This window comes from Malania oleifera, chromosome 1, assembly GCF_029873635.1.
Source record: "Malania oleifera isolate guangnan ecotype guangnan chromosome 1, ASM2987363v1, whole genome shotgun sequence".
Lineage (NCBI taxonomy): Eukaryota > Viridiplantae > Streptophyta > Magnoliopsida > Santalales > Ximeniaceae > Malania > Malania oleifera.
The window spans coordinates 24234009-24306097 of NC_080417.1; positions in this window are offsets into that span (position 1 = coordinate 24234009).

Genomic DNA, 72089 nt, shown 5'->3' on the forward strand with positions numbered 1-72089 from the left:
GTTAAATTTAATCACATTTTCAACACTCTTGTATATTATATGATATGTATGTGAGTGCTGGGACCTAAAGTCAAAATACGGTCTTGTTGAGCTTACAATTACCTACATGCATGACATGCAGAGATTATTACAGATCGATATAACTTGTTACAGAGCCAAATAATATAAATTATAACAATAAATAATCTTCAGGGTCTTCTGGCTTTACTTCGTGTGCCATCAATTGATTTGCTAATATGAACCTGCACACAAACTTAGAAAACATTAAATACCAAGAGTATTTGTCATTATCAAAACTGAGAATGACCCATAAGGTCAACATTCTCCCCTTTTCTAATGATGACAAATATACTATGCAAAAAGTGGGTATAGCCTTGAAAGGCTCCCCTAGCAGTATGCATAATGTTAAAGATTTGTTAATGCAAACAATTTTCAATTTTCAAGTGCCCAATTTTTGTCTCTTCTCCCCTTTTTGGCAACTACAAAAAGGGCTATAAAGATAAAGCATGTAAGCAAGGCATTTGAGTATGAATCATTTAAATACACAATAAGATTGGGAAAATTTTTAGAATTTTCGGCAGCATGCCGTTTGAAAATAGAGCATTTTCCCAAAAATACCTGTATAGAAATGACCTGATTGAGTTTTAAAGTTACAATATATCCACAACAATCAACTCAAGCAGTTTAGTATTCTCAAAACATAAATATAACTATCAACATACAAGAGATATGATAGTTATGCAATTCATATCACAAACAAATTCATAGAATATAAAGCAATGACATGTTTAACAATTAAGCACACAAACTCTATAACTGATCATTTAAAGATTTAAATGACATGAAAACAGAATTAGACCAGAATTATCCATAAACCATAGCAATTTAAATTATATCATAAGACTCATGGAAGATATGAGTTTAAAACACACAACATATGATAATAGATAGAAGGTTTGAGCATAAAACAACCTAACTAGTTTGCATGCATTTCATATGAAGTTACCGAACCAGTTATGCAATTTTAAAAACATATATGTATGTAATAATAATGAGGCAAGAGAAAAATTTTTAGTTTTGAAATTAGTTCTTGCCATGAAGTATTAAAATAAATACATATGTATGTAAATATAAATATATATCCCCTTTTGATGTTTGTAAAAAGTACTAGGGGTGGGCTTGCTAAAAAATAAGATTTTAATTTAAAGCAAGCAAGTACAAATTTTCTGGTTTTTCAATTAAGCACATACTAAAATATAACCAAAAAACCACAACCATAATGATCCTAAAAATTCAAGAATTACATGCAAGATCATATGACAATCCCAAAGAACATGTGGCTAAGTATTATATTTTTCAATTAAGAAATTCAATAAGGTCATCACAATTGAACACATGCCATAGTGAATAACAAATTGATCTAAGCCAAAAATACTAGGGAGCATAATAAGATAGGATTTTAATTTAAGATGTTCCTTGTAACGACCTGCTAAAATTCTATATATTTATATATTAAGTTAAACTGCACTAATAACCCATGATGGAATAAAACATCAACCTAAGCAGCGAGAAGCTGAAGTCAAGTATCCACAACCATATACATATACAATGCAATACAATACGAGAGTGCTAAATACTCCCAAAATATAAATAAATAACTAAACTAGGGCTACAAAAAAATACACTCTTTTCCAAAAACGCTCACCCTCTTGGCAGGGTAGCACTATAGCCCCTCTACCTGCGAGCTTAATCTGCTCGCCTAGTTGGATCACCTGAAAAATATCAATTAAATGGGATGAGGCGCGCTCAGTAAGAACAAACATGCTATTACTAGGGTGTAGCAAGTGAGTTATATACTTGGAAAAATTTGATCTAAAACAAGATACTATATATAACAAAACTGAGAAAAGCTTGAATACCTGTTATCATATAAAACATGCTTATGTAGCTTAACATAAACTGATTATTCATAATGTTCTATTCATAATATTGATAATACTTATAAGTATAACTGTCATCTATAAATATGATCATAATATATATAAATAATAATTGTGAAAATTCCCTAGATGGATAACTGAAGTCATGAATTAACCCCTCATGACAGCATTGTGCGGCCCAAAGGCAGGACCTAACCTGGCTGGCCGACCAGGGTAAGTCAATCGAAATGCAACAGTCAGATCAGCCCCCTCAACCTATATCTGGTGGGGAGCCTGTCCACAACATAGGCACGATCGACTTCTGAATACCACATATTATCTAAATAGGGGTTGCACTCTGAACTGAATATAACTACGGTACCGTATTCTGCTGCTAAATAAAGTCCGTCAAGGTCTGATACTATATACGTAACTGATATTTCTAAAATTATGTTTTTATCATGATTCTGTAACATCTGAAATAACCATAACAACATATAAATTGCTGAGTAAACTGTAATAACTGAGTTTCTGAGATGTTTGCTTAACTAAATAACTGAAATATTTGATTTACTGTATGAACTGAATGTTATGATTTTGAAATAGGTATATCATGATATTCTAAAAATACTGCAAAATACAAGTTTCTGTGCATATGTTGAAAAGCATGGTATTCTAAAAATTATGGAAACCTTGTACTACTAATACTAACTCATGCCACACAATTAAATATCAGCATTATTAGGTTCTAAAACTATATAAATAATCTAAATAATAATTTACTGAAAACATACAATTTATATTGAATCATAATAGATTTGCCTAGCGTAACATATTTCCCTTACTTGATTGCTGCTAAAATCCCCTACTGTGACGAGTCCTACACCCCCAGGGCTCCCCACTCAACACCCTGAAAATCATATATCATAGAACAAAATATCATTATTTCCTTGCATACTACATTTCCTATAATTGCTGGAAAGCCAAACTTTGACAAAAAGACCTTACCCTGAATCTGGGATGAAATCCAACTTCGTCCCACCAACGACCCGCTCTGGCAGACTTAAGGAGAACTTCTCCGAGAGCGTCGTGGTGGCCTCAGATCGTCGATCTGGTGAATGATCAGGCTGAAATCAAAGAAAAAGGAAAGAAGAACCGTAGGGGAGAGGAGAGAGAGGATTTCGGTAAATTTTCTACATAAAAACTGAGTTTCACACTATTTATACTATGGCCTTTGTCGACGAGCCACGTCACCTCGTTGACGAGGTGAAGAAGGCAACTCATAGATGAACTTTCCCCATCGTCGACGAAATTTAGAGTCGCCCAAACATACTCTTGGTATCTACTCGTCGACGAAGGACACCCTTGTCAACGAGTCGTTTGTCGACGAAGTCTACTACCTCATTCTGTTTCTGTTTCCATTTCCTTCCCTCTTTATTATTTAAATACCATTATTCTTCGGGTTATTACATTCTCCCCTCCTTATAAAATTTTGTCCTCCAAATTTACTATTCATATAAATCATCATCCCTTAAAGGCAAAATGGTCTACTTATTTTATTACCTACCCTCACTTATGATGGAGGAGTACCGTGGTTACATGGGTAGTTTTGGGAGATTACAACTATAAAAGGAAATTCCTCCAAAATCAAAATACAACCTATCCTATACTCTACACTACAATTACATTGTACAAAACAAAATTACCACTACTTTAATTTACAAATCACTGCTATAACCCCCTAAACAGGTGGGGGTATTTTTGTCTAATCTCATCTTCAAGCAAAAAGCTTCTTCTATCATGTGGTTCCTCCACAGAACTTTTACTATCTAGTGGCATGTTTTTGATGCGCAATTCCTGTTCCTTCCTATCTAGGATCCGTACTGGAGCTTCCTCATAGGCTAAAGCATCACTGAGTTCCAATTCTGCATAGCTGATAATATGGGAAGGATCTGGGATGTATTTCCTTAACATAGAAACGTGAAATACGTCATGAATCCTGTATAAAGATGGTGGTAATGCTAGCCGATAGGCAACTGACCCAATCTTTTCAAGTACCTCAAAAGGGCTAGTAGACCTAGGGCTCAACTTACCTTTCTTCCTAAACCTCATGATTCCTTTCAGTGGTGCTATTTTCAGAAATACATAATCACCCACTTCAAATACCAATTCTCGGCGGCGAGTATTTGCGTAGCTTTTATGCCGACTCTGTGCTATACTGATTCTATCTCGAATGAGTCGAACTTTATCGTACGCCTGTTGTACTATTTCTGGCCCCAAAACTTGCCTCTCACCCAGCTCACTCTAGTGTAAAGGGGAATGACACATCCTACCATAGAGTGTTTCATAAGGAGCCATGTCAATGCTAGCCTAGTAGCAACATATCCTCAAGTACCTAAATCGTTCTCTTTGTCTGACCGTCTAACTGAGGATGGAAAGTGGTGTTGAATGCTAGCTGAGTCCCCAATGCCTCCTGCAAGCTCCTCCAAAACCGTGATGTAAAACATGGATCACGGTCCGAGACTATGGATACTAGCACTCCATGGGGTCGAACAATTTCCTATATGTAAATCTCTCCTAACCTATTCATAGGGTAGCTAACTTTAATGGGCAGAAAATGGGCCGTCTTTGTCAATCTGTCAACAATCACCCAAATGACATTCTGACCATGTGATGCCGGTGGTAACCCAGTAACAAAATCCATGGATACGAGGTCCGACTTCCACTCAGGAATGAAAAGTGGTTGCAACTGGCCAGCCGGCCACTAGTGCTCAGCCCTAACTTGCTGGCATGTCAAGCACTGCTGCACAAATTCTGCTATTTCCTTCTTCATGCCACTAAACCAGAAATACTCCCATAGATCCCTATACATTTTCGTACTGCCAGAATGAACAGTGTACAAGGATTTGTGTGCTTCTTCTAGAATCGTCCTCCTGATGCTGTCATCCGTAGGAACACAAAATCTGGTACGAAATCTCAAAGCCCCATCGTCAAAAATGCTGAATTCCTCTCCCTGACCATCTTGTATTCTGGCTATTACTTCTGCTAATTCTGGATCATCCCCCTGAGCAACTTTAATTCTTTCATATATTGTAGTCTGTACAACCAGACTGGCAATAACCACTTGAGGATCATCCTCCACTAGTTCCACACCGAGCCTTTCCAAGTCCATCTGAATTGGGTGCTGAACTACTGCTGCTAGCTGTGTTGCATTTTTTGATTTATGGCTCAAAGCATCAGCCACCACATTTTCTTTACCTGGTTGGTAACTAATGGTACAGTTATAATCCTTGATGAGTTCTAACCACCTCCTTTGCCACATATTCAATTCTTTCTGTGTAAAGAAATACTTTAGGCTCTTATGATCGGAAAATATTTCACATTTCTCACCATATAAGTAATGTCTCAAGATCTTTAGTGCGTGTACAACCATAGCCAATTCCAGATCGTGAGTAAGATAGTTCTTTTCATATTCTTTCAACTGCCTAGAAGCATATGCTACTACCCTACCATGCTACATCAGTACACAACCGAGCCCTCTTAAAGACGCGTCACTGTAAATAACATACCCATCACCTCTTGATGTAATCGTTAGTACTAGTGCAGTGACAAGCCGCTGCTTTAATTTCTGAAAACTCTGCTCATATTCTTTTTCTCACACAAACCTGGCATTTTTTCTGGTCAAACGTGTGAGAGGCCCTGACAAAGCTGAAAACCCCTCAACAAATCAACGGTAATAACCTACCAGTCCCAAGAAACTTCTGACTTCTTGCACATTTTTCAGCCTAGCCCAATTCACCACTGTATCAATCTTGCTGGGATCCACTGAAATACCATCTCCTAAAATCACATGACCCAAAAACGTAACTTGCTCGAGCCAAAACTCACTTGTGAAATTTGGCGTAAAGCTTTTCCTCCCTGAGTGTCTGCAGTACTAGCCCCAAATGCACCACATGATCCTCAAAATTCTTCGAGTACACCATTATATCATCAATAAAAACCACTACAAATTAATCTAAATACTGATGAAAAACTCTATTCATCAAGTCCATGAACACAGTTGGGGCATTCATCAGACCGAAAGGCATAACGAGAAATTCATAGTGTTCGTACCTAGTTCTGAAAGTTGTATTCACGACGTCCTCTGCTTTTACTCTCACTTGATGATACCCAGATCTGAGGTCGATCTTGGAATACACCCATGTACCCTAGAGTTGATCAAATAAATCGTCTATACGGGGTGGAGGATATTTATTCTTAATAGTAACCTTGTTGATTTCTCTGTAATCAATACACATCCTCAAAGAATCATCTTTCTTCTTTACAAACAACACTGGAGCTCCCCATGGCGATACACTGGGTCGTATAAATCCCCTATTTAGCTAGTCTTGCAACTGATTCTTCAATCCTCTTAATTCATCTAGAGCCGTACGATAAGGAACCTTAGAGATCGGTGCCATCCCTAGAGGTAAATCTATCGAAAAATTCACCTCGCGTTCGGGAGGCAACCCTGGTAGCTCCTCTGGAAAAACATTTGGAAATTCTCGTACGACTGGGGTACTATCAAGCTTCAATTCATTCTCTGACACTTCCTTACAAAAGCCACAAACCTCTGACTTTAGTCCCAGAGTAGTTTGTCTGCCTGTATAGCTGATACTATCTGCAAAGAAGTATGTGCGCATGAACCAACAAACCTAAATTCTTGCTCACCAGGGGGTCTAAAAATTACTTCCTTCTAATGGCAATCAATACTAGCGTGATTAATTTCCAACCAATCCATTCTCAATATTACATCAAACCCACACATATCAAACACAATCAGATCTTCTGGTAGCACTCTCCCCTAAATTTCTATTGGATAATCCTTGAGTACCTTTTGACATCACAACACTGACCCTGATGGTGTAGCTATCGACAACTCTATATCTAATGACCGGATCTCACTTCCAGATAGTTTACATAGGATGCAAAGACAAATGAATGTGTAGCACCTAAATCAAATAAGATAATAACTCGATATGATAACACAATGAAAGTACCTATCACCACATCAGTGGTAGCCTCAGCATCACCCGGAATCAAAGCGTAAACCCTCGCCAGGGCTACATTCCTCTACTGGCCTCCACAAGGCACCTGATATCCTCCTTGACAAGGCTTGGGAGCTGAAACATGATCAGGCAGTCCTGGGCATGCACGTGCCATGTGGCCGAGTCTCCTACAGTGATAACACACATATCTCCCTGCTTGGCACTCCCTCAAATGACGTCTCCCGCACGTCTGACATATCGGGAAAGTCGGTGTACCCTGATTCTTGCGAGGTACTATCGTGTGCTGCTAATCTCCCTTATCACAACCTCATCTCCATGAACCCCTACTGGAGCCAGCCTAAAAACCTTAAGGCGAAGGCCTCTTCTTCTGAATCTAAGCCACTATATCCCTTTGTATACCACTTTTAATGATCGCAGCTCTGTCTACAACCTATGTAAATGTCTGAGCCCTGAAACCAATCACCTACTTAAAAATTTTTTGCCTTAGTTCCTTTTCAAACTTCCTTGCCTTTTTCTTTTCATCAGCTGCTAGATGTGGAGCAAAACGTGACAACTCGATAAACCAAGTCGCATATTGAGATACAATCATCTGCCCTTGTACTAGGTGCATAAACTCTACTACCTTTGTGCTCCGAACTACCGAGGGAAAATATCACTCGAAGAACAGCTCCTTGAATCGGTTACAAGTCACTGGCACCAGAACCGGCCTCTGCTCCTTTATCAATTGCGCTGATCTCCACCAGCGCTTTGCCTCTCATGTCAGTTTAAATGCTGCAAATACCACCTTATGCTCATCTGTACAAGGAAGAACAGCCAACGTATCTTTGATGTCTTGGACCCAATTCTCAGCTACAACAGGGTTTTCTCCTCCAGCAAAGGATAGGGGCTTCATCCATGTAAACTGCCCAATCATGTAGCTATGCTCCCTAAGCTCCTGGCCATTTCAGCCATCATCTGCTGGGTGATGCTATGTAGTATTGCATCTGTATCACCACCACCCATGCTAGAAGATCCTGGTCTGTCTCCCCCAGCATTCATGCCACTGCTTCTTGGGTTCATCATGAAAATAAAGAATACACTTTAATAATCTTATCTCCTGCACAGACCTAATCTATTTTATTCCACTTAAACTCCATATTCATAACTAACTACCTTCCCTGATCTTAATTCAGAATCTAGTTCTGCAACCTAGACACACGACCCGATGACAGTTTACTATGGTTTTCTTAAAATCGTCACCCCAAGAAAAAACACTAAAACCACCACGAAAAATCCTGTACCCAGACTACAGAACACACCTCAAATTATTTCCTATACTTTGTTATTGCTTCTACTGTACTCTAAAGTCTACAAAACCTAGCAGCCTAGGCTCTGATACCAAATTGTAACGACCTTCTAAAATTCTATATATTTACATATTAAGTTAAACTGTGCTGATAACCCCTGATGGAATAAAACATCAACCTAAGTAGCGAGAAGCTGAAGTCAAGTATCCATAACCATATACATATACAATACAATACAATACGAGAGTGCTAAATACTCCCAAAATATAAATAAATAACTGAACTAGGGCTACACAAAAATACCTTTTTTCCCAAAAACGCTCACCCTCGTGGCAGGGTAACACTGTAGCCCCTTTACCTGCGAGCTTGTTCTGCTCGCCTAACTAGATCACCTAAAAAATATTAATTAAATGGGATGAGGCGACGCTCAGTAAGAACAAACATGCTATTACTAGGGTGTAGCAAGTGAGTCATATACTTGGAAAAATTTAATCTAAAATAAGATACTATATATAACAAAACTGAGAAAAGCCTGAGTACTTGTTATCATATAAAACATGCTTATGTAGCTTAACATAAACTGATTATTCAGAATGTTCTATTCATCATATTGATAATACTTATAAGTATAAATGTCGTCTGTAAATATGATCATAATTGTCGCGACGTCCCGGGAGCGCATGTGCCTCGGGCGGCGAAATTACAATCATTTTAATATTTTCATGGAAGAACATGGATATCGGAGTCACACTAACCTTTAGTGCGGTTAGAACACATGATTACTACCCCGTTAGGGGTAGAATCGGTCTACATTACCAGAGTTGGGGCCGGGAGTTCGGTTACGCGAGGGGAAGGTACGAGCACCCCCTACGCCCCCGTTCTTACGAACGGTACCTAATTAATTTGAAATTATCCCTAAGTTAATCTAATAATTCTTTAAATTATTCCTTTTTATGAATTTATAAATACATGTAAAAAAAAATAAATAAATAAATATATACATATATATATATATATATATTCCCTCAGAACTTAGGGTACGTGAAGCCCAAAGGCTAATACCCCCCACAATTAAAATCATAGGGATTAAAAATCAAAAATACTTTGTAAAATACGCTCCCAAATTTTAGAAATTTTATGGGTTTTCCTAAGTATGAAAATACTAGTTTGGGAGGTTTTGGATAATAGATATAATAATTTAAACGTAATAAATAAATAAGTAAATGAATAAAATAATAATAAACTAGAGTATTAAGATACCACAATACGTACTAATCAACATATATAATAGAAGCTAAAATATCTAACATACCAATAATCGTAAAATATAAACATATAATATAGACTAAGATAATGAGCATATCATAATATTAAAATATTACATGTACGTTATAAACAAAAATACTTAAACATACCATAATACACAAAATCACGATAATAATAATAATAATAAATATCCACAAATAATATAATACGTAATAAATTACTATAATACTATATATACTAAACATACCATATAATAGCATGATACCAAAACACCAAATATATTATATTACTTAAAGTATTAAATTTACCATAATAAATAATACCTTATATATTAACATACTTAAAGTATCATAATAATAGTAAATATACAGTATTACTCAATATGCTATATTAAAAGTTACCTAAAAAACTAAATTATATGCACAATGTTACTTATAAATCCTAAGTTATTAGATACCTGATATGACTAACATTCTAGAATGCACATACAACTATAATTTTAAAATACCACTACAACTAATCTACTAAAACTCCTAACATGATATATAACACGACCAAAATTCTAAAATACTAATAATATACTATAAAGTTAACCTACAATATATGCATGAATAAAATAATATATATAAAAAAAAAAAAAAATCTTACACATAAGAACCACAACAAGATAAAAAACCTGAAACCTAAGAATACATATTACACATACAACTTAAATATTACGCACTAAAAAAAAATGACAACATAAATTATAACATTTAAATATTACAATTGAAGTCTTACCTCGACAATAAAAAGAAAAATCCTACAATAATGAAGATAAACAAATTAGTATTTATAAATATGGACATCCTGAATAAATATACAAATAAAAATATATATATATATATATATATATATATATATATGATGATGAAATATACCATAATATTAAAAATGCCCTATAAAATAACAAGGAATATTTAATAATGGTAAAAAAAAAATAAATAATAATAATAATAATAATACAACAAAATTAACTGTCCTAAATTAATATATAAACAACATATATAAAAAAAAAATGAAAGAATAACAACAATATTAAAGCATCTTAAATAAACATACAAATAAAAATATTTAGCAACCTTAAACCACCCTAACCAATATACAGACAAATAAATAACCATAATAAAATACTAAATCACCCTAAACAATATACAAACAATATTAATAAAAACAAAACAAAAGCAAACCCCAAACATTAAATAAAACAATAATAACACAATATATGTATAGAATAAAGATAAGAGAAAAAAATAAATAGATAAATAAACAAATTACCTAAACATCACACGTGCGTGTGCGTGTGCGTGTGCACACTGGGGCTGGCAGTGGGTACTTACAGAGGGGGGGTACTTGCCGGTGTTTGTGGGTGTGTGTGTGTAGGCCGTGGAGTGGTATTGCATGTGTAGTGCAGGCTGTGAGGTGAGTGTTGTGTGTGCATGAGAGTGTATTGAGTGTGTGTGTGAGTAGTGCATGTAAGAGACAGGAGGCAGGGGGAGATTCACCGGGGGACTTACCACGGGGGTACCACCGGGAGACGCCGACGGCAACGGGGGCGAGCGATGGCGACGGTTGTGGGAGTGAGTGGGCTGCTGGGTGGTTGCTCCTGCAGGGACGGCCAGAGGAAACAGTGGCCGTGAGCGGTGTCGCTGGATGTTGCAGGGAATGCCGATGGTGGGAGTTTTCGTCGCCGGAACTTGCCGCTAGAGTCGCTGCTGCTGGGGGTCTTGCCGGAGGGACCAGTAGCCGGAGCTGGGCTGTGATAGTGTTCGGGGTTGTAGAGTAAGGAGCGGCGGCGGCAACTGCTACTGGTTATGGGCTCTAGTGACTGCAGGGGTAGCCGGAGTTCAGTTGGGGAGAGGATAGAAGATGGGAGAGAATGGATGGTGGCTGGAGCGTGGACTGGAGCTGCTGGTACTGGCTCGCCGGCAAGGGAGTCCGCAGGTGGAAGGAGAAGAAGACGAAGTTGTGGCGACTGTGTGCGTGTGTCGGCAAAGTTGGGTGTCGGCCGGGGGCTGGGTGTGCAAGAGAGAGTGATGGGAGATCTAGGAGATGGAGAGAATTGGGAGAGTTTTTTTTTTTATTTGTCTCTCCGGCCTCCCCTTGTGTGAACCCTTATTGCCATTATATAAAAAAAAAATTCCAAAACCCTAAAACAACTTTCCTTTTTTATTTTTCTTATTTTATGGTATTTTTTCTTTTGGAAATAATATTATGAGTATAACTACTATTATGGTAATAAGGAAATAATAATAATAATAATAATAATAATAATAATAATAAGGTAATAGAAATAAATAAAATAATAACAAAAATAAATAATAACAATAATAATAATAGTAATAGAATAATAATAATAGTAATAATAATATAAGATACTAAAAATAATAATGATAGCAAAATAATAATAATAATAATAATAATAATAATAATAATAATAATAGTAATAATAATAAGACTAATGAAAGTTAATAATAATAATAGTAAGAATAAATAAACTAATAAAAATACTAATAATAATAATAATAATAATAATAAAAAGGGAACCCCTGGTTCTATTTGGTTAGGGCAAAAATAGGGTGTCTACAATAATATATATAAATAATAATTGTGAAAATTCCATGGATGGATAATTGAAGTCATGAATTAACCCCTCATGATAGGGTTGTGCGGCCCAAAGGTAGGACTTAACCTGGCTGGCCGACCAAGGTATGTCAACTGAAATGCGATAGTCAGATCGGCCCCCTCAACCCATATCCAGTGGGGAGCCTGTCCACAGCATAGGCACAATCGACCTCTGAATACCACATATTATCTAAATAGGGGTTGCCCTCTAAACTGAATATAGCTACGGTACCATACTCTGCTACTGAATATAGTCTGTCAAGGTCTGATACTATATACGTAACTGATATTTCTAAAATTATGTTTTTATCATGATTCTGTAACATCTGAAATAACCATAACAACCTATAAATTGCTGAGTAAACTGTAATAACTGAGTTTTTGAGATATCTGCTTAACTGAATAACTGAAATATTCGATTAACTGTATGAACTGAATGTTATAGTTTTGAAATAGGTATATCATGATATTCTGAAAATACTGTGAAATACAAATTTTTGCGCATATGTTGAAAATCATAGCATTCTGAAAATTATGGAAACCTTGTACTGCTAATACTAACTCATGCCACACAATTAAATATCAACATTATCAGGCTCTGAAACTGCATAAATAATCTGAATTATAATTTACTGAAAACATATAATTTATACTGAATCATAATAGGTTTGCCTAGCATAACATATTTCTCTTACCTGATTCTTGCTAAAATCCTATATTTTGATAGGTCCTACACTCATAGGGCTCCCTACTCAACACCCTGAAAATCATATATCATAGAACAAAATATCATTATTTCCTCGCGTACTACATTTTATACAACTGCTGGAAAGCCAAACTTTGACAAAAAGACCTTACCCTAAATTTGGGATGAAATCCAACTTCGTCCCATCGACGATCCGCTCTGGCAGACTTAGGGAGAACTTCCCTAGGAGTGTCGTGGTGGCCTCAGATCATCGATCTGGTGAACTACGGGGCCGAAATCGAAAAAAAAAAGTGAAAGAAGGACCATAGGGGAGAGGAGAGAGAGGATTCCGATAAATTTTCTATGTAAAAATTGAGTTTCACACTATTTATACTGTGACCTTAATCGATGAGCCACGTCACCTTGTCGACGAGGTTAAGAAGGAAAAATGTAGATGAACTTCCCCCCTTGTTGATGAAATTCAGAGTCGCCCAAATATAATCTCGGTATCTACTCGTCGACAAAGGACACCCTCGTTGACGAGCCGTCCGTCGACGAAGTCTACTGCCACCTTCTGTTTCTATTTCTATTTCCCTCTCTCTTTATTATTTAAATACCATTATTCTTCTAGTCATTACACTCCCCCTATCAATTTGAATTCTAGCTTAGATGTAATAAGTTTCTTATACCCATTAAAGACCATTTTCAATATGCTTAGTAGTATAAGCCATCATTTTAAATCTCTTAAAATAAATATACTGGTAAAGATTAATTTACTCTTCTATGCAACCAGTATAGCTATCTCTATGTATTACACATGCATCAAAAAATATATACTAAGGCATGAAATGATACTTATAACCTCTACCAATCCATATATATTCATAGACCATTAAGCACATGATATGATGTTCAGGGTTTTCTAAAGAGCCTTGATATTCAAAAGGTGAATTGATGCATATGAGATCATTTCTCTAGGGATGGAGCTGAGCTCCTCTAAATATGTGATGATTATGCAAGGATGAAAGTTTTATATTTCTATTTAAGTTTTCACTTATCCTTTCGAAAAGATTTTAACGTTTATTTTATCATAATCATTTTTGTACAAGGTTTTACTTTTGGGAAAAATCCACTGAAATTTCGACAGCATGCCATCTATAAATTGGGTATTTTCCCATAAAACCCGTACCTGATAGGTTCAAATAAGTAATTTATAATTCATTTTAAGGCACATGAGAACCTATATCCACTACCAGTATGCAATTCTCATCAACTGCATCCGTCATGCAGGAGGCATTCTAAACTAAGCATGCAACTAGGTAGTATAATCAACAAATGATATAGAAGATAAACTATCCCTTATAAGACATACTCATTTAACACATAATGAATAGTAGGAATTAAGTGCTTTTCATATGAAGGCATAGGGGCATAAAAGATAAAAATCATGAGAGCATTTAATGTATGTATATATATTCATGAAGAGCAATGCTCCCCCTGATTTATGCACTTATTCAATTTATGCCTTTTCTTAATTATCTACTTTCTTTAGCAAAGGTTATTAAAATTTTCAATGAATTTAGACTTGGCATGAATGCTTTAGGTTTAGAGGACCAAAAGTCACAATAGATATTTCTTTAAGTGAGCTAAGCCAATATTGCCTCTATTGACATGAATTTCAATACGTGTCAGAGGCACAAGTTAGAATGGCTTTCAATTTAAAAATGCACATGCATAGGTCTACTTGAATTTTATGCATTTATCTAGATTTAGACCTAGTGCAACCAACTTAGTCATTCGACTCATCTCAAAGTACATGAAGCTCTAATGGGTTTGACTTAGAGTTTATGGAGCTAAAATAAGTAAATTCTCTTAACAATTAAATCATCATTTAGTTCAGAAGAGTTTTTAGGAGAGGTTGGACATAATTAAAATAGTTTTATGATAGTGAATATGTCCAAACCATTTAAACAAAGAGCAATTAGGAGTATATGAAATTTTGAACACTGCTCTTTGGTGATTGGAAAGTATCCTTAAGATATGATCACATATTTAGAGCAAGGATACGAACCAATGAGATGATGGATCTTTACCAGATGTGATCGTGATAAGGTAAAGATTTCCTATGGAAGAAGTGAACCAAGATTAAAGGATTTACAATCTAAACTTAAAAAGGAAGACTTCCCTAGTGGATGCCTCTAATTTCGATTACAAGGAAGATGGCTTTTTATTAGCACTTTGATAGATATGAAATTTATTATCACTGGTGCTTATACCTAGAGTGATGACTTAATTTTGATTGATATGTTTAGGGAAAAATGATATAAGGCAAGACGAATTCCCTAAAGCTCAATTATGTGCAATGCACAAAGTATGCTTAACTTAAGATGTTTGTATTTAAGTGTGGGTTAAGCATTTTGAATTAAATACCAAGCATAGATGCCATGTCCATTTGGAAGTGGATAAAGGTTTTTAGTATAACAAGATGTTTAGTGAGTGCGTATACTAAGATTTTTATTTTAAGCAACAACCACTTCCCAAACCTATAGTCATCACATCCCCCTAAACTTAGGAACTAAGGAAGATTAAAAATATTTATGTAATGTTAATCTAGGTCCATTTCAATTTAGGTCCTAGGGGGTTTACTTTCATGATAAGCCACATCATTTTCTTATCCAAGCCACGGGCATCTCCAGATGAACAATTATGTTTAGTGTACCCCTTTCTTATGCAATGTAAGCAAGTTATGTATGTGCGTGATAGAGTATGCTTTTTAATTTTATGTTTGCATGAAGAAGCATGATTGTGGGATTTATAATATGAACCTTTTTTGAAAAATTTATTTCTTTTGAATCTTAAGGGTTTAGTATGATTATTCTTTCCATATTTTACTTTGGGTGAGGCTCCAAAATAATCACTTGCTTCTTTCCTTAAGCAGATAATTTTCAATATCTTTTTAATTTTTCTCTTATTAAGAATAGCATGATAATCTTTTAATTCTCTCAATTGTATAGCTATCCTTTTGTTTTGAATTTTTCAAAAAAGTTTTATGATATGACATTCTAATTAAAGACTTATGAATTTTAAATGAATCATTTTCTAGTTGTCTATTCAATGATATGCTTTTATCATAAAACTCACTGCATGATTCAATACAAGATTTATCTCTATAATTGTCATATGAGTCCATGCATACAGTATCATTATCAGAAACAATTGATGATTCATCATAAGATATATCACAATTATTACATGAACCATTACATGCTATGTCAATAGCAATACCACAACATTCAACAAATGATTCATCAAGTAATGTGTTGTAGGAATCAACAGATGAATCATCACATGCCATATTAATTAAACCAAAAGGAGAAACATATATCTCCTTGTTGGTTATTGCAGTATGCTCATGATCTGCCACTACCTGGTTAATAAGACTTGGAGCATTTGGAGTGACAATCTCCTTTTGCAAGTTGGATTTGATTCATTTGAACTTGTGTAAATTTAGTAGAAACTCAATATAATTTTTATATCATATTTTGTTTAAATACACATAAACCCAAGATTTAAATTACACGCTCCCAAACATAAGGGAAGAGTCATAAATTTATAAATAATAAAATTTAAAAACCTAAAAAGATAAAATTGTAGAATAATTCATAAACATTGCACAAAAAAAAAAAAAGGAAAAATTTACAACTCGTCATTCCACTGGCCTTGAGCCTCTCACATACTTTGCTCATGAAAAATCGAAATCAAAACCAGGTCTCTATGTTTTAATAATATATATTTTTTTAATTTTAAATGAAATTTGAACTTCCACGGTGATTCATAGCAGTCCGAAATGATTAACAGGTGTTTGATGATATCACAAATTTTGTACACAAATTTATTGTTTTTGAAAATTAAAAATAAAAATAAAAGCTTTTATTTTTGCACAATTGATGAAAATAATATATGCTAGACTTGCTCATCAATAATTTCACACACATCAATGGATGATGGGAAAGAGGAAAAAACTAAGATTCCAATAAATTCATTCTGCAACCTTTCATTGTGTCCGTATATATGCGAATATGATATATACCTACTGTTCTTTCAGTTCAAATTGTTTGAACACAATTAACCCAAATTAACCCGTATTTACCACAGTTAAATAATTTTTAACCTGCCGAGGTTCAGGAGGTTGAATCGTGGTTTAGTTGCCCAAATAGACACAACAATAAAAGCCTTTAAAATCAGTTTGGCAGCTCGAGTTTTAGTTTGGTGGCCCGAAACAAAGTCAGAAACATTTTTTCGTAAGGTCGAGTGCCCGGTCATAGGTTCGGTGGCCCGAACTCATGTGTTCGGTCGCTCGGGGCTCAATTTGAACTAAACAGTTCGGTAGCCCGAGTTGGTGGAATGTCCTTTTCAGGTGGTTTGGACGCCCGTGGAAGGTGTGCACAATTTTTTTTGGTCGCCCGAGAGCTTAGGTCAATTGTTGACTTCTCAATAATTTGGGCGCCCGAGGAGTTTTGAACTCTTGAGGTTTGGTCATTGGAGCTCTCTTAATTTACCTAATAATGTTTAGTTTAAGCACATTTTCAACACTCTTATATATTATATGATATGTATGTGGGTGCTGGGACCTAAAGTCAAACTACAGTCTTGTTGAGCTTACTACCTACATGCATGACATGCAGAAATTATTACATACCGATATAACTTATTACAAACCCAAATAATATATATTACAATAATAAATAATCTTCAGGGTCTTCAGGCTTTACTTCATGTGCCATCAATTGATTTGCTAATATGAACCTACACACCAACTTGGAAAACATTAAATACTAAGAATATTTGTCATTATCAAAACTGAGAATGACCCATAAGGTCAACACATGTGTTGCTACACCTCAACAAAATGTTGTAGTTGAGTGGAAGCATCAACATCTATTAAATGTAACTAGATCTCTTACATTTCATGCAAATTTACCCTTTGTTTTTTGGAGTGAACGTGTTCTCACAGCAGCTTATCTAATAAATAAAACACCTTCTCCTCTTCTATCCAATAAAACACCATACGAAGTATTATTTTCAAAACCAGCAATTTATACTCATCTTAGAGTATTTGGCTGTCTTTGTTTTGCATATACTCTATCTCATAATCGTTCTAAATTTGCACCTAGAGCTCGTCCTTATGTCTTTCTTGGATATCTATATAGCACCAAGGGATATAAACTCTATGATTTAGAAACCAATGCCATTTTCTTGTCTAGAGATGTAATTTTTCGAGAATCTATATTTCCATTCAAAACTGGTTATGATATTTCTACTCCATCAATAGTCATACCAGTTCCTCAAACAGATGAACCCTTTCCTATTGATATACAAGCTGCTTAAAACATTTCTTCAGATTCTGTTTCCAATCCCATTGATGATTCAGCAAATACTTCAACTTCTTCCCAGCACAATCTTGATTCTAATACGTTGTAGAACTAGATTAGAAAATCCACTAGAATACATAAAGCTCCGTCATATCTTGCAGATTATCATTGCAACTTAGCTAATATTGCAGATGCCCCTTCACCATCAGATTTCATGAGTAATGGTCTTCTCTTAGGTGCAAAATATCCAATTTCAAATTTTTTTTCATATTCTATTATTTCTTGTTCTCATAAAACATTCACACTTTCTATTTCTTTGCAAAAAGAACCTACATCTTTTCGACATGCCATTTAACACACTCATTGGTGTAATACCATGGCTGATGAAATTCAAGCTTTGGAAGATAAAACTTAATCTATAACTCATTTACCTCCTGACAAACAAGCTATTGGATGTAAATGGGTTTACAAGATTAAATATAATTCTGATGGTTCTATGGAAAGATACAAGGCACGATTAGTTGCTAAGGGATATACACAACAAGAAGGACTATATTATTTGGAAACTTTTTCACCAGTTGCCAAGTTAGTCACAGTACGAGTTTTGCTAGCCATTGCTGCTTCCAAGAATTGGTCTTTGCATCAGCTAGATGTAAATAATGCATTTTTATATGGAGAATTGGAAGAGGAGGTATACATGTCTTTACCTCCTAGTTTGCATTACAATTTGAAGGGTTCATCTATTCAGGGGGAGTTTCTACTGTTTTCTTAAACTGAATCTATTAACACTCAGCTTGTGTGTAGATTGCATAAATCTTTGTATGATCTTAAGCAGGCATCAAGACAATGGTTCTCTAAATTTTCATTTTCTTTGTTAGCTCATGGTTTTGTTCTATCTTTAGCTAATCACACATTGTTCACTCGATAGAAAAATAATTCATTCATTGCATCGTTAGTATATGTAGATGATATCATCATCACTAGTAATGACAATGATTTTGTCACTGATTTAAAGAAGTACCTTCATTCTTTGTTCTAGCTCAAAGATCTCGGACATTTGAAATATTTTCTTGGTCTTGAGATTGCTCGTTCCACAAAAGGCATTGCAATTTCACAAAGGAAGTATGCCCTTGAGATATTGTTTGATTTGGGGTATTTGATATGTAAACTAGCTTCATTTCTTATGGACTAGAACTTAAGATTAACTAAAACAAAAGGAAAGCCTTTCTCAGATCCGTTTTTTTATAGAAGATTGGTAGCTACACTTCTCTACTAGAACATTACAAGGTTTGACTTGTCATTTTCTGTTCAAATATTAAGTCAGTATGTTGCGAATCCCACTTAAGCTCATTTGGCTACTGCTCATCGTGTTTTGAGATACATTAAAAGCAATCTTGGTCAAGGGTTGTTCTTTCCATAAGATAATGATTTACAGTTGAAAGCATTTTGTGATGCAGATCGGGCTGCATGCCGAGATACTAGAAAATCTACTACTAGTTTTTGTGTGTTTCTTGGAGAATCCCTCATTTCGTAGAAATCCAAGAAGCAAAATATAGTGTCTAGATCTACTGTAGAGGCGCAATATCGTGCCATGGCATTGATTACTTGTGAAGTTACTTGGTTGCAACATTTGTTGAATGATTTACTTGTCATTCTTTCTAAATCAGTTGTGCTTTTTTGTCACAAAGAGGCTACCTTGCATATAGCCGCTAACCCAGTATTTCATGAACGTACAAAACATATTAACATTGATTGTCATATTGTTCGAGAAAAATTGTTGACTGGCACTATGAAAACACTACATGTTTCTTTCGCTCGTCAATTAGCTGATATTTTGACGAAGCTTCTTGGTTCCAATCTTTTCTCTATTATTCTTTTCAAGATGGGTGTTATAAATCTTTACACTCCATCTTGAAGGGGAGTTTTAAAATTACACTGGTTTCAAGACATTTTGCTCTCTGCCTACTAACTGTCGATGGTTTGCCCTGTAACCGTCGACGATTTCCTTCTATGGCTTATGGGTTTGCTCTCTGCCTACAAACAGTCGATGGTTTGTTCTGTAACCGTCAACGATTTCCTTTTGTTAAGTTAGTTTTTTCTGTTTTTCAGGGTTTGTTTCTTGTTAATTTAGCAGTTAATTGTTTGGTTAGTTAAATCTCTGCATGTATATATATGAGGTTTATGTTGTGCATGATAATAAATAAAATACAAATTGGAGATTTGAGTATTCAGTTTTATTTCCTTGTTCTTCTTGTTTTCAATTTTATCAGCTCTATCCAACAATGGAGGTGTGAGATCCATCCAACAATGGAGTAGAGCTACATTAATATTTTCTGGAATAGCCATTTTTATTTCTTATTCGTATTAATTTTGTGCACAATTTTCACAGATTAAAAATTTTAAAGAAATTATTTTGTCAAAGAAACAGGTGTTCTAGTTTCTGACAAAGTGCTTCTGTATTGTTGCAAAGATTATTTTGGGTCTTTATAATACTTGTTGCTTCCTGGGGCTCATCGAAGCCACCAAACAAATCTTTAAGTTGTATTCACGTACCTCTGTCCAAGTGCATTCGAATTCTGAGAAGTGTCTTGATTAGCACCATTGAACCAATCCACCTCCATAGTTTTTGAGTTACATAACTGAAACATTTAGGGGACATTGTCTTTGCTGCACTGGTTGGTCTGCTTTGAGGAAAAGCAATGAAGAGAAAAAATTCCGATTAATTGAAGATTATGCTGCATATTAAATAATTTAATTAATGAGAATTTTTCTTTTCTTTTTTTTCACAAGGAATTGGAAGATATTTCTTCCCATGGATATGCTACCCCATAATACTCAAATGACAGTCTGTGCTGGAGATTGTTCAGCCATGGGTGGTTCATTGTGTCCAATCATTTCCTGTTGAATCAATATCATTAGAAAGTAAGAAATTTAAGATGAAGCAAGTTATTTAAGTTTATCTGCACTGACAAATTGTAAGTGCTACTAAATACAAAGGATGTGCTGTATGACACTCCCAATGGTTGATTCAGGACGATGGGCAAAGTTTGACTAGTCCCCATGATTTGCTGCCATGATTTTTTTAAAGATGTTGATGAGTCAGAAGTAAACAATAATAGACCCATGAAATTTAGAAAGTTCATCCTCAGAATTTTGGCACCTGCATTGGGGTGTAACTTGGGAATTTGGATTCCATGGTGGAGTTTGAAGGAAAATCTGAGACTGGGAATTTGTATGGGCAGTCACAGTACTTTATTAACTGGCAGTGCTTCTTAAGAGGCTGATAATAAGTTCTAATTTTATTGCCTCAATCTGATTCTTATGAGGCTAAATCATTTACAAATTTGTAACAGTGTCTCCAATTGTCACACGAGAAAAATATTCTTGCTTCTCGCACAATTTGAATATTCATTGACAATATTTTATTCAAAAAGAAACGAAAAGTCTTGGTAAAGCGGCCCAGAACTTCTATACTTTGACCAAATGGATGATTTACTGGCTTCCACCATACATTCACTTCTCAACAAAAACTGGGATAAAATGATGAACTCAATCAAGAAACTTACTACATTACATTCCACGTCGAAAACATAGTTCTATTAATAGACTATGTATGCTACATTGCTACGATAAATACAATTTCGATTCACTGTATATGGAATATATAGGTGTGGAGAAAAGAATATGAGTATCCATCTTGACTTAGCTGACATGCATTTACAGCTGACATCTACCCTGCTGTGGCCTCTGCTGAAGTCTACTAATATATTTGCTTGTTGCTACCTTGGTCAAGGTGTTGCAGTAATTAGCCTATGCGCCGCTGGCCCAGAGTGAGGATCAAGTTACAGTCAAAACGTGATACTTGGGCTGCCGTAGGTAAAAGGATTAAGTAGAACTCTCACATACACTTGTTCGTTTTTTAAAAGCATTATTTGAAGAGTGATCTAGTGCTTTCTCAATCCCAAAAGCTGATCACCGTTGAATTGTAAAGTCATTTCTAACATTCAAAGTCCAACATAGGGGCTGTACTATTGATATGGTGGCTGCACTATTCATTTGGTGGTTGCACAAGTCTATAAAGGTGGATGCACTATTCATTTGGTGCTTGCACAAGTCTACAAAGGTGGTTGCACTATTCATTTGACGGTTTTGAAAATGAGGCTTACAAAACCCCTATAAATAGGGAAGTGGTGGTGAAGGAAGATATCATCCCAAGCATCTCCAACTCCACCTTTAGAGAGTGAAATCAAGTACTCTCATGTAAAGTGTCCCTATTGTAGTCTGTATTTCTAGTTTCACCTAATTTTAAAGAGATTTGTATACTCCTAATTCAAGAGAGAGGTATCATTGTTCTCTTCTTGTAATTAGAGTGAAGTTTTATCATTATTTTCCATAGTGGATTCCTTTTACTCTTACCCGTGGTTTTTCCCTCGATTTGTTTGGGGGTTTTCCACGTAAATCTTGGTGTCAATTTCTATTTTCTCATTTCTTATTTTAGTTGTGTGATACTGTTCCTACCCATTCAATTTCCTAACAGTGGTATCAGAGCCTTGGGTTACAGCCTTTGGGTTGGGGTTACTATTCACGGTTACTATTCACACGGGTCACCGGATACTTTTACAGTATTGTGAATGTATACGAGATTTGTTCAAGTGCATAGTTCCATTCATTTACGATACTATTCACGTATATGGTATTGATCACGGTGAAAAAGTGGGAGCCGGTTTAGTGGAGGAGTAGATCTTATCTACTACAATGGCAGCAAAGTATGAAATTGAGAAGTTCAATGGGGGTAATTTCTCCCTTTGGAAATTGAAGATGAAGGCAGTCCTAAGAAAGGACAATTGCTAAACGGCAATTGGAGACAGACCAATAGGGATAACTAACCAAAAATGGAGCGAGATGGATGACAATGCTGTGGCTAATCTTCATCTAGCATTAGCAGATTCGGTGTTATCAAGTATTGTAGAGAAGAAGTCAGCAAAAGAAATTTGGGATGCGCTGACAAAGCTCTATGAGGTAAAGTTACTTCACAATAAGATCTTCTTAAAGAGGCGACTCTACACTCTTCGAATGAGTGAGTCCACATTGGTTACGGACCACCTCAACAATCTTAATATGTTGTTCTCCCAACTGACAACATTAGGCCATAAGATTGAGCCAAACAAACGAGCGGAGCTTCTACTCCAAAGTCTGCCAAATTCGTATGATCAACTCATTATCAACATTACAAATAATATTCAATCAGATAATCTAGTCTTTAATGATGTTGCAGTGGCTGTTCTGGAAGAGGAATCCAGGCGAAAAAATAAGGAAGACAGATCGTCTAGTTCTCAACAAGTTGAGGCACTATTGATGACGAAAGGAATATCAACAGAATGTGGCTCTAGTGGGAGTCACAATCATAGTAGATCAAAGTCAAGGAGTAAGAAGAATTTTAAATGCTACAATTGTGGCAAAAGAGGGCACATCTCGAAGGATTGTTGGCATAAGAAGAAGAATGCAGGGAAAGCTCCTGAGGAGAACAATTCTCAAGGATGCACTGCGAGTACTTCTAGTGATGGCGAAATCCTGTACAACGAAACGGAAACTGTCTCTAAAGGTGGAAAGAAACTTACTAATGTATGGATCATGGATTCTGGAGCAACTTGGCATATGACCTCTTGCCGAGACTGGTTCCACTCTTATGAACCTTTTTCAGGAAGATCTGTATTCATGGGTAATGATCATGCCTCAGAGATTGCTAGTGCTGGTAATATCAAACTGAAGATGTACGACGGTACGATTCACACTGTTCAAGGGGTACGACAAGTGAAGGGCTTGAAGAAAAATTTACTATCTCTTGGATAGTTAGATGACCTCAGCTGTAAGACCCTTATTAAAATGGGATCTTGAAGGTTGTCAAAGGCGCGCTTGTATTGATGAAAGCAGAAAAGATCATGGAAAATCTATACACACTGCTGGGAAATACTATACAATAGGGAGACACATTAATTGCATCAACCCAAGAAGAATCAACGATAATGTGGCATCGTAAACTTGGCCACATGCCTGAACGTGGTCTGAAGATTCTTTCAGAATGTAACCTTCTTCCCGGACTCAAATCAGTAAGTCTACCTTCCCATGAGCATTGTGTTATAAGTAAGAAACATAGATTAAAATTTGAAAGATCTACTTCCAAAAGCAAACACATTCTAGACTTGATTCATTCTGATATATGGGAATCACCAATTCCATCCCTAGGAGGAGCGCATTATTTTGTATCATTTATTGATGACTACTTTAGGAGATTAAGGATGTATCCAATCAAGAAGAAGTCAGATGTGTTTCTAGTGTTCAAAGAGTTCAAAGTGCATGTGGAACTTGAATCTGGAAAAAGAATCAAGTGCTTAAGGATAGATAATGGAGGAGAATATAAAGACCACAATTTTATTTCATTTTGCAAGCATGAGGGTATTCAAAGGTAGCTCACTATTGTGAATACACCTTGGAAAAATGGCATAGCAGAGTGGATGAACAAAACAATATTAGAAAGGACTAGAGCCATGTTGAATACTATAGATCTAGCCAAGTCATTCTAGGTTAAAACAGTCAGAACCGCTTGTTATGTGATAAATCGATTACTGTCAATAGCAATTGGTTTGAAGACACCGATGGAGATGTGGATTGGTAAGCCAATATTCTTCTCTTCACATATTTGGATGTCTTGCATATGTAATATATAATGCCCAGGAAAGAGCTAAACTAGACCCAAAGTTTAGGAAATGCATATTCTTGGGTTATGTTGACGGAGTCAAGGGGTATCGCCTGTGGGATCCCACTACCCATAAGGTCGTAGTCAGCAGGGATGTGATATTTGTAGAAAATGAAATGCAAAATAAAGAAAACAACAGCACTTCGGAAACGACTACTGTTCAGATAGAAGAAAATAAAGATTCTTTTGAAGCCGCACCAGAGCATGAGGAATAAGAACCAAATAAGGCCAATGATACAGAAGTTCGACATTCAGTACGTGAAATAAGGAAACCATCATGGCACTCAGATTATGTCATGGCAAGCAATACTGCATATTGTCTTCTAACAAAAGATGGAGAGCCATCAACTTTTCATGAGGCTCTTAGTAGCACTAATATTTCTTTGTGGATGACAGCAATGCAAAAAGAAATTGAAACCTTATACAGAAATAATACATGGGAGCTTGTTCCATTACCACATGGACGTAAAGCCATTGGAAATAAATGGGTCTACAAGATCAAACGAGATGGTAATGGTCAGGTGGAACGATATCATGCAAGACTGGTAGTGAAAGGGTATGCTCGAAAGAAGGTATTGATTTTAATGAGATATTTTCTCCAGTTTTTAGACTTACTACTATCAAAACTGTATTGGCTATATGTTCTGTGTTTGATTTATATCTAGAGCATTTAAATGTGAAAACTTCTTTTCTTCATGGAGAACTTGAAGAAGAAATTTACATGCTCCAACCAGAAGGCTTTGAAGAAAAATGAAAAGAAAATTTGGTTTGCAGGTTAACCAAATCTCTGTACGGCTTAAAGCAGGCGCCAAGATATTGGTACAAGAGATTTGATTCCTTCATAATTAGCCTCAAATACAACAGATTCAGTGCAGACCATTGTACCTACTACAAGAGGTTTGGTAATAATTATTTCATTATTTTATTGTTGTATGTGGATGATATGTTGGTTGTAGGCTCCAACAAAGAAAAAGTCCAAAAATTGAAGGCACAATTGGCTAAGGAGTTTGGTATGAAGGATTTGGGACCAGCAAACAAGATTTTAGGGATGCAAATTAACTGAGACAGAAAACACAAGAAGATTTGGCTTTCTCAAAAGAATCATTTGAAGAAAGTATTGCGACGCTTCAACATGCAAGATTGTAAGCCAATACCTACCCCACTTCCTGTCAATTATAAATTATCCTCAAGTATGTGTCCTAACAATGAAGCGGAGAGGATGGAGTTGTCTCGAGTGCCATATGCATTAGTAGTGGGAAGCCTAATGTACGCTATGATTTGTACAAGACCAGATATTGCTCAAGCAGTTGGTACGGTCAGTCGGTTCATGGCGAATCCTGGTAGAGAGCATTGGAATGCTGTGAAAAGGGTCCAAAGATACATCAAAGGGACCTAAAATGCTGCATTATGTTACGAAGGATTAGAATTTATTGTCAGGGGATATGTTGATTCAGATTTTGCAGGTGATCTTGACAAAAGAAAATCTACTATAGGTTATATGTTTACTCTTGTAGGAGGAGCAGTAAGCTGGGTATCAAAGTTGTAGACTATTGTGGCATTGTCTATGACTGAAGCTGAATATATGGCAACTACGCAAGCTTGTAAGGAGGCAATATGGATTAAAATACTATTGAAAGAATTCGGGCACAATCAAGAGAAAATTTCTCTATATTGTGACAGTCAGAGTGCCTTACATATTGCAAGGAATCCAAATTTTCATTCCAGGACAAAACACATCGGAGTATAGTATCACTTCATTCGAAAAGTTGTGGAAGAAGGAAGTGTGGACATGCAAAAGATTCACACCAAAGACAACCTAGGAAACGTTATGACAAAACCAATCAACACTGACAAGTTCATATGGTGTAAGTACTCTTATGGCCTAACAGAAACGTAAGTGGCATGGAACTGGCAAGACTAGAAAGGATGAAAAAAAAAAGTAAGAAAAAAAAAGGTTTGAAAATGACTTTAAGTGGGAGAATGTTGAATTTTAAAATCATTTCTAATATTTAAAGTCCAACATAGGGGTTGTACTATTCATATGGTGGTTGTACTATTTATATGGTGGCTGTACTATTCATTTGGTGGCTGCACAAGTCTACAAAGGTGGCTACACTACTCATTTGGTGGTCGCACAAGTTTACAAATGTGGCTGCACTATTCATTTGACGGCTTTGAAAAGGAGGCTTACAAAACCCATATAAATAGGGAAGTGGTGATGAAGGAAGATATCATCCCAAGCATCTCCAACTCCCCCTTTAGAGAAAGAAATCACGTACTCTCTTGCAAAGTGTCCCTATTGTAGTCTGTGTTTCTAGTTTCTCCTAATTTTAGAGAGATTTGTATACTCCTAATTCAAGAGAGAGGTATCATTGTTCTCTTCTTGTAATTAGAGAGAAGTTGTATCATATTTTTCATAGTGGATTCCTTCTACTATTGCTCATGGTTTTTCCCTCAATTTGTTTGGGGGTTTTCCATGTAAATCTTGGTGTTAATTCCTATTTTCTCATTTCTTATTTTAGCTGTGTGATATTGTAACGACCCGAAGAATAATGATATTTAAATAATAAAGAGGGAGGGAAATGGAAATAGGAACAGAAGGAGGCAGTAGACTTCGTCGACGAAGCGTTCATCGATGACATTGCATTTTAGATATAATAACCCAAGAAATTTTCCAAGCACCCGTTGATGAACACAGGAGTTTCGTCGAAGAGGGTTCTTTAGGATCTTGTTGACGAGGTCCCGTCTCGTCGATGAGAAGATACCAAGAAAGGATTTTTGGGAAGTCTGAAATTCGTCGATGAGGGTGCAAATTCGTCAATGAACTTTCTATAGGACTCGTTAACGAGGTGACGTGGCTCGTCGATGAATCCCGCAGTATAAATAGCCCTAAACATGGTTTAATCGCAGAAAAATCAACGCACATCTTTCCCCCTCTCTCTCCTACGACCTCTCCTCAATCTCTCTTCGATTTCGGCCCCGTCAGTTGCCGGATCAACGATCTAAGGCCACCACGACGCTCCTAGTGAAGTTCTCTCAAAGTTTACCAGGGCAGATCGTTAGTATGACCTAGTTGAATTTCTTCCCAAAATCAGGGTAAGACATTTTATTCAGTTTTTGGCCTTCTAGTAGTTATAGGAAACGATGGAGGCAAAGAAATAATGATATTCTATTCTAGAGAATGTTGTTTTCAGGGTGTTGAGTAGGAAGTCCTGCGGGTGTTAGACTAGCATACCATAAGGGCTTTCCAATAGTCAGGTAAAGGAAATATGCTATGCTAGGAAACTCTTTTATGATCTCAGCATGAATTATAAATTTTTATCAAATTATTATTCAAATTATATATATATATATATATATATATGTAAAGTTTCTAGAACTTGATAATATTAATATGTATTTGCGTTGCTTGAGTGGATAACCGAACAGTGCTATATGTATAGAATTTGTGAATACCATGTCAATAGTTATTAACAGAAATACCAAGATATTTGCATACTATAGAATGACGAATTTTTTAGTATACAGTATACTCAGAAATATACATTTTCAGTAATTTCTGAATAACATGTTTATTAGTTCCATAACGCCCTAATAAACAGATATTCAGACAGCAGTTCAGTTATACTAAAATCACATTTTCAGTTAGTTTATTTAGAATTTCAGATAAATTTTATGGGGTTATGGTTATTCTAGAAACCACAGTAAAAACATTATATTACAGATATCAATTACCTATATAGTATCAGATCCTGATGGATCAGATAGCAGAGCACGGTACCGAAGCTATAGATATTTAGTTCAGAGTGCAACCACTTACTCAGACAGTAAGCGGTATGAGGTTGATCGTGCCCACGTTGGGACAGGCTCTCCATAAAATATGGATTGAGGGGGCCGATCAGACTGTCAAAGTTCAGTTGACTTACCCTAGTCGGCCAGCTAGGATAGGTCCGCCTTCGGGCCGTACAACCCTGTTATGAGGGGTTAAATCATGATATACAGCCATCCACCCGAAATTTCTCAGATATTATGAGTTCTATCAGATGGTTTTATTATACATTATGTAATATTAGCATTTTTAGATTCAATTATTCATATTATTCTTAAATTAGATTATTTTTACCAAACTATAGCTCAATAGCCACACCCTAGTAATAACATGTTTCATCTTACTGAGCGTTGGATCATTCTAGTATTGAATTGTTTTTCAGGTGAACCAGCTAAGCTAGAGGAGCAGGCTCACAGGTAGAAGGGCTGTTGTACTGCCCTTTTTGAGAGTGAGTATTTTTCGGTAGTATGTTTTTGTAAACCCTTGGTATCAGTACAGATAGTTTTGAGAAAACAGTGATGATTGTATATTGTGTGTTGGTTTGACACTCTGTTGTTGTATTATATGTGGATTTATTTTATATGATTGACTTTCTGCTGTTTAGGTTAATGATTGAATTTAAAAGTAGGGAAAAATGTTTTATTTTATTAGCAGGTCGTTTCAATTTGGTATCACAGCCTAGGTTGCTAGGTTCTGTAGACTTTAGAGCACAGCGAAAGCAATACCAGAGTATAAGGAAGAATTTGAGGTTTGTTCCGTGGTATGGGTACAAGATTTTTCATGGTGGTTTCTGTGTTTTTCCTATGTTTACGCGGATAAAGCCCCCATCTTTTGCTAGAGGAGATGACCCGATTGTAGCTGAGAATTGGGTCTAGGATATCGAAGAGACGTTGGCTGTGCTTCTATGTACGGATGAACATGAGGTGGTATTTGCAGCGTTTAAATTGACAAGGAAGGCGAAGCGCTGGTGGAGGTCAGTGCGACTGATAGAGAAGCAGAGGCCGGTTCCAGTGCCAGTAACTTGGGATCGATTCAAGGAGCTGGTATTCGAGCGATATTTTCCTTCATTTGTTCGGAGCACGAAGGCAATAGAGTTTATGCATCTGGTATAGAGGCAGATGACCGTATCCCAGTATGCAGCTCAATTTATCAAGTTGTCAGGTTTTGCTCCACATCTAGCACCTAATGAAGAGAAAAAGGCTAGGAAGTTTGAAGATGGATTGAGGCAGAACTTTTTTGAGTAGGTGATTGGCTTTAGAGTTCAGATATTCACGGAGGTTGTAGATAGAGCTACGATCATTGAGAGTGGTATTCGGAGGGGTTTAGTAGCTCAGAGTCAAAGGAAGAGATCGGAAGCTCAGGGTTATCAGGCTGGCTTCAGTAGGGGCCTATGGAGAGGAGGTCATGATAGAGGAGATCAAAGATAGACGGCAGGACCTTGGGAGTACCAGGGTATACATACCTTTTCAGTGAGCTAGACATGCGGGAGACGTCATTCGGGGGAGTGTCTGGCAGGGAGAGGTGTATGTTATCGTTGTGGGAGACCCGACTGTTGGCCTTACAAGGCTTAACATCTTGTTTTGATGCTAACAAACAAGTAGAACTTAACATGCTTTGTTTAAGTGATGTATTTTCAGGACTCAATGATGAATGCAAGGTTAAAGAATTCAGGAAAGCTTATATTTCAAAGAATGATGATTTATATCAAGCTTGAAGCATGGATTCAAAAATGAATTTAAAGATAAAGATTGAAGATCATGAGAGCATGAGGATTAATGAAAACTTTATGAAAGCTCAAAGAAAGATGAAGCAAGCATAAAGACCTCGAGGAATTCAAGAATTAGAAATTTGAAGGAGTTTATAAGAAATTTCATGTAAGTACTTCAAATAATTTCAATATGAATACATGAAACTCTTAGGTTAAATTATTAGGCCTAGATACCTTTAAACATACTTGGAAAATATTTTTATAAGGTCAAAAATTATTTCAAAAAGGTTAAAATCATTTTTGGAATGAAAAGCATCAAAAAGAGGATTTTCAAAATACTGTTAATTTTTCTACGTGTGCATTGAGATGTATTTTTCTCTATAAAAAACTCTTTATTTTAAAAAGTGTTCAACATGAAAGTTGTAGTATTTTATCTTATATTTCATTTGACCCCAAGATCATCAAATTTTAAGTTATATAAAAAAAGTTATGACTGAAAAACAGAAGGGTACTCGAAACTGATAGCAGCATGTGTGCATGCCAAGCGACTGCCTAAACAGGACAGGCACCTGCGTGAACATGATAGGTGACTGCCTTAGTTCTGGCAGGTGACTGCCAAGCTACTGCCCCTGTTGTTCCTTTAAATAATTTCATGGCAGGCAACTGGCAGAATGGGCAGGCGACTGCCACGCGGTTGTTTTGATTTTTTCTTGTAACGGTCAAATTTTTAAATAGGGTTATTTATGGCTCAAAATTTATGGAAACTTGAGGGATATTTCAAAACATTTGGGGACCAATTTACTCACCTTTTAAAGTCTATAAATAAGCCTCAAATATTATTGAATCATACGATCAAGAATTCAAATTTAGCAAAAATTCAAAATCTCTCTCAAATTGCTCTCAAATTTTCAAGGCTCTCTCTTGATCTCAACTTGCACGAAGCTTACTGAGTTCTTGTTGATTTTAATCACCAATTTTGTGCTACAATTCTAAAATCTTTCATTCATTGAAAGAATTAAATTGGTGATATACTTCCTTGAGCTTCAATTTGAATATTCATATTGTTATTTACTTTGAAGTATATAGTTTTGAATTGTTGCACTAATCAGCTCTTTTAGGAGCAAATTCTTTGTACACGAATATTTGATTTGTTTCTTGTGAATTGAAAATTCCAAGGGTTTTTTGGATCATTGGCTAAGCAAGGGGATATTGCTTAGAGAGGCGGGCTCTAGCCTATATAAGGAGTGACCGAATGAGGGGATATCGTTTGGAGAAGGCGGGCTCTAGCCTTAACCAAGGAGTGTTGTAATCGGTATTGTTCCACCCATCAGCATAACTGAACTAGTGAATCCTTTGGTGGTTTTCCAAGGGCGAGGACGTAGGCTGGGTATAAGCCGAACCTCGTAAAAATCTCCGTTTCACTCTCTTTTTCCCTATTCTTTATTTTCAGTACATATTTAAATTGTGTGGATGATTTAAATTGAAAATCAAATATACTACGCATATTTGGAAATCAAGTAAACTTAAAGATTAATTTTGATTTGGGTTGCGGAAACCGAAAGGGAGTACGTTGGTGAAACCATATCTTGCGGAAACCATACGGGAGTACGTTTCTTGGTTAAACACTCAAAGATAAATTAAATGAAAGTTTATTTGAGTTTTGAATATTTGGAAAGAGTGATTGAATGTTGTATTGAACATCATATTAAGCAAATCCATATATACAGGGCTTGATTAAAATTTATATCTAGGGTTGACTGCAAAAGCTTTATTGTGTTTGTGAAAGGATTGTTGAATATTAAATTACATTCTTCACAAGATTTTCAAATTCATAATCACGAGGCTTATATAAACAAACAAACAATCTCAAGATCTTATATTACCAAAGTTCTAAATACTTTATATCTTGGTTTGGTTGTTTGATGTTTAAATTGTACTTGGCAAATAAATTGATTGTTTGGTTTGAAGATTGTGTTTAATTGATTGGTTGTTTAATTGTGTTATTGATTGGATAAAAGAACTAAGTTCTTGTGTGATTGGTGAAATTAAACAAACAAGTTAAAAAATTGGTTAAGTGTTTAAAGAAGTTAAGGATTCTTAAAAGAAGTTAAAAGAAATTTTTAAAAGCCAATTCCCCCCCCCCCCCTCTTGGGAAGCTATTCCTAATTTCATCGGCCATATGGCACGTGCATGCCCAGGGATGTAGTACCAAGTTCTAACTCCTAGGCCCTATCGGGGAGGATATCAGGCGCCTCGTGGAGGCCAGCAGAGGAATGTAGTCCCAGCGCGAGTTTATGCTTTAATGCTGGGTGATGCTGAGACTATCACGGATGTGGTGACATGTACATTTACTATTTTATCATATCCAGTTATTGTTCTATTTGACTCAGGTGCCACTCATTCCTTTATCTCTGCATCTTACGTTAAATTATCTGGAAGTGACACCCAATCGTTAGATATAGCATTGTTAGTAGCTACATCATCAGGATCAGTGATGAGGTGTCAAAGGGTACTTAGAAGCCATCCAATAGAAATTTAGGGGAGAGTGTTACCAGCTGATTTGATTGTAATGGATACGTGTGGGTTTGATGTATTACTGGGTATGGACTGGTTGGCTGCTAATCACGCCAGCATTGATTGTTGTCAAAAAGAAGTAATTTTTAGAACCCTTGGCGAGCAGGAATTTAGATTCATTGGCTCTCGTGTGCGTGCCCCATTGCAAATATTATCAGCTATACAGGTAAGTAGACTACTCCAGGATGGAAGTCAGGGATTTGTGGCTTTTATAAAGGAAGCGCCGGAGAATGAATCGAAGCATGACAATACCCCAGTCGTGCGGGAATTTCTAGATGTTTTTCCGGAGGAACTACTAGGATTGCCTCCCGAACGCGAGGTGGATTTTCCTATAGATTTGCCTCGAGGGATAGCACCTATTTCTAAGGTTCCCTATCATATGACTTCAACTTAATTGGGAGAACTAAAGGAGCAGTTGTAGGATTTGCTGAGCAAGGGGCTTATACGACCCAGTGTATCGCCATGGGAAGCTCTAGTGTTGTTTGTAAAGAAGAAAGACGGGTCTTTGAGGATATGTATTGATTACATAGAAATCAACAAGGTTATTGTCAAGAATAAATATCCTCTACCCCGTATCGACGATCTATTTGATTAGCTCCAGGGTACACCAATGTATTCTAAGATCGACTTCAGATCAGGGTATCATCAGGTGAGAGTAAAGGTAGAGGACGTAGCAAAGACAGTCTTCAGGACCAGGTACGGGGACTATGAACTTCTCGTTATACCTTTTGGTCTGACGAATGCCCCAGCTGTGTTCATGGATTTGATGAATAGAGTTTTTCACCAGTATCTAGATCAATTTGTAGTGGTTTTTATTGATGATATACTGGTGTACTCGAAGAATTTCGAGGATTATGAGATGCCTTTGAGACAAGTACTGCAGACACTTAAAGGGAAAAGCTTTACGCCAAGTTTAGTAAGTGTGAGTTCTGGCTTGAGAAGGTTGCATTTTTAGGCCATGTGATCTTAGGAGATGGTATATCAGTGGATCCCAGCAAGATTGACGCGGTGGTGAATTGGGCCAAGACAAGGAACGTCTAGGAAGTCAAGAGTTTCTTAGGATTGGCAAGTTATTATCGTCGATTTGTTTGGGGGTTTTCAGTTTTATTAAGACCTCTCACGCGTTTGACTAGGAAGAATGGCAGATTTGTGTGGGATGAAGATTGCGAGTAGAGTTTTTAGGAATTAAAACAGCGGCTTGTCACTACATTAGTCCTGACGATTCCATCTGGAGGTGATGGTTATGTTATCTATAGTGACGCGTCTTTGAAAGGGCTTAATTGTGTACTGATACAACATAGTAGGGTGGTAGCATATGCATCCAGGCAGTTGAAAGAATTTGAAAAGAACTACCCTACACACTATTTGGAATTGGCTACAGTTGTATATGCACTGAAGATTTGGAGACATTACCTATATGGTGAGAGATGTGAGATATTTTTTGAACACATGAGCCTAAAGTATTTCTTTACTCAAAAAGAGTTGAATATGCACCAGAGAAGGTGGTTAAAACTCATCAAGGATTATGACTGTACCATCAGTTACCACCCAGGTAAAGCAAATGTGGTGGCTGATACTTTAAGCCGTAAATCAGAGGGTACAACGCAGCTAGTAGCAGTAGTTCAGCACCCGATTCAGATGCACTTGGAAAGGCTCGGCGTGGAACTAGTAGCAGATGATCCTCAGGCGTTAATGGACAGTTTGGTTGTACAACCTGCATTGTATGAAAGAATTAAAGCTGCTCAGAGAAATGATCCCGAATTAGTGGAGGTAATAGCTAGATTTCAGGATTGTCAGGGAGAGGAATTCATCATTTCTCGAGATGAGGCTTTGAAATTTCGCACCAGATTGTGTGTGCCTACAAATGACAGTATCAGAAGGACAATTCTACAAGAGGCACATAGATCTCTATACATTGTTCATCCTGGCAATACGAAAATGTATAGGGATCTGTGGGAGTATTTCTTGTGGAGTGGCATGAAGAGGGAAATAGTAGAATTTGTACAGTAGTGTTTGGCCTGCCAGCAGGTTAAAGCTGAGCACCAGAGGCCAGTTGGTCAGTTGCAGCCACTTTTTATTCCCAAGTGGAAGTGGGACCACGTATCCATGGATTCTGTCACTGGGCTACCACTGACACCGCATGTTCAGAATGCCATTTGGGTGATTTTTGATAGGCTGACGAAGACAGCTCATTTTCTACCTATTAAAGTTAGCTACCCTATGAACAGATTAGAGGAGATTTTTCATACAGGAGATTGTTTGACCCCATGGAGTGTCAGTATCTATAGTCTCAAACCATGATCCACGTTTTACATTGCGGTTCTAGAGGAGCTTATAGGAGGCATTGGGGATTCAGCTAGCATTCAGCACCACTTTCCATCCTCAGACAGACGACCAAATAGAGAGAAAAATTCAGATACTTGAGGATATGTTACGAGCGTGTGTACTGGATTTTAGGGGTAATTGGACTCAATTTTTGCCGCTATTTGAATTTGCTTAAAATAACAGTTATTAGGCTAGCATTGACATGACACCATATGAGGCTTTATATGGTAGAAGATGCCAATCTTCTCTTTTCTAGAATAAAGTTAGTGAGAGGCGAGTTTTAGGTCTAGAGATGGTTCAGTAGGCGTGTGAAAAAGTTCGACTCATTCGACATAGAATCAATGCATTACAAAGTTGGAAAAAGAACTACGCGGATACTCCGCGCTGGGAACTGGAATTTGAAGTAGGCGATCACGTGTTTCTAAAAATCGCACCATTGAAGGGGATCATGAGGTTTGGGAAGAAAGGTAAGTTGAGCCCTAGGTTCATTGGCCCCTTTGAGATACTGAAGAGGATTGGGTCAGTGGCTTATAGGCTAGCTTTACCACCTTCTTTATTCAGGAATCACAATGTATTTCATGTCTCTATGCTTAGGAAATATGTCTCAGATCCTTCCCATGTCATTAGCTATGCAGAATTGAAACTTAGTGGTGATCTAGCATACGAAGAAGCTCCAGTGCGGATCCTAGATAGAAAAGAACAGGTATTGTGCAGTAAAAGGATTCCGTTAGTAAAAATCTTGTGGATGAATCATGCAGTAGAAGAAGCCTCGTAGGAACTTGAAGATGAAATCAGACAGAAATATCCCCACTTATTTAGTGAACCCAGCAGTGATGTATAGATTAGAGTAGTAGTAATTTTTTTTTTTTTTTGTATAATGTAATTGTAATATGGAGTATAGGATAGGTAGTGTTTTGGTTTTGGGAGAATTTTATTTTTATAATTGTAATCTCCCAGAACTACCTATGTAACCATGGTATTCCTCCGCCATAAGCGAGGGCAGGTAATAAAAAAAGTAGACCGTTTTGCCTTTAAAGGATGATAAGATATATAAACAACAAATTTCAAGGACGAAATTTTATAAGGAGGGGAGAATGTAACGACTCGAAGAATAATGATATTTAAATAATAAAGAGGGAGGGAAATGGAAATAGGAATAGAAGGAGGCACTAGACTTCGTCGATGAACACGAAGCGTTCGTCGACAACACTGCATTTTGGATATAATAACCCAAGAAATTTTCCAAGCACTCGTCGACGAACACAGGAGTTTCGTCGACGAGGGTTCTTCAAGATCTTGTCAATGAGGTCCCGTCTCGTTGATGAGAAGATACTGGGAGAGGACTTTTGGGAAGTCTAAAATTCTTCGACGAGGGTGCAGATTCGTTGACGAACTTTCTATAGGACTCGTCAATAAGGTGACGTGGCTCGTTGATGAATCCCGCAGTATAAATAGCCCTAAACATGGTTTAATCGCAAAAAAAATCAACGCACATCTCTCTCTCTCTCTCTCTCTCTCTCTTACGGCCGCCTCCATCTCTCTTTGATTTCGGTCTCATCAGTTGCCGGATCGACGATCTAAGGCCACCACGACGCTTTTGGCGATGTTCTCTCCAAGTTTACTAGGGCAGATCGTCTGTAGGATCGAGTTGAGTTTCTTTCTAGAATCAAGGTAAGGTCTTGTATTCAATTTTTGGCCTTCTAATAGTTGTAGGAAATGATGGAGGCAAAGAAATAATGATATTCTGTTATGGAGAATGTTGTTTTCAGGGTGTTGAGTAGGAAGCCCTGCGGGTGTTAGACCAGTATACCATAGGGACTTTCTAGTTGTCAGGTAAGGGAAATATGCTATGCTAGGAAACTCTTTTACAATTTTCAACATGAATTATATATTTTTATCAAATTATTATTCAAATTATATATATATATATACACACATATGTAAAGTTTCCAGAACTTGATAATATTAATATGTATTTGTGTGGCTTGAGTGGATAACCAAACAGTGCTATATTTATAGAATTTGTGAGTACCATGTCTATAGTTATTAACAGAAATACCATGATATTTGCATGCTATAGAATGACGAATTTTTTAGTATACAGTATACTCAGAAATATGCATTTTCAATAATTTCTGAATAACATGTTTATTAGTTCCATAAAGCCCCAATAAACAGATATTCAGACAGTAGTTCAGTTATACTGAAATCAGATTTTCAGTCAGTTTATTTAGAATTTCAGATAAATTTTATGAGGTTATGGTTATTTTAGAAACCACAGTAAAAACAATATATTACAGATATCAGTTATCTATATAGTATCATACCTTGATGGATCAGACAGCAGAGTATGGTACTGTAACTACAGATATTCAGTTCAGAGTGCAACCACTTACTCAGATAGTAAGCGGTATGAGATCGATCGTGCCCACGTTGGGACAGGCTCTCCATAAAATATGGATTGAGAGGGCTGATCAAACTGTCGGAGTTCAATTGACTTACCTTAATCGGCCAGCTAGAATAGGTCCCGCCTTCGGGCCGCACAAGCCTGTCATGAGGGGTTAAATCATAACATACAGCCATCTAGGGAAATTTTTTAGATATTATGAGTACTATCAGACTTTCATAAATAGTAGTATTAATATGAAAAGTAATTTCATACAGATTGACATGTTCAGTTACGTATTTAATGGTTTTATTATACATTATGTAATATCAGCATTTTTAGATTCAATTATTCATATTATTCTTAAATCATATTATTTTGACCAAACTATAGCTCAATAGCCACACCCTAGTAATAGCATGTTTCGTTTAACTGAACGTTGGCTCATCCTAGTGTTGAATTGTTTTTCATGTGAGCCAACTAGGCGAGCGGAGTAGGCTCGCAGGTAGAGGGGCTGTTGTAATGCCCTTTTTGAGAGTGAGTATTTTTAAATAGCATGTTTTTGTAAACTCTTGGTATCAGTAAAGGTAGTTTTAGGAAAATAGTGATGATTGTATGTTGTGGGTTGATTTGACACTCTGGTATTGTATTATATGTGGATTTAATTTATATGATTGACCTTCCGCTATTTAGGTTAATGATTGAATTTAAAATTAGGAAAAAATATTTTATTTTATTAGTATTCCTACCCATTCAATTTCCTAACAATCACCGGTCTCTTCCACAAACACAATCAATGTAGGATAATTCAATAATCTTCTCCCACGGCACACTAGGGAGAATGTTAGTGAACCGGGTTCTGATACTAGTGATGAGTGGTCTAGGACTTTCTTAACCCCAAAAGTTAATTCATGGGATGTTAGTTTTCTTCATACTTAATAACTGACCATCAGTCCCTTTCACAATCGATATGGGATAATTCAACACGATTTGCACATGCAGAAAATACTGGACACACACAAATCCAATTTGTTGAGTGGAAAAGCTCCTCCAATTATTGAGTTGCGTGAGATTGAAAGTTTACAGGGACAAAAATCAATGTTGGACCCATTCTGCAAATCACTAATGGCAAAGCATATCATTTTTAATGCTGTTGCTGTTGAGGCTGACACATTTCCCACTCTGCATTTCATCTTAGACTCTTTGTAAGAAGGCATAGACCTACTTTTTTCTATTGATAGTGAGATACTTGGTATTCGGAGCGGCTGTAAGCCACAATATGCAGAACCCAAACGGAAAATATTGCGTAACTATAACAAAGTTGTGGAATTTAAGAGGAAAAGATCATGACAGTGGAAGTGGTGTTGCATATGCATACACTACAGGTAGTCTGGCTGTGGAAGTGCCACTAAGCACATGGAGATGTAGGGTCGGTACAAGTTCTGGCTTAGCTTTCTAGAAATTCCACTGTAAAACCAAACATTGTAAAGCCCACTTGAATATTTTCTATAGTGTGTGTTTTTCATTTCCTTCATTATTTTTGTCTCCTTCCGCAAATTGTAATGTTTAATTTTCTTCTACTGCTAATTGTTACTCTGTTTGCTAGGTGTCAGCTTTCATCTTTCTTGCTGTGATTGGTGCTGCCGCTGTCCTAATTTTTTTTCTGCACTCTGCTTGCTTCTACCGCTAATTGTTACTCTGTTTACTAGGTGTTGGCTCTCATCTTTCTTGCTGTGATTGGTGCTGCTGCTGTCCTAATTTTTTTTTTTTGCACTCTGTTTGCTTCTACTGCTAATTGTTACTCTGTTTGGCTCTCACCTTTCTGTTGAGAATCTCACTTCACATTGGAAAATTAAGTGGATAGTGGGTGCTTATATACATGATTGGGCCAAAAACTTAATAAGTTTAAGTTTTTGAGTCAAGTTGGTGTTCACCTATATATATTAAGCTTACTTATGGACTCCTACGGTGCTAACAAATGGTATTAGAGCTGACGTTTCATAACTCTGGGATGAGCGACATTGAAAAAAAAGTCGAAGCGTGAAAGCTAATTCTCTTGACGTACTAATAGTTGGAGATTGAAACCAATAAGTATCATCTAAGTTTGGAAGATAAATCCTAATAGAATCAAGACGAGAAAGGTAGGATTGATTTGAAAGCATTTGGAATGCAATCCGAGACATATAAAGTGCGGTGGTAAGGACCATTTGAGTAACTGTTGGAGAATTAGGTTTACTCCCATAAGGAGACTGTTTACGTAACCACTCCCATGAGTACTTATATATATGATTGGACCCAAAACCTAAAAGACTTAAACTTTTAAGTTAAGTTGGTGTTCACTAATGTGTATGAAGCCTATCCTACTCATGGACTCTTCTTATGCTAACACTTTCCTGCTGTGATTGGTGCTGCTGTCCTAATTTTTTCCTGCACTCTGTTTCTCTGCTAATTTAGTCAGTGTGCTCGCTTCTGCTACAGTTGTAGTTATTCATATACTCTATTTGCTGCTAGTGCCACTTAGTTATGCAGAGGTGGTGTAATTTTTTCTTTTTTCCTGCACTCTGCTTGTTTCTCTGCTAATTATTACTCAGTTTGCTCGCTTCTGCTACAATTGCAGGTATTCATATACTCTATTTGCTGCCACTGCCACTTAGTTATGCAGAGGTGGTGTAATTTTTTCTGGCGATGCACCAAAAGAATTGGTAATTAATGAATGACTTAATTATGTTAGATTTTCTTGCACATTGAAAATAAAATTGGGCATTTATTTAATCAAGAAGAGCCTTGTATAGTGTCATGTTTCAAGAATATATATATTTGGATGTGGTGTACTCAGTTTATGTGCATAGTACTCATCCAAAAGCCCATTTACAGCAGCTGGCAGCAACTTAGTTTTTTCCCATTTTAATTTTAATTTATAATAAAATATTAAATAATATTTTATTTAGAAACAATTATCCAATTTTGATGCTGATGTAAATCTCGCTATTTGGTCCAGCGAGATTTGCCATGCATCAACAAATTTCGCTGAACCAAACAGCGAGATTTGTTACACGTCAAAATACGATTGCTCTGACCATTTAAATCTCATTAGAGCAAGCAGCGAGATTTGTCACACATCAAAACACGATTGCCAACCATTTAAATCTCGTTAGATCAAGCAGTGAGATTTACACTACATTCAATTTTGTCATAATTTTAAAAAAAATTTAAAATGAGAGAAAGAAAAGTGTTTTTTGTATTAAATTTATTCTTTATTTTTTAACTTTTAATGCAAGTCATGAAAGATTAAAAAATAAATTAATATTTATATAATTTTAAAACAAATAATATAAAAAAATGGAAAAAATAAATTAATGTTTCTATAATTATAAATATTTTTCACAATTACCTTCTTCCATATGTAAAGTAAGAGCCAAAATCTAAAATATTTTTTTAAAAGAAGAACGTTTTCCAACTTTTTTATATTTTGAATAATTTGAAAACAATGTGACATTTTTTGTAAATATTTAAAATTTTAAAAATAAAAATAAAACTATTTTCACAAGTGAATAGTAATACTTCTTTTTTTAAAACTACAGTTCATTTATTTTAAATAAAAAATTAGCTTCACTTTGTCACACTATAGAATATTTGTCAAGCTAGTAAGGAAAGAGTGAATTTGTCTATCCAATTCTATTAGCTATTTTAAAATTTTAAAAAATTATGAGTTTTTATTTCAGTTTCAAAGCAACTATTGACTATTGCATTTTAATTTGCTCCATTTTTAAAGTTATTTACTTGCTCGACATTTTTTAAGTCGTGTGCTTTGATATATTTTTCAAAGTTATGTTTCTCAGTTTTAAAACTTGTGAAGTGATAATTCATTGTAAATTCTATGTTTACCATTTAATTTGTGTTAAAAACTATTCTAAAAAAAATAGAAGTGAATGCTTGATTTTAAGGTTTTCCTCAATTTATATATATTATTAGAGTAGAATTGCGTGTATGATGGGGAGGATTAAAATAGTGACGATAATTTTTTGAGATAATTTTCATCATGATAGCTATTTCTTTGATAATGAATAGATTTCAAATACACTCTTGCATGAATTCGAGTTGTGAAATGCGATATAAACAATTAAATAAATTATAACATAGAACATTATTATAGGCTAAAAGACGCATGCATTGTGTTTATATCACTATTAAAATAATAACTATCACTAATGTAACACATCAGCACAAAAAAATAGATGATAACATTATGTTTCATTCGAAACTATCATGCATAATTTTCCTTCACGTATACATGTTGAGGAAAATGAATAAACATTCCCAATTATACACAAATAATACAACGGTGTTATACAAATGAAATGAAAATAATCAATGTTATACAAATGAAATAAACATAATGCTATACTACTCAATGCCGCAGCGAGGTCGTCTCTGGGGTCGGGGTGGCTGCCGTCTGCGTCTGCCCTCTCTTTGTTGGTCATTTGCATCTGGTGTCCTATCCCATCATCGTACTGTTTGTGGATCATCTCCTCCAAGAGGTACTGCATAATAAGCATCCATGAAAAACGGATGGGGAGATAACTGATCTAATGCCTCTAGATGAGAATGGGGGCATTGAGGGTGCATCAACCTCCTCCGCATTGAAAATGTCATCCAATAGGTATGACATCGATGGGGTGGCAGTAAAGTTAGAAGGGGCGTCAACTTGTTTACTAGACGGTCTCGCAATATCAGCTCCTGGCGAAGGCGCATACAGTGCTGACGGGCCGAACACGTACTTTGCTTGTACAATCGGTGGTGAGAAGGTGGGACTCAATGGACAACTGAAGGAAGCAGTCATCCTCCTATTGGAGTTGTTTGACCTCCTCGTACTGGAGCTGGTCGACCTCCTTGTGCAGGTGGGTCAGGTCGAAGTCTAGGGATCCATTGACCATCCTTGTGGACAAGGTCCAATCCAAAACTCACTAAACTCTGAACTGTGGGATCTAGAGAGATTTGATCTACCTCATGTAGTATGTTAGCCTGCAGTATATGAAAAAAATTGGTTAACACATGAAGATCATAACATACACATAACAAAATTAGGTGTGGGTTAAAGTCTTTTTACGAGGCTCATAGATACGGTAGTGATCCTGTCGACAAAGTGTCGTGTGATGAACCTATACTAGGTAAAGTATAGGTTATCTGGATGCATCAGAATGTCCACTGCCTCCATCGGTAGAATATACTCTCGCCATGTAGTCACGTATATCTCTTGCGTGGTTGCCCAGTCTGTGACCACATGACCGCGTCCATCCATGCCATGGAGGTCCTCCCCATGTACATCTACCCCTGACATCAAGAAGCAATCGAGAATACCTTGTTGATAGCCAAACTGCCACATAACTTGGTTAGTGAGATACCACTCAATATTATGAAAGCATATAAGTGGCACTTGGGCTACCCATAGGTCACTCCTGATTGCATAATCGGGAGGTAGGTCAGCTATAATTTCAGTCGTGTAGGGCCTCCATACGAACTACACTTAAATATAAGTAAAATGTAAGTGAACTATACATATCTGGTAGAAAAAGACTATGATGTGCTACAGTTTAATCGAACTATACCTCATGCTCTCAGTGCATGTCCAACTTGAACCTGTATCAGGGTAATGTGTATTGCGCAGCCAACGGAGCCCACAAATTGTCCCTCCATCTATACAAAATAAAACGTAAGTTTTCGAATGTAATGACTAGTAAGTACTACAAATTAGTATTCACAATACTTATAACACGAATGCATTGTAAATGATTTTGTTACTAACTAATATGCGAGTGGGAGTGGGTCAACGGGATGACCGTCCTTGGCCCTCTCAATCTGTAGGAAACCTCCGCGTGTAGGAGTTAAGGAGGAAAATCTATCATAGGCCCAAACCTATAGTAAGCTAGGTGGGCCAGCGATCTGTGGCTTCAATAGGTAAGCGGTGCGGTATATCTTCCTATAAAGCCACGCCAAAGATGTGGACCCCCAACTGTACAAGGGAATCTCTCTAGGTCCGCAAGGAATGGAAGGAACATCGGATGCGCGTAACTTCCCGAAACTTTGCAAAATAGCACCCCACATATCAACTGCACCAGGTGGGCTCGTGCATGGTCTCCGCATCTGCATCTCCCAGGAGCTAATGAAACATCTCCCCTTCAAGAAACCGCATATAAATGCATGCACCAATCAACTAGCTATCATGTGGCACAACCCCTAACAAATGCTTGCACATAGTACATAGTGCGAATCGTCCTTAACGGTCTATAGGGCCCTCAACTAGTTCGGCAGTATGACCAGTGATAGACCTCCCATCAATCGGCAGCCTGAGCAAAACTGCCACATCCTGGAGTGTGATGGTTGCCTTCCCGTGTGTTTGGTGGAACGTGTGTTTCTCCGGTCTCCATTGCTCCATGAAAACTGTCACGAGATGCCAATCCAATTGGATATGGGCAATTTGATATATACCGTGGAACCCCGCATTGTGTATCCATCTAACGATTCAGTCGTCTACATCTAACTAGAGCTCGAAAAACTATGTGCCCCCTTGGAAGTGCAAGAGGTTGGCACGTCCATCAGCCCACACTCGGTCGGACCAGTGATCATCACCCATCATCAACATGCTGCGATCTGTCGGCCATGGATCAATCCTACAAAAGGAACCAGTGAAATATAGTAAATACAAAATGAACATGATGTGTAGTAAAAGCCCTAAAAGTGCGTCATAAGTCACTGCAAAGGGCCAGTTGCATCCACTGGTTGTGTCCTTCTCAGAAACCTTGTGCGGTTATGTCCTTCTTGATGACATATGTTGTATGTGCTCTTCTTCCCACCTTCCCTTGTGTCCATCTCATTTCGTTGACATGAGCTCCTAAGCCGACCTTTATGCCGATCATACGTAGGGTTTGCGTGCAAAGTCAACAACGAGGATGCTGGCCAAAATGCCTCATGCCTGATCGGATTAAAATCGACAGTGTATGTCATATAGTGCTCGACAGTTTTCCAGCATGACTTAACATACTAGACAACATTCAGTCGTGTCTCTGCACATTATACGAGAAGGTGGGAGCAGGGGAAGTGTAAATATTGCCACTTCCCACATGAGCATTCGTGTCCATTTATCCTCAAAGTTTTGACATTGTTTCCTTTATGTGACCCTGTTTGCGTGGTTGTGATGCTAAAGTAACCCCTCGACCGATTGAACTTTGTGACTCGATGTCCGGTCCCTTTGAGCTTCCCTTTTTCCATCGCTAGCAAGATATGCGGAGTAAATGCATTTCCTCCATCTATTGCCTTACCAAAAGCCTCTTGTCGACCATTGAAATAATGTGCAACGCGATAAAATGTTAGTTGCACAAGCGCCGTTATTGGGAGGCTACAAGCTCCTTTCAAAATGGCGTTTAAACATTTCACAAGGTTAGTTGTTATGTTGCTATCTCTTCGTCCGTCGTCGTGGCATTGAATCCATATATGATGAGGGATCTACTTGAAAAATGACTTTGCTGGTTCTCCACCCTCATCGAATATCCTCTCCATCCACTTGTCAAATTTTCTTACCTAATGCTCCATTCCTGGTCTCTCAATCATAGGTTTCAGATTGACACTTTGTACTTTCATATTAAAGTTGCTGACCACGTGTCAAAGACATAATTGGTGGTGGGCACGTGGTAGATGCCAATCAGGATTTCGTTGCATTGCAGCTAAAATTCCTAGTTGCCTATATGATATTAGGCAAATGTCGCCCCTATCAATAATTGAATGAAAACAACACAGAAACAAATTCCTTGTAGTTAGGCTTTCCTCTTACACAATAGCAAATGCAAAGGGAAAGATTTGCCTATTTGCATTTGAGCACGTCGCAATTGGGAGTTTACCCTTATACTTACCGTATAGGTATGTCCCGTCAACACATATAACAGGAGGACAATGACGAAATCCTTGAATGGATGCTGAAAACGACCAACATTCAGATACAAATGTTGTAGTGTTTTCGCAACCTAAAATAGGATCCCACCTCCATTTGACTACAATACCAAGATTGTACGCGCACATCGCTTCCATCCACTTTGGCAAAGTTTGATAGGACATCTCCTAATCACCGAATACTTGGGCAATTTGTAACGCCCTGGACCTACCATGTGGGGCCCAGAGTGTTAAGAGACCAATCACGTGTCTCTGATATGATTCACACAGTAGAACTAACTAAATAATCTCAAATAAAATACCAGAGTGCTATATATATTTACATATGCAAACCCATAAAAATGGAACAACCATATTCTCCATTTTTACATAACCAGTACAAAATATTAAAAACAGTCTATACAGATATTTGTTCTTTTATTTACTCACAAAACTACCCCGCCTTTGAGCTTTCTAAACTCGATCACCTTGAGGACCTGAAAAGATTAATAAACTCTTGGGGTGAGACACCTCTTAGTAAGGAATAAACAAGTTACAACAGTGTGTGACTGAAGTGTTTAATATATAATTATAAAATATACATGCAATTGTATTTCACTAACAATAGCAGCTAAGAAAATGTATTCTTAATCACATCATTGTTGACTTCTCTGTCACCTAATCACATACAAACAAACATAATTATTTTTACTGGTAATTCCCGAGAATAGGGAAGTCTACCCGTCCATACAAGTAGATTCCCTCTGCTCTAGCGCTAATACCAGGGCACTCACCTTTCTCAGTAAGCCCTTGGGTTATGTATCCAGGTAAAGTCTCCGAGAATAGGTAAGGTCGCCCGCCCATACAAGTGGTTTCCCTCTGCTCTGGTATCTACAGATGATTACCAGAGCACTCACCTTCCTTAGCAAGCCCTTGGGTTATGAATTCTACTTTACCATAAATACTTAAGTAATTAAAGTTACACGCATCCAATGCCAATCATTTCACAAAGATCCACCTGTATACACATATCACAATCAATGCACAAAGGATATACACATTCTTCATTCTCACCCACATAGGGTCCATACCCACACAAAATACAATGTCCACACACGACTCTCATACATACAACATACACATTCACACGGGACTAGTCCACATAGGACTATCAACCATAGAGGTTACAACACATGCTTCTCATACACACTGGTTACACATATTCCACCCTGTTCATGGTTAATAGGTAAAATAAACTCCTCATATCACTGCCAATGTTTTACCCCCAAATATAAATGCCCATATAACGACCTCCTCATACCACTACCAACGCACTATCACAATGTATAAAAACCTCAGAACAATACACATCCACTACATAAAATTGCATCAATGCATTCCCATTCACAGTATTTAATCATCTCGAGCAACATCACAACCAAACAAAATTCGCAACCTAAACAGTATCCACAAGTGAACAACAGTTCAAAATCAAGTAGCACCTGCAACCATTTAATTATCAAAGTTGTTTTCATGCCACACAATTTTTTCCAATATAGTATATAATCAAAAACAATATTTTCAATACCTACATTGTTCGGAAAATTTTTCCTAAATATATAGAATTTATACCCAAGATTTAGCCGGTCTAAAATTAATAGAAAGTTGTTATAAAGTATTTCCCTTTACTTGCTCCTCAAGTTCTTGCCTAAACCGAACGGAAATAAGACCCTATATTCCAAAAATCCCAACTTACTCAAATCTTAGAAAAACACTCATTTAATGCTTCCTAGGCTCCGACTAATTATATTTAACAAGAAAACTCCAAAATAACTCACTTACCTTAATTTTGGGATGGTGCCTCAAAACTCCAAGTCATCGATCTGCTCTCGCAGCTTTATAGAGAACAATCCTACGAACCTCGTGGTGGTTCCAGATCAAATCCAGCCTGAAATTGAAGAGAGAAGGCAGAGGGGTCATTTTTCTATAGGAAGAGAGAGAGAGGCTTCATGCAAGATTTCTCGACGAAAATGAAAGAAATCGTTATTTATAGGTAGGGACTTGTCGACAAGACAAGTGGATTCATTGACGATCCCAAGAAGAACACTTGTCAACGGGTGACTCACTTGAATAATGAGTCGCTCGGAAGCTATCCCAAGTATAGGAGTTCAATCGTGTAATACTTAACCCAAAGGCCAGATCATCTCCTCAAGAAATGCAATTTAATTAAAGTTTTACGTAAGTCCAATCAGAAAATAAGAAACCAAAAGGTCATTGAACACAGTTCATATTCGGTTTTTTTGGTTTGTTGAGATTTCTTTAACGAATTAAAATAACAAGCAATTTAAACTCTAAATCCTAACACGAACTAATTTTAACAATGAGAAACGGAAATCCTATGTTTAATAGCCAGGCAAGAATTGAAACCCGCGTTGAACTTCGGAAAAAGATTAAAAACGATAACTTTAGGCACAAACTTAAGCATGCAATTAAAAAACTCAATTGAACACAAACTCAAACAAGAAAAACCAAATTTTTAACGCAATCAAGAACTTGAATCAAAATTAAGACTTTAACAACTAAACAATAACTAAATACGATAACAAAAATTCAGACTTTAATTAAACGAGCTTAATTCTAAATAGAACCCAACAAAATTAAGTTTTAAAGAAGACAACTAATTTAAGTCCTAAAGAAGATATATTTTATTCTTTTTGTATTTTATTCTTTTTTTTAAGATACCAAACCAAATCAAACTTTAATGAAAAATAAATAAACTTTAATAATAACACCCAAACAAGATTTAAAAATTCATAACTTTAATAGAAATTCTAATGGAAATTAACAATATTCAGCCAAATATTTAAAAGAAGGAATAAAAAGAGAGAAAGAGAGAGAGAGAAAAAACAATGCTGGTCGTGTGGAGTTGAAACAACAGTAACAGTCATGTGGAGCAGCAGTTGTAGGAAGGAAGGCAGCAAGGAGTCCACAGGAGGAGACTCGGGTTGGTAGCAGCTTGGATCTTTTGGGTTCCTCTTCAGCAGGCAGTAGCAAGGACGAGAGCAGCAACACTGGTGGTCTCGGGTAGGTCTCCAACACACAGCATATCAGCACGGTGGCTTTGGCAAGGTGGTTCTGGGGCAGAGGGCAGAAGCAGCACTAGTAGAGATTAGCAAAGGAAACAAGGAAAGGGGTCTCGGGTTGTAGCAAGAGGAAGAGGACAGCAAGGAGAAAAAAAAAAAAGGAACAACAGCAAGAGGGAGAGGAAGAGAAAGGAGACTTAAGTTGAGGAAGTTGCAGCAGGTAAGGAAGAGAGGAGAGAAGAGGGAGAAGAGAAAGGAAGAGAAGAAAGAAAGAAGGGAAGAGAGGGAGAGGGTGTTGAGAAGAGAGGAAGAGACAAAAGAGAGGAGAAAATTGAAAGAGGAAATATAAGAGAGGGAGAGTGAGGCCAAGAAGGAGAGTTTAGAGAGAAGGGAGGAGAGAAGAGGGAGAGGAGATTGAATAGGGGCCAAGAGAAAGAAATGAAGGGAAGCTAGAGTGAGGTTGAAAGAGATGAGAGGAGAGGCCGGCTAGGAAGAAAGGAAAGGAAAAAATATATATAAAAAGCCCCCACTAAAGAACCCTACATGCCCAATGCCAAAAGGAACCCACACCCGGCTACATGGCCAGGTCAAATCATAATTTTTTTTTTCTTTTCTTGTCTTGTTTCTTCCCTTTTTATTTGCCATTACACAAGGACGATTTTGACCTTCTTAAATCCTATATCTTTCAAAGAACAAAACATGAAAGTTGTAGAGCACTTTCTCTTCTTTCCATAGAATTTTGAATCACCTCAATTATAGCTCAAATGGGAGAATTATGACCAAATTACGAAGTGTCATCGATTTTAACGTCCATAACTTACCTTGCAAAAATAAAATACTAAAAAATTCATAAATTATTCAATAAAACCCAAATATTATAAATAAAGCGTAATGTTCAAATATTGAGCATAATTAGGCATTTAATTAAAAATATATTCCTTAATGCATGAATTAAAATACCTAATTACGCAATTTAGGTGCATAATCACACCCCCTAACTAAAGATTTGCTAGTCCCTAGAAAATAAGAAAAAAAAACTAAGAAAACTACCAAATCCTATCTACCTCCTCTTTCACGGGAAACACGGTTGCATTTACCAAATGTAATAAGACTTTAAACCCTTAGGTCAATCCTAGTGGACGAGTTGTAGTCTTGTGAAGGTTTCTAGGGCGACATCCACAAACACCAATTCCAATGAATATTAAATGAATGTACATGCAACACAAATATACCATTTCACATACATGAGTATCACCAGATTACACATAAGCTCATACACAATTCACGTAATTCCGAAACAAGTTATTCATGCAATTCATCATTAGATAACCATTAAGAACAGTATGCTCACATAGAATCAACCAAAAATTACAATTTAGAGTTAATGTAGCGATATAAATTTGATTATAAATAGGAGAAATCTCAAGGCATGTGTAATGTGTATGAATCGTTACACTCAGGATACTAGTGGACACCTAAAGAATGGTCATTTTGACTCGGCCTAACTGGTATACTCTTAAAAATACTCAAAAAGGATGGGTTCACTCATCATATGTGAGGAGCAGTATCGTGATCAAACATCACACATATTGCAAGGAAAAAAAATGATAAATGTATGAAGTGGACTAGTTTGAAAAGGATCCAACCTATTTGTGAGGTGTCAGGTCATTCACCCTAACATCTTCTCACCTACTTGCCATATCCAACCAAGACCACCCTAAATCAATTTATTCACAAACCATGCGTGAATATATTTGAAGCATTAAGCAGTTGAGAGTCTTCATATGTGGAGAACATGTGTCGTGTCCCTGAATCTTTGTGGTATTTGTGTGGAGCAGGTATTACCTTTCATTTCATGTGCATTTCTATTTTTCTTATTCTTTCTTTTGCTCATTCTTCAATTTCTATCTTTTCATTGTCAATTAGGACAATCATTACACTTCTTTTATTATCTTCATACCACCAATGGGAATTAAGCTCGAACAATAGTCCATAGATTAAGTCTATCTCTAGGGGTGGCTCAACCTTCACATCATGAGTAGGCTACGAGACCTAGGTTTCTATCTTCCCACTGGATGTCATCCTAAGGATAGCAAGTCAAATACAAAGACTAGTGTACAAAGAATCGTTTAGAAGAAAAAGAGAACTCGGTTTTATGACTCTGATTTGGTGTTAACACTCAAAAGGATGATAAATAACTCAAGGATACCTCAGAAGCTGTCATAGTCACCACAAGTGTTCTCTTAGTGCTCACATTCTCTTAGTGCTCACATGGAACCCTAAGTGTAATGAATCATGTGAATTTTTCTATTCAGCCTCATGAGATACCGTGTAAATACAAGAGTTTATATAACCAAATTAACACGAATGAACTACCGATCACCCTTCATGGAGTTACAAAGTCATATAAAGAGAAACTACACATAAATGACTCGTGTTAATCATGACATAATCATATATCCTCAATACCTTTTTTTTTATTAATACAAAACTCTGCAAGTAGACATGCACAATGTCACATGCAAATTCTCATCCCCCAACTAAAGTAGAACATTGTCCTCAATGTGAAAGCGTAGAGGAAATAGAAAAACTGTGCACGGATGAACGAACTAATAGAAAAAAAATATATAGAAAATCACTACCAACTAATGCAATAGAAAGAGAAAAGAGAAATGCAAATAAAGAAAACAAATAAAATAAAAATAAAAAGAAAGAAAAGTAATGAGAATGCGGTTAGAAAACTCCCTTAGGGTCTTGCAAAAGCAAAACCTTTTTATTTGAGTTGAAGGGAGTTATGAAAGGTTTGAGTCGTTGTCCATTGATTGTGAAATTAATGATGTACGGGCCACCCCATTAGACTTCAGCTTCCTAGGAAACAGATGTAATTGGGAGTCGTAGAGGAGAACTTGCTAATTTTGGAAAAGGTGCTTGTCTTTGATTTTCCTATCGTGCAACAGCTTCATGTGTTGCTTTTCTAAACGAGCATTGTCATAGGTTTCTCTCCTGGATTCTTCAAGCTCACATACCTGCAACTTTCTCAAACCTTTGGCATCATCAAGGGAAAAGTTAATCTGTTTAATAGCTTATAATGCACGATGTTGAATTTGTTGACGTTATAGGTCACTACTGGTTTTGATAATGACAAATACTCATGTATTTAATGAATACATAGTTCATGTACAGGTCTGTATTGGCAGATTCATTGATGGCGCATGAAAGCTGAAAGTGGATGACCCAATACATTTTGTATTTCATATTGTAATTTATATACAAAGAGTCTGTAATAGTAATTAGGATATTTAGTTTGTAATAAGCCCACACAACACATGCATGGTTTATTATGTAAGCTCAAACCAAATACGAACTAAAAGTGACCGTAGAAAGACCTTAGGGATACCCTTCGGTTGATTGACACTGGGCTTTTTGATGTAGGACGGGAATGGTCGACCTATGTCCTACAATTCAACCCTCACACAAGCACATACACTTAAACACTTTAATTTAAGAATTTAATTATCCGAACATAAACACAATAAATCATGTTTTATTTCACATGTTCAAGAATTTTGAAAAGGTGTATGACTTGTCCAGCAATTAAGTCCCGATTGGTTCTTTCACAAAGGAATGAAGTTATATACTGAAAAGTTGTTATTTCAAAGATTCAAGAATAAAAGTTCTATGTTAGCAAACTAATATTCATACAATTGATTTTAACTAGCAAGTACCAATATTGCAATCTATGGATCAAATGGGCTATTCAAAGATGTGATTTTAATCTACTAGCAAGGGTTCACAAAATATAAAAAAAGATTCAAACACAAGTATTGAAGTTACCAAGATATTGGTTTGGATGACTTGACGTTGTTCCACACGTAGTTAGGCCATACCGTTGGTCCTTTGTACAAGCTTTGAATCACAAGATGAACACAACAATGAAGTGTAGATGATGATCGTCGTGTGGGTGTATGAAGACGCTGGTCGTGTGGTGTTGATGGGGGCTGTGAGAATATTAGATGGAGGAGGGGTTGATGGAGTTGTTGGATAGTTTAGTGGTCTCTCACCACTTGATCTCCGGAGAGAACGCCGTAGCCTCACACTACTCACTCACAAGGAGAGGAACAAGCTTTACATGCTCAAGCAAAGAGATGCTTCTTCAATATTCAACTTCAACTTCTTCTTGTTATTACAATAAGAAAGCTATTTATAGGCATAGCCTAGGAGAGAAAGCTTTAAACACTCAACAACTCTCAACAATTTTCAACAACAACTCTCAATAACTTTCAACAACAACTCTCAACAACTATTAACCTAACACAATTAATACTTACTAAAAAACAAGGAACTCCAACTCATAAGCACACAAGTCAAGCTTAGTTGTCTTGCATTATCACAATTCAAATTTGAAATTTAAACACATTCCAAAAGGAAGGCCAAAACCGTGTGGGACCCATTGGAGCCATGTGGGGGCCACATGGGTTTTGAGTTGGACTTTGCTTCAATACTTCATTTGGGTCTTCAAGCATGGTCTTCAAGCACTTAATAATCTTGAAATAACATATCCACAAAAAATATAAATTAACAATAGCAAAGTCTTCACATAAAAAAGTCTTCCATCAAAGAAGTAGATGATCTTCAATTAATCCCATGTGTTCCTGCAAAATAGATATAAACAATAGTGGACATCTGGAGGTCGTCCACGTGTCACCATGTCAGCAAAGGAGTGGAGATCGAGAGGTTGTCAATGTGTCATCATATCAGTAAAAGGGATTCATAAGGCATGTTGATCCCCATCACTTTTTTAGTGTCTTCAAAACTAGACCTCAATTGACCTTAGGACACTCACCTTTGCACTTGCATGTTTTAGGTACTTGAATAGGGTTTGTATGTTTTGATACTAGACCGAAATGCATACATTGTGCACTTTCGGTCGACTGACCCTAGCAGTTCATTCTCCCTCAGTCGACTGAAACAGGTTTGGGTCAATAGTTGACCAAGGCCCTAGTCGACCGAACCAGAGTAGTTCAAAAAGCCCCGGTTGACCGAAACCCCTTAGGTCAACAATTTGACCATCTGGTCGACCAAACCATTTTTGTACTCTAACTACCTGGTCAACCATGGGTCCTCAAGAAAAATCCCAACGGTCTGATCGACCGAACCAGCCAGTTCAAAATGGCCCAGTTGATCGAACCTCGGAGAAATGGAAAATCGCCCACTCTTGGTCGACCGAACCTTCAATTCAAAAACATCCTAGTCGACCAAACCATATGAGATCTGGTCGACCAAAACTCTTTTGGTCGACTGGACCTCTCGGGTTGGCCTGATTTTTTTACCGCAGTTAATATTTTTAAACAGGGTTAAAATGTTTAAAATGTCATTAAACTTTTCTAACAATTCCTAATAGGTCCCCAACGGTCAAAAATCATGGAATGTCTATATATACCCCTTCATTTGAGAAAATTAAGATAAGATTAGCAAATCAAATTCTCTCAAGCCAAAAATTTCCTATTCCTCATTTTTTCTCTAGAAACACTCTAGCGTACCTTCCAAAGTTACAAAATCCTCCGTAAGTGTTTTTGAGTGTTTAAGTAGGAAGGTTTGCTCTCTCTCTTTGCTGTGAGATTGTTCATTTTTATTGAGAGCCAAACCCAAAAGGATTCTTAGGGGACTTTGCTAATAAAGTTCATCCTAAGAAGGCTTTACTAGATCTTCTGAGATTGCATAATCATTGCAACATCTTGAGAAACTCGTATTTGCTTTTGGTTGCGAAATATTTTCAAAATCATTTACAAATATCTATTGTTCTTTATCTTGAAAAGCATTTGAGGAGATATTTGTTTTTGAGGCCAAACATCTTTGTTGCAATATTTATTCACTCATATATTATTTGCTGAAAACAAAGATTATATATATTTTGCAGTCCAAGCATATACATATTTATATGATTGAGATATTCTGCTGATTGATACTCTTGAGACTTGCTTGATATTCTATGTGAGCACGTTTGATTGAATATTTTGAAATACACAGATTGTCGTTGACACTATCACGTACTCACTACACTGATAGAAAATACATTTGAGAGTTGAACTATTTATACCACACTGAGGTTACATTTTAAATCATCTATGGTGTATGTGATTGAACGCATTTGGGTACAAATCTACTTTACGTGAAAGCACTTTTATATTGTACCATTTGATTGTGTATCTGAGTGATTCCAGGCGTAGCCTGAGGGGGCTGTAATCCAGCCCGGTAAGGATTGGTGTAAAGGTTAAGGTCAGCCCTGTGCTAATTGACCTGATTTGTATAGGTGCCGCTCCACCTGTTTAAGTGATCAAGTTATTGTGGTAATCCTTGTGCTGGTTAGCCAAGGCGGGGACGTAGGTAGTTAGCCGAACCTCGATAACATATCTGCATGTCACCCTCTTTTTACTGCTTTCTGGTGCTTGTGTGATTGATTAAATTTCTTGATTTAATTTTTGATATATTTAAACTATTTGCACTAGATTGACCATAGGGTTGTGAACATACTTTTGTTAGGAGAAATACGTAGGGGTTAAATTTTAAAAATGCCAATTCACCCCCCTCTTGGGATCACAGTAAAGCTAATAGAATTTCAATGGGTAAATGACATGTCTTACTGTAAACTAACCTGTAGGGAGACATCCCTAAATTCATCTTGAATGTAGTTCGGTAGGCCTAGAATGTGTCAACCAGCTTTTCTGACTTGTCTTTTCGATTAGGACGGACCGTTTTCTCAAGTATGATCTTGATTTCTCTGTTGGCTAGCTCAACCTGACCATTAGTTTAAGGATGATATGGAGCAGAGACCTTATGGGTAACTCCATATTTTTGCATTAATTTTTTAAAAGGTTTGTTACAAAAGTGCATCCCGCCATCACTAATGATCACCTTAGGCATGTCAAAACGTGCGAATAATTCCTTGGGAAATCGGATAACAACCCTGTGGTCATTTGTCCTGCAAGGTATAGCTTCCACCCATTTTGAAACATGATTCACAAAAATTAGAATATAAAAATTTCGAAAAGAGTTTGGGAAAGGTCCCATAAAGTCAATTTCTCAATAGTCAAAGATTTCAAGAGTCAAAATAGGAGACATAGGCATTTCATTTTTTACTGTGATTTTCCTTAATTTATGACATGCCTCACAAATTTTACAAAAATTATCAACATCTTTGAACATAATAGGCCAGTAGAGTCCACTTTGCAAAATTTTTTAAATGATTTTATTTGCAACAAAATGACTTCCGCATGCTCTACTATGACAAAAATGCATCACAGAAGTGAATTCATCATCAGACATACATCTACTAACCAATTTATCGTAGTAGTATTTAAATAGGTATGGATTGTCAAAATAGTAATGTCATACCTCCGCAAGGAACTTACGCTTATACTAAGTTAACCAATGTTCTGGCATTCGGTTGGTGATAAGGTAGTTCACAATATCGGCAAACCATGAAGTGCGTGACACTACAAAAAGATGCTCATCAGGAAAATCATCATTTAAGGGAGAAGAAGATACAGACACATCAGTTAGTTGCAAAAGAGAGAGATAGTTAGCTACAAAATTTTCCACACCCTTTTTATCTTGAATGGTGACGTCAAATTCTTGAAGAAGTAGAATCCATCTTATCAACCTAGATTTAGCATCCTTATTTGCTAACAAATATTTCAAAGTAGAGTGATTAGAAAAAATAATGACAAGCGATCCAATGACATAAGAACAAAATTTTTTTAAGGCAAATACAACAGCTAACAATTTCTTCTCAGTAGTGGTATAATTTTTTTGAGCATCATTCAAAGTTCGACTCGCATAATAAATGACAAACGACTTGTTATCAATTATTTGACCCAAAACGGCACCAAGGGCGTAGTCACTAGCATCAATCATGATTTCAAATGGCAAGTCCCACCGAGGAGGATGCATGATAGGTGCAATAGTCAAATGTTTCTTTAGCATTTCAAAAGCCTGTTGACATTTATCAGTCCACAAGAATTCATTCTCATTCTGCAATAATGTACACAATGGTTTAGAAATACTACTAAAGCCCTGAATGAAATGCCTATAGAAGCCAGGATGACCAAGGAAAGAATGAATATCCCTAAAAGTCTTAGGGATAGGTAACTGGGAAATTTTTAACCCTATGGGTCATACCCTATTTGATTATGACAAATACTCAGGTAATTAATGACTGCCGAGTTGATGTGCGGGTTATCTTGGTAGTATCCTATGATGGCACTCGGAGACCCGGAGGAAAACGAAGACTTTGAAGACCCTAGATATAATTTATTTGTTGTAATTTATATTCGAGTCTGTAATATTTAAGTCGGAAATATCTATAATAGTAAATAGGGATTGGTTTGTAATAAGCTCACACACATCATATATATGATAATACGTAAGCTCAAACAAAACATAAATAAGAAATGACCTTAGGTCGACCGACACCGGACTTTTTCGGTGTCTTCAAATTGGACCCCAAGTGACCATAGGACACACACATGTACACATATGATTGTTAGGCACTTCAATAGGGCTTGTTTGTTTCAAAACGGGACCGAAATGCACACATGATGCACTTTCGGTCGACCAGCCAAGCCAGTTCATTTTGGCCTAGTCGACCGAAACCGGTCTGGGTCAACTGTTGACCAAGGCCCTGGTCGACCGAGCCCTTATAGTTCATTTGACCCTGGTCGACCGAACCACCTGTGAGTCAACATTTTGACCTCCCGGTCAACCGACCACTTTTGTACTCCAACTACCTGGTCACCGGAGGGTCCTCGGGAGAATTCCCAGCAGTTTGGTCGACCGAACCAGCCAGTTCAAAATGGTCTGGTCTGCCGAACCTCGGAGTTTGGAAAATCGCCTATTCCGGTCAACCGAACATTTAGTTCATTTTTCTCCTGGTTGACCAAACCTAGAAAAACTGCCCTTGACATATATATATATATATATATATATATATATATATATATATGGTCGACCGATCCTTCAATTCAAAAAACCCTTGGTCGACCGAACCATATGTGTCCTAGTCGACCGAAACATTTCTGGTCGACCGGACCTCTCGGGTTGCCCTGATTTTTACCACGGTTAAACATCTTTTAAACAAGGTTAAAATATTTGAAAGGTCATTAAACTTTCCTAATTATTCCCAATAGGTCCCCAACAGTTATATTTCAAGGGATGCCTATAAAAACCCCCTCATTTGGGATAATTAGGATGGGATTAAAAATATTGATTAAGAGAAATTCTCTGAAAATCCGAAAACCTATAATACTCATATCCAATCCCCATTCACTCATGCTTACCTTCTTTTATCTCTTAAAACTTCTGTAAGTTGATTGAGTGTTTATATTTAATAGGTTTGCTTTCCTATTCATATTTGATTGATTTATTTTCATTGAGAGCTAAACCTAAGTATTCTTAGGAGACTTTGTTAATAAGTATATCCTAAGAAGACTTTGATAGATCTTCTAAGACTTGCACCTTCATTGCAACATCCTAAGAAGATTGTATTTGCTTTTGGTTGCAAAATATGTTCAAAATACTTTCAAATATCTAGTGTGCTTTTTCTTGATAAATCTTTAAAGAGATATTTGTTTATGTGAGAAAAATCTTTGTTGCAATATTCATTGATTTATATCTTTAGTTGAATACAAAGATTAAACTCTTTTTGCAAACCAAACTTATACATTGCAAGAGCTTCACACACACACACACACACACACACACACACACACACACACACACACACACATATATATATATATATATATATATATTGTTTGGTTGATATCTTTGTTTGAGCACTTAGATTGAAAACATCTTATGATACAAAGATTGTAGTATTTGCACTCTCACGCACGAATTACATCGATAGTAAATCTATTTGAGAGTAGACATCTTAAGACCACATTGACCTTACTTATTGAATCATATTGTGGTGTATGTGATTGAATGTGACTGAGTACAAATCTACTTTACTTGAAAGCACAATCACTGTACCGTTTGTTTAAATGAGCAAACCTGTTGTATTTTAGGCACAAGCCTGAAGAGGGAGACTAGCCCTGGAATAGTCCCGGATTGGTTTAGACTCGGTTAGGAAAGCTAGGTGCGTTGTCCTATTAAGGCGTATAGGTTGAGGTCAGCCCCACTAATTGACTTGGTTAAGGTTGAGGTCAGCCCTGTGTTAATTTGACCTGATTGTAAACGGTGCCGCTCCACCTTTAAGTGAGCTATTAGTGGAATCCTCCTACTTGCGAGCTAGGGGCGGGGACGTAGGCACAGTTGGCCGAACCCCGATAACATATCATGTGTTTGCTTATATTTCTGCATTTTATATTTACCGCACGTGTATGTTATGGGTGAATATTGTGTATGACTTAATTTCCACAGTATATTTATCTACGCATTTGGAAATTGTATAGACTGATCCTAGGTTGTGTACATACCGTTGTTGCATAGATCAACCTAGGTGAAAAAGTTTTAAAATTCCAATTCACCCCCCCCCCTCTTGGGAATACACCAATTCTAACAGAAATCAGCTCTACCTTGGCCTTTTCAACCTCTATACCATGCTCAGAAATCAAATAACCAAGTACTAAACCACTACTTACCATAAATTGACATTTTTCCTAATTCAAAAGCAAATTCTTTTCCTCACATCTTTTCAAAATAGTAGTCAAATTTTTCAAACAAATATCAAAGGACTTACCAAACACAGAAAAATCATCCATGAAAATTTCACATATATCATCTAACATACCAGAGAAAATACTCATCATGTAGTGTTGGAAAGTAGCAGGTGCATTGCATAGACCGAATGACATTCTGCGAAAGGCAAAAGTACCGAAGGGACAAGTGAAGGTAGTATTCTCTTGATGCTCAAGTGCTACAACAATTTGATAATAACCAGAAAATCCACCCAAAAAATAGTAAAAGGAATTACTAGCTACTTTTTCGAGTATCTGATCGAGGAAGGGTAACGGGAAGTGATCTATTTAGCTAACCGAATTCTGAAAATAGGAATAGCTTTCCAAGAGGGGGGGGTGAATTAGCTTTTAAAAATTTCTTTTTAGTTCTTTTTTAAAGTTCTTAACTTCTTTTAATATTTAACCAATTCTTTGACTTGTTTATCTATTTTTTCAATCAAACAATAACTTGGTTTCTCTTAAACAATAAACAAGACAACTAATAAAACATTCAATCTTCAACCACACAAATAATTAAACTAGTCAAGCCTATCAACCACAATGCTCAAACCAACAACCATTTTGATTGCCAAATATAAATTCACTTCAACACTATTAGATTGATGAAATCATTTAATATTTAGAACTTTCTAAAATATAAACACAGTTCACTCAATCTCAAGCTCTATACCATACAATCACAATATATTAATGGTATATGTAACTTTCAGCTTTTGTATTGTGTTCAGCCCTGTAGTAAATGCGAGTTTGAACAAAGCCCTGTATATATGAAAATGTTTCTTCAATGTAATGTTCAATATAAGATCCAATTGCTCTTTCCAAACTTTAGAATTCAAATAAACTCTTAAGTTAGTTTATCTTTGGGATGTTTAGCCAAGTAACATACTCTCGTATGGTTTCCGCAAAGAATGGTTCAACCAACGTACTCCCTTTCGATTTTCCGCAACCCAAATCAAAATCAAACTTTAAGGTTTACTTGATTTCCAAATATACGTAGTTTATATGATTTTCAAATTTAAACCATCCACGTAATTTAAATATGTATTGAAAATAAAGAATAGGGAAAGAGAGAGTAAAACAGAGATTTTTACGAGGTTCGGCTTATTACCCAACCTACGTCCTCACCTTTGGCAAACCACCAAAGGATTCACTAAACCTGTTCCATTGATGGGTGGAACAAATCCTTTACAAGTGATACCTTATGCTTAAACACTCCTTCACTAGGCTAGAGCCTACCTCTCCAAACGATGTCTCCTTGTTTGGTCACTCCTTTAGGCTAGAGCCCACCTCTCTAAGCAATATCCCCTTGCTTAGCCAACGATCCAAACAATCCTCGGAACGTCAAAGAACTACAAGAAAAAAGATATAATATGCGTACAAATATACTCTTACAAAGAGCAAGTTAGTACAAGTTTAGCACTATAGACTTTAATGTAAAACATCAATATGAAATAGAATGAAACTTAAGTGTAGAATTCACCAATATCCTTCTTAGATGAGGATTAGCAGTAGGAATTCAGAGAAGGAAGGATTAGCACTTCAGAATATCTCAGCAAAGAGATTTGCAATGAGTGAATAAGAGAGCTTTAGAAGAACAAAAGTGCTTTTAGCTTCTAAAACAGATTTTTCAATTCATTATTGAGTTTTAATTTGGAAAACCATGTATTTATAGGCAATTAGACTTGTTTTCATGTTGCTAAAGTTTCCTTGGAGTGTTTCCCAAGTTTTTAGAAAGTTTGGAGCTCAAACAGTTATAATTTAAAATATTAGATTTTAAAAAATTTCTCGTTGAACAGTGTTCAGATGACTAAAGAGTCAAGTTCAGTTATCTGAAGTTCCTGAAACCCTTTAAAAAATGAACTGGACACAGGGTCAGATGACTGAAGAGTGGGTTCAGATGTCTAAAGTGTCAAGTTCAGATGTCTGAAGTGTCGAGTTCAGATATCTAAAGTGTCAAGTTCAGATGTTTGAATAGCTATTGCCTATTTCAGTTTTGTCCCAGAAAATCTTCAGACATCTGAGCTTATTCTTCAGACGTCTGAAGTAATTCTTCAGACATATGAACAGTGAGTTAAGTCATCTGAACAAACAAAAAGCTGCTTTAATAATATTTTCCATTAAAAATGATATGCTCTCTTATTGTGATTTTTACAAAAACTTGTTTCAATAATCCTAAATAGGTCTTTACGTCCTCATAATCTCTTGGAAAAGCTTCAAAACATATTTCAAACGATATTTAAACATTAAAGTACTTACATAAAGACTTCTACGAATTTTCTCATTCTAGGTTCTTGAGTCTTCATGCTTTGTCCTTAGATTGAGTCTATCTTTTCTTCAAGCTTTCATATTCTTTGAGCTTTCTCACTTTGCCTTTCTTTGGCTCTTTTGACTTTAATATTCCTTAACTTTCAATAACTCATTCATGTCCTCATATTCTTCAAGGTTTAATATATCATCTTTAAATCCAAGCTTTGACTCTTTTAAGTTTCATTTGATCCTTGTGAGCACTTTGACCTTACTTTCTCATATATGGGCCCTGAAATAACATTACTCACACAAATACATTAAATTCCACTTGTTTGTTAGCATCAAAACAAGATAATAAGATTTTAAGCCTTGAAAGGCCAAAAAATTCAATTTACGATAATCAATGCATATTTTCCAACTCGTTACTTTCCTAGATGGGATCAACTCTCCTTTAGCATTTTCAATGACAATCAAACCAGATTTTTTTGGAACTACCTATGTTGAGCTTACCCATTTGCTATCGGAGATAAGATAAATGATGTTAGTAGCTAATAATTTCAGAACTTCATTCTTTACCACCTCCTTCATGGTTGGATTCAACCTCTGCTGTGCATCACGAACTAGTTTAGCGTCCCCTTCCAGGAAGATGTTGTGAGTGCAAATCAAAGGGTCGATACCCTTGATGTTTGCAATGGTCTATCCTATCATGCTTCCTTAGTACCTTCATTAACTCAATTTCTTATTTAAGAGTAAGGTGAGAAGAAATTACCACAGGGAATGTGCCTTATGCTGGATCCAAGAAAACATACTTTCGCTTTTTAGGCAATGGTTTCAGCTTAAGTGTCGAAATTTCTTCTTTTGATGACTTCATAATTTCGAGCAGGTCAATAGCTTCAAACGTTGGCTTATTCCAACTACTCGTGTAACTTGCATCTAAAAAGTGAGGGGAACCATCTATCTCTGGAAACTGGCCCTCAAATTCTGGAAATTTTTTATCAAATACTTCAAGCTGTTTAGAAGAGTCATTTTCAAATGCACTATCAACATCAAGTACTGACAATAGCTCTGAAATATCCAGATCATCTATTACATCAACTGCACGTGTTTTTGCGTCATCGCACTCACTTGACATCTTGTGAGTGTTAGCCTTGGTGTATTCCCAAGAGGATGGGTGAATTGGGTAATTAAAATTTCCTAGGTTGATTTCAATTTCACAATCAGTAATTTCCAACCCAGGGTTTGTCTAAGCACATACCAATACCCCAACATAATAATACTAAGCAGATATATAAAACAAATGCAACAAACTTAGTATTTTCAAATCATTCATAGTATTTTAAAGCATGCACAACATTCATATAACTATTCAAATATAAACATACATGTGCATAAATTAAATTACATAAATATAAGAGTATAAGGAAAGAAGAGAATCGACATAGGATGTGTTATCGGGGTTCGGCCAATTGTGCCTACGTCCCCGCCTCTAGTTTGTAAGCTTGAGGATTCAACTAATGCTCACTTAACTGATGGAGCGGCATCAGTTACGACCAGGTCAATTCACAGGGTTGACCTCAACCTACACCTTATCAGGATGGTACACTTAACTTTCCTAACTGGGTCGAAGCCAATTCGGGACTATTTATCTAGGCTAGTCTCCCTCTTTAGGCCCACACTTGGAATAAAACAAATGTATATAAAATTTTACGTACACAGAAATGCTTCTTACATAAGCGAATATATACACTAAGCACAATCAAAAATCAATGCACACCAATCATGCAGGAATTATAAGCTCAAGGGTGTATATGTGTGCAATCAACACTTAGTATAGTGATTATCTCATGTCAAGCATACTAGTGTTTATACAAGCTAATCTTTGAAACTAAGCAATGATAAAATCTCAATCTTAGTTTAGGATTTCAAAGATTCAAACTACTAGAAATCTAGAATATCTCCAAAATAATTTTCTCAATAACAGTGCACAATGAGATATTCAAATTTGAGCTTGTAAAATATTTTTGCACAGAAAAAAAAAAAAAAAAAAGCTCTAACGAGTCTTGCAATAACTATGCCAAGACCCACTTAGCTTGAAGATTTTTCCCAACAAAAGATTTACTAAATAAAATCTGAGGAAAAATCCTTTGCTCAACCCTCTAATAAAAATCACAAGCAAGAAAGCAAGTGAGGGTTCTTAGCAAATTAGAATGATGAATAAAGCACTCACAAAGTATGATTTCTCAAAGGAATGAAGTATTATGGTGTATGGGGTTTGAATGAACAAATAGGGTTTAGGAAATTTGAGAGAGTTTTTGGTTAATCCTATTTGCTAATCACCACTAATCTTAACAAATCAACCCCTATATATAGGGAAAAGATAAATTATGACCGTTGGGGGACACATAGGGCATTCTTAAGTTTGTTTAAAAATGTTTAAAAAAATTAACCCGGTTTAAACATTTTAATCACGGTAAAAAAATAAGCAACCCGAGAGTTTTCGGGTGCCCGAGCCTAAGTTCGGGTGCCCGAACAGACTCAACACAAAAAGTCAATTTAGTGGTTCGGGTGCCTGAAAATAAGTTTGGTTTGCTGAATTGAGATGATTTTCCAAAAGACTGCGTTTTGGGTGCCCAGTTTGAAATTTGGTTAACCGAACTTATGAATTTGGTCACCTGAGGGTAAAATGAACGTAATTTTTGGGTGCCCGGGTTGGTGAAAAAGTGACTTGACACAGGTTTGGTCGATCGAGGAAGATGTGTACAATATGGTTCGGTTTGCCGAACATAGATCAACATGTTGACCCGTCCACGGTTCGGTCACCCATGGTGTTTTGAACACCACTGGTTCGTTTGCCTGAGCTCTCACGAATTTGCCATTTATGTTTATTTTTACTTCAATTAATTTCCCTAATATGTTAAGTGATTTTGGAGATATCGAAAGTGTAAGTGTGAGGACCTAGAGTCTTTCTAAAGCCGTTTTAAGTTAGCCCCAAAAATCCGGCGTCAGTCAACCTAATCCCTAAGGTCTTTCTATGGTCTGTGTATCATCATTTGCTGAGCTTACTTCCTACATGCATGATATGCAGAGATTATTACAAACCCATTTAAACTAAATTTATTACATACCCAATGATAAAAAATACAACATTAAATATGCTGGGTCTTCGCTTCTCTTCAGGTTACCACATGCTATCAATGTGATCCAGCTTAGTATGATGCTACACACAACACTTGAAAGTCATCAAATACCAGAGTATTTGTCATTATCAAAATCGGGAATGACCCATAAGGTCAACAATCTCCCCTTTTCTGATGATGACAAATACTTGCCTACTTCTCCCCCTTTTGACAACAACAAAAAAGGCCTAGATAAATAATTTAAGTATATATAGGCATATAAGGGGAAAATGTCATTCATATACAAGATATGGTTTGGGAAAATTTTAAGGAAATTCAGCAACATGCCGTTTGAAAGTAGAGCATTTTCTAAAAAATCTATGCATATAAGTGACCTGATTGAGTAATATATTGACAATATATCCACAACTACTTACTCAAATAGTCCAGTATGATCAAAACGGAAAACATAACTATAACTACCAGTATACAAGAGATATAACTCATAAAGTATAAAGCATTTAGGCATAGAAACAATATAATTGGTCATTTAAATGACTGAAATGATATGAAAATACGGCTAGACCATAAATATGCACAAACTGTTGCAATTGAAACATATCATAAGACTCGTGGAAGATTTGAGTTTAAAAGCACAGCCATATGATAGAAAATTGTTGGTTTGGGTACAAACACAGTCTAACAAGTTCACATACATTTATATGTGAAGTTATCAAACCAGTTATGCTATTTAAATATATATATATATATATGATAATAATAATAATAATAATAATAATAATAATAATAATAATAATAATAATAATAATAATAATAATATATTTCCCTTATGATGTTTGCAAAATGGTACTAGGGGTGCTTGTTGAAAAAGAAACATTAATTTAAAAACACATGCAAGCATAATTTTTTTGGTGAATATTTAAGTACAAAAAACATCTCATGACAAGAAAAATACAACCATATGAAACTTAAAGATATATTCGAAGATAAGAAACAAGATCATATGGCAAAAACTGATGACAATGGCAAAACTACATATTTCAACTTAAGATTTTCAATATAATCGTTTTATTCAAGCACATGCCACACTTGATTCAATAACAGATCTAAACTAAAAGGTTTGTGAGCATAATATGATAGGCATTTTAATTTTAGATGCGCCTCCTATCAATTTGAATTCTAACTTAGATGCAATAAATTGCTTATACCAAATAGAGAATTATTTCATTATGCCTAGTAGTATAAGCCATTCATTTTAAATCCTTTAACCCAACCATACTAATGATTTATTAACAATATTCTAACTAGTATGGTCATCCCTATAGGCAACAAATGCATCAGAAAATACTACGGCATGAACTAATACTCATAACCTAGAACAATCTATATCTATTCATAGACCTTTAAGCACTGGATATGATGTTCAGGCTTTTCTGAAGAGCCTCAATATTCAAGAATGTGAATTGATGCATACGAATTCTTTAAGTTCTTTCTATAGGGATGGAGCTACACTTCTTAAATACCTAATGATTATGTGAGGATGAAATTTAATTTTCATTGAGTTTTCACTCATCCTTTCAAATAGATTTTAACGTTTATTTTAACATAATCATCCTTGTACATGGTTTTAAGTTGGGAAAATTCTTGTCGAAATTTTGGTAACAAACCGTCTGTAAATCAAACATTTTCCCATAAAACTTGTACTTGATAGGTTCAAATAAGTAATTTATAATTCAGTTCAAAGCACATGAGAACATATATCCACTACCAGCATGCAATACACATCACTGCATCTGCCACGCAGGAGGCTTTCAATACAAGCATGCAATCCAGTAGTAATCAACAATTTATGAAATACAAACTATCCATCAAAGAATATGTAAGAGCAGAGGATAGTAATGAATTCAGTGCAGTGTTGTAATTCATAAAGGCATATGGGCATAGATATTATAAGATAAGGAGAGCATTTAATTTTTATAGTCATGAAAGAGTAATGCTCCCCCTCAATTATGTACTTTACTCATTTTATGCCATTATATGCTTTAAGTTTCTTAGCCAAGTGACTTATGGGTATTCAATGATATAAACTTGACTTTTTGATTATAAGCTTAACGGACCAAAAAATCAAAATGAATATCTTTTCTGTGAGCTAAGCCTATCTTGCCTCTTTTCTTATGAATCTCAATACGTGTGAAAGGCACAAATTTGAATGGCTATGAACTTTTAGTGACCGTGCATAAGTCTCCTTTAAAATATGTTTCTTCTTCTAGATTGAGACCTAGGCAATCAACTTATCCATTCAACTCATTTCTAAGGATATGAAGCTCTAAAGGATATGAATTAACGTTTTGACAGCTTATGAGACGAAGTAAACAATAAATACTCTTAACAGTTAAATTTCTTTAAGTTCATAAGAGTATTTTGGTAGTAGCAGGACATTATACAAGATAAGCATTCTAAAGAAAATGTCCTAGTTATTTTGGCTAAGAGCATATAAGAGAATATGAGTATTTTTTACCAATGCTCTTTGGAGATTTGGAATGTATCCTTTGACTATGATCACAGTTTTGGAGCAAGGATACGAACCATGGAATAGTATAAAAACTTTACCAAATGTGATAGTGGTTGGTAAAGATTTCCTATGGAGGAGATGTAAAACCACAAATAGAGGATTTTTATTTTGAACTCAAAGGAAGCAATCCCTTAGTGGATGCCTCTAATTTTGATTACAAAGAGAATGACTTTTTATAGCACTAGATAGATATGGAATTTATGATTATTGGCACTCATACCTAGAGTGATGACCAGTTTTTTATTAATGAGATTAGGGATAAAGATATATAGAATAGGATGGATCCCTAAAGCTCATCTCTGTGCAATGGACAACATTTGCTTAACTTAAGATGTTTTATCTTTAAGCATGAGTTAAGCATTTAGAATTATTTACCAAGCAAGAATATCTTGTCCATTTGGAAGTGGATTTCATTCAAGTATGCTATAGCCAATGCTTTCATATTTTATCCAATCATTATTATATATATTGTTAGCCTTGTCCATTTGGAAGTATATTTTCTAGATCATGCTTTAGCCAATTTTCACATTTTATCCAGCCATTATGATATATATATATGTATTAAGTTCAGGTTGGATATATTACTTGAATACTCATATTGGCTTAATCATTTAAGATTCTTAGTATTCAATATAGTGTATAGTGAATGCATATGCTAAGATATTCATTTTAAGCACCAACCACTTCTCAAGCCTACAGTCATCACTACCCCCTAAACGTAATCCTAGGATCTAAGAAGGAATAAAACAATTTTGTACTTTCTACCAGATCCCCATCTTCCATTGGTCTTACGGGGTTTGCTTTCATGATCACCCACATTATCTCTCTTTCTAAGCCTCTGGCACTTCTGGATGAGCAAATAAATCGTCTGTGTCCTTTTCTATAACAATGTAAGCAAGTTTTGTAAATACATGAAATATTTTGCTTACAACTCTTATGATTACTTGTTGAGGCATGAGAGTGGGAATCATATGATAATCCTAAATCCTTTTTAAAAAATTTTTTTTGTAACGACCTGCCTATTTTACCACAATTAAAATTTTTTTTCCTCACATACATACATATCATTCTTAATAATAACCTTGATACCAATATAGTAAAATCAACTCGAACTTGTGGGTGTCGGGAATACACCTATCATACACAGCGGACACCTAAGCAACGAAAAATATAAATTACATACATACCATCCAACAGTTACAATATTAGAGTGCTACTAATCTATCAAATATATATATACATCCCAAAAAGATCAAAAGGGTAAAACTAGGATTATAATCCAAAAACCATCTGACCCTAGCTCAGCAACTCAACCTCTCACCGGGGTAGTATGATTTGCCCTTACTGATGTAGAGCTCAGTCTGCTGTCTAACTGGATTCCTTGAAGTGTTTTGTAAGCTGGGGTGAGATACCTCTCAATAAGGGGAATAAACTAATATCAGTTGTGTGGCAGTATGAGCATATTCGTACTATAATAGATAAAAAATACATAACACATGTCTAGTTAAAAAATGGTGATATAATACTGGACAAAACATACATAATCATAATCATGTTAAATCATATTGAATTTCAGTTATTATAAAATCATCTGCTATAACCGATAGTACTGAAATATTACCCAGAATGGATAGCTAACTAATGTTATGTATTACCCCCCATGACTGGGTTGAATAGCTCCAAGGCGGGACCTGACAATGGCTGGCTGACCACTGCCAAGTCAAATGTATCTATAAGTACAATGGGCCCACCCCACCCTGGTCTGGACTGCTAGGGGGACATCTACAACACTACACTGAAGCCACATCGACTATCCATCTCCCACACTCTCTATTGGAAAGTGTGGTAGCACTAGTCTGAACTGAACTGTATAGCTACGGTACCGAGCCCTGAATACTAATCCAAACAAAACCATCCGGGTTCTGTTAACATATAGTATGTTTAAATATACTATTTTAACATGAAACTAGATTGATTGCATTTTTTCTGAATTCTGGCATATCATACATAATCACGGCCTTTCGTCGAATAGCATACATCATTACGGCTTTGCGTCGAATAACATACATAATTACGGCCTTACACCGGCTATCAATCACGGCCTTGTACCGAGCATATTATAACATGATGAACTAAAATTTGTATTATTTATCATAAAATCATGAAACCATAATTTCCTGTATTATTTATGGATTTCCTGAAAAACTGTTGTAAACATGCTTTTACTGAAAATCTACCATAACATAATATTCGTAAAATGATACTCATGCCAACCAATTTTATATAATATTAAACTGAATACTTAAGCTGAATATATTTCTGATTAAATATTTTAAAATTGTTTTTACGATTCAACAGCAGTATTCCCAAATATTCTGATATAACATACATAATTACTGTACATACATGCTGTTTTAAAATAATAAATTTTCATAAAAATAAACTGAATTAATTTATCCCCATACCCGGCTTACTGAGAAGCCCACTAAACACCCAATCCTACACCTGCGGTGTTCCCAGCATAATACCCTGAAATTAATATTTTCCCCCAACAAACTTCAGTATAAACCCATCTAACACCTTTTCTCAACCCAAAATACTAGATATCTTAATAAATCTTAAAATAACTAACTTACCCAAATTTTGGGATGGTTCCCAAGTTGGCTTAACTAACGATCTACTCCTACAGATATGAAAAGAAACTTCCTAGAAGTAGCATGGTGGCTTCGGATTGTCGAACCAGCAAAGAATCGACCCAAAACTTAAAGAGAAGGTGGGGAGAATGAAGTTAGAGAGAGAAGAGAGGTTTGCATGCCATTTTTGCGTTGAAAATCCAAGTTAGAGCTATTTATAAGCCTGCCTTCGTTGACGAGACCAAGTAGAGAGTTCATCGACGAACATTTATTCATCATCGATGAATTTCAAGCCCTGCAAACAGCCCTCTCGGTAATTTCTCATCGACGAGACACGTATCTCATTGACGATTCCAATAAACTGCTTCATCGATAAGTTCCTGTTGTGACCTCCTTAAAAATTCCCATTTCTCTCATTTCTTGTATCATTAAATTACTATAATTCTTCAGGTCTCGTCGACAATTCCAATAACATGTCCATGACATATGAATTTGCATGCATTAACCTACTATCATTTTCATTACCTGACATATAAATTCCATTCACAATCACTAGCTAGGCCCTCCAGTTCATAGATTTTATGAAAACATGAAATTACAATAGCTTCCTAAGAGGGGAGTGAATTGAGTTTTTAAAATTATTTCCTTTTTAATGCTTTGTTTTTTATCAACAATCACAACAGGCAATCACAAAATCAAGTCAACCACAACCAATCAACAAAATAATCAATATCTTAATCTTTATATCAATAGTCCTGTATCAAAGTGTAATGCACGCTAAATTTATATAAGCCCTGTGTTATTTCACAATCACACTTCTTCCTTGCATTTAGTTATTAAACAAACTTTCAGGTTAATAAGTTTAGGATGATCAACCAACGTAGTCCCTACGATTTCCGCAATCAATGCTGATCAAGCTAAAACGAATTATCTTCTGGTCTATTTAACAACCATACACTCAAAATTTAACAATTTAAAGCATACATGCAGGTTGTAAATTTTGCTGAAAAATAAAGAGTAAGGAAGAAGAGAGAGACACAAGGTTTTACGAGGTTCGGCTTATACCCAGCCTACATCCTCACCTTTGGCAAACCACCAAAGGATTCACTAGTTTAGTTCCATTGACGGATGGAACGATACCGATTACAACCACTCCTTTCTTTAGGCTAGAGCTTGCCTCTCCAAATGATATTCCTTCATTCATTCAAATGATTCTACAACCTTGAATCATCTATAAACAAGAAACAAGATAAAGAAAAGTTTGTGTACAAATGACACTCTCACAACAGAGTAGATTAGTACAAGATTCAGCACAAGTATACTTCAAAGTAAATCAAATATAAAAAGATTGAAGCTCAAATTGAATTTAGATCACCAAATATATCTTCCAATATTTGAAAGATTCAAACTTTGAAAGCTCTACTTCGAAGTTTGTATCAGCAGCAATTCAGTAGTTGAAGTAGGATGAACACAAGAGAGTTTGAGAGTATCTAAAGAACTTTGATTGCCAGAAAATTTCTTGGTGTAGAAATCTTGGAAGCTTAGGGCTATTTATAGCTGTTTAAAAGTAATTCCTTGCCCCACAAGTTTACTTGGAGTAATTGCCAAGTTTTTCAAAAAAAGTAGCGCCCGAGAAATTCATTTAAAAAATCTTCCTGTTGGATATTTTTAAAAAAATTAGTTCAAGTGGAAGTTGCCTTCCATGACTTGGTAGTCGCTTACAATAGAAGAAATTAAAAACTTAGAATACTGGCAGTCACTTGGCTTGACCACCCAGGCGCCTGGTTGTGCCCAGGCAGTCGCCTGGTACCCTACTGCCTATTTTAAAAAAGTTTTTCTCATTTAGGCAGTCGCCTGGCCCATCTGTTTTCACAAAAAAAATTTCTTGTTTTGAACTCTCATTCACTTTGATTTTAAAAAATTCTTTAGGGTTTTTCTAACA